This window comes from Triticum aestivum, chromosome 2B (assembly GCF_018294505.1).
Source record: "Triticum aestivum cultivar Chinese Spring chromosome 2B, IWGSC CS RefSeq v2.1, whole genome shotgun sequence".
NCBI lineage: Eukaryota > Viridiplantae > Streptophyta > Magnoliopsida > Poales > Poaceae > Triticum > Triticum aestivum.
This window is the reverse complement of record NC_057798.1, coordinates 285,669,586-285,741,674: the sequence shown is the minus strand read 5'-3', so window position 1 is coordinate 285,741,674 and position 72,089 is coordinate 285,669,586. Positions and strand designations below refer to the sequence as shown.

At 47.8% G+C, this 72,089-nt stretch overlaps 1 protein-coding gene across 2 annotated transcripts; it reads right to left on the bottom strand.

Moving 5' to 3' along the window:
- Positions 1 to 36,506: 36,506 nt before the first annotated feature.
- On the bottom strand, positions 36,507 to 49,960 carry LOC123044757 (nuclear pore complex protein NUP54). Of its 2 annotated transcripts, XM_044467642.1 has the most exons (9): positions 49,424 to 49,960; positions 49,282 to 49,335; positions 49,131 to 49,190; positions 48,917 to 49,027; positions 37,744 to 37,809; positions 37,582 to 37,668; positions 37,371 to 37,472; positions 37,142 to 37,291; positions 36,507 to 37,057 (listed from the first exon to the last, which is right to left on the bottom strand). In XM_044467642.1, the coding sequence occupies exons 1-9, from the start codon at positions 49,832 to 49,834 to the stop codon at positions 36,914 to 36,916; spliced, it is 1,185 nt and encodes a 394-aa protein (XP_044323577.1). In that variant the 5' UTR covers positions 49,835 to 49,960; the 3' UTR covers positions 36,507 to 36,913. The 2 variants fall into 2 exon arrangements, with proteins under 2 accessions (XP_044323577.1, XP_044323578.1); XM_044467643.1 differs by lacking the exon at positions 49,131 to 49,190.
- Positions 49,961 to 72,089: the final 22,129 nt, after the last annotated feature.

Here is a 72,089-nt window from a genome sequence, read left to right as displayed (position 1 = left end):
AACTTCTCGAAGAGCATGAAGAAGCATAAAGAGTAGCCCGGAGGGCCAGTATGTATCACTTTGTCGATGACACTCTTCACAGAAGAAGGCCAAACGGTGTGAAATTGTAGTGCATTTGCCGGGAAGAAGGAAAGGAACTGCTGGCAGAAATACACAAAGGCATGTGCGGCTCCCACATTGGATCAAGGTCTTTGGTTGGGAAAGCATTCCGGCAAGGATTCTATAGGCCCATAGCCCTCCAAGTTGCGGTCGATCTAGTCACCAAGTGTGAAGCCTCCTAGTTCCATTCCAAGAATATCCATCTGCCTGCCCAAGCACTTCAGACAATCCTTAGTCATGGTTGTTTTTGCTTTTGGGGCTCGATGTCCTCGGCCCTTTCCCACGAGCTGTCGGGGGCTTTGAATTCTTGATCATTGCAAAAGACAAATTTACAAAGAGGCCGGAAGTAGCTGCCATGAGAAAGGTGACTACTCAGTCAGCTATCAAGTTCTTTAAAGATATGGTGTGTCGCTTCAGGGTCCCTGCCCAGATCATCACTAACAATTGCACTGAATTCATGAGTCGCGCCTTCATGCAATATTTTCATGCCCTCGGAAGAAAGATCTCATTTGCTTCCGTTTCACGTCCAAGAAGCAATGGACAAGCAGAGAGGGCGAACGCTGAAGTGCTATGGGGCCTCAAGACAAAAACATTTGAGGAGATGCTGAAGTACGGAAGGCAGTGGATCGATGAGCTGCCGGTGGTTCTTTGGTCTCTCAAAACGACACCAAATCAAGCTACCGGACAGACTCCCTTCTCCCTAGCCTATGGGGCAGAAGTAGTTATCCTCACAGAACTCATTTACGGGTCACCTCGAGTACTTGCCTATGATGAAGTAGTGCAGGAATAGCACCGGCGTGATGACGCTGTGCTTCTCAAGGAGAACTGTCGGGTGGTAGGTGCGACATATGCCAGCAGGTGGCTTATCATTGTGGGAGCCACTAAGACGTTGCCGGTGCCTGGAAATGGGATAAGGCGAAGACATGCATGCCGACGAATCTTACCCAGGTTCGGGGCTCTCCTAGGAGATAACACCCCTACTCCTGATCTGCGGGGTCTCCGCATGATCACTAGATCAAAACAAGTAGCTACAAGAGGCTCCTTGAGCGGTTTAGCTAGAGGAAGAAGAAGGGCAAGGCTAGCTCTCCTCTTCTCTCTATGTGGTGTCTAAAACTCTAAGAGATCAACCCTTTGCATGGGTGCCCTGGGGGGTTATATAGGCCTACCCCCCAGGGGTACAATGATAATCCGGCTGGATGTGGGTCCAGACCATCAGTGTTTGTAGTCGCCGGCTTCTCTGCCGGCCGATGGGGCCCGCCAACTTGTGGGTCCCCCCGGCTGCCGGCCTCTTGGCCGATAGGCTGGGCCCACCGCCTAGGGGTCTTGTCGGCTGCTGGTTATTGTAGCCTCACTCCTGATGACGATGGCTTGGTCGGGGTAAGCATGGCTACAGTGCTGCCACCTGGCGGGCTTTCACTGTAGCCTTACCCCATCTTATCTGTTTAATGGCGCACAAACTTCCAGGGTGGGGGTGAGCCGACTATTGGGAATCGGCCTCCCCCCAGGCCGACTGGTGAAGCTTGGCCGCCTTCTGGTATCTCTCTGGCAGGAGGGGCCCGCTGACTGCGGGCCGTACTGACAGCCTGTCGTGGGTGATGTCATGGTCAACATGCAAACAGTATCGCACCGGACGGGTAGTGGCCGCCCCGTACAGCGCATTGTGGCCACGCTTGCTCCGGGATTCGAGGGTGGCAGGCTTCACTGTAGCCATGCCCCATCTTATCACCGTTATGTGGGTGCAGACTTTGAGGGTGTGAGCCAGGCCGCCTGCTAGGAGCCGGCCCTCTGGTGGCCGGTTGCTAGGAGTCGGCCCTCGTTGAGTGGGCTCGCAGAGCCTTGCCGCCTTCCAGCAGCCGGCCAGTGGGACAGCCGACCAAGAGAAGGTGGCCCTGCGTCTTGGATGTTTGAGGGCCCAGTCGGCCTGATATTTTTTGAAGAGCCAGGGGGAGCTGGTTAGGCTACCCGTGGTTATTTACTCTGACAGTAGTCCCCGAAGCTGGCCGGGCTTCGCGGCTGAAAGGGGGACGTGAAGCCGGGGCAGCTTCCTATCTTGAAGAGCCGACAGCTAGGAGCCGGCCTCGATCAGGCGCGCCATCTGGAAAGGTTTTGGAGTCCGAAGGTGGGAACCAGCTGGCGCGCGCGCCGGGCGGCAAGCCGGCCGCCCGCCGTCCGCGCCCCATGTTGCGTCCTTCAGCTGGACCAGCCTGCCAGGCCACGCGCGTGACGAAACATCGCTACAGGCCTGGGCCCACCACTACCGCGCCTCGGCCCACGCGCGGATCCTCTGTGGCCGAGGCGGACGGTTTGCCTTCTGGCGGCAGTTGCCGCACGCCTTTAAGGCGTAATAATTGCGGGTCGTGGGGGAGTGGGCGCAGTTAATCCCACGTTCCCCACGTCTCGCCCCCTCGGCTTCGTCGCACTGCGCCTATAAGTTGGGGAAGGAGGGGGAGCGGCAGACGCACGCGCGCTCGCCTCCCGCTCCGCCATTCTCTTCTTCGTCTCCTTCTCTGTCGCCACTGCAGCTCACCGTCGCACTGCTTCTTCGGCAACCTTGCAGTGCCGCAGCTTCGCCGTTGCGGGGGTGCACTTTCGCCGTCACCGCGCCTTCTCCGTCGAGCTTTTGCCGCCATAGCGCGCGGCGGAGCCTGGGATGGCTCCAACGTACACGAGGACCACATCGACTTTCTCCGCAAAACGTGGTGGCTGCCCGGCGAGGATTATGTGTGGGTCCATCTTGCGCCAGAGCGGGAGATCTCGCCGGCGCTGGAGGAGGGCGACCGGGTCATCTTCCGCTTGCACTGCCTATGCGGCCTCGGCCTTCCGGCGAGTGGCTTCTTTCGCTCTTTTCTTGACTTCTACCAACTCCAGCCGCACCACCTCACCCCAAACACGGTGGTGCTGTTGTCCGCCTTTGTCACTCTGTGCGAAGGCTTCCTCGGCATCCTCCCCACCATCGAACTTTGGGGGTAGTTCTTCTACCCCAAGCTCGGCACCGTCGTCAAAAGTGTGTCGGCTCAGTGCGGCGCCTTCGTAGCGGTGCGGAGGTCGGTGCCGACAACCCCTTTCCGCCCATCGCGCTGATCCAGTCGGTGAAGATGTGGCAACAGTCCTACTTCTACGTGAAGAGCATCTTCCCGCAGGGTGACTGGGTCAACCTGCCGGCTTACGTAGCTGGCCCACCGACTGGGAAGCGGCCCAACTGGTCTTATTGGGCCAGGTCGATGTCGCCTTCTGGAGCCGCCGCCATCGCGCGGCCCTGGGTGTTGATCAGCTCGGAGTGCCTGACCGGGCCCGACTTGCAAACCGCCTTCGTGGCGCGCCAGGTGCTCCCGCTCCAGGGCCGCCCTCATATGATATGTCAGATGAGCGGGCACCTCGACCCAAGCCGGCTGTGCACCAAGGAGATGCCTCACGCAGAGGTGGCTCACATGGTGAACTATCTTGCGAACTACAAGCTCACGGAGGAGTGGCAGTTCGGCAAGGAACGTATTCACGCGCCGATCCCCCGCCTATGGTAAGTTTCCTTTTCTTCTCTTTTTTCTTCTGTTGCCGAATTCTTCTTGGCCGACTTGACCAATCAACTTATCTTAACAGAGCCCCCTCCTCCAGCCGGCAACCGGAGCCGTGGGGCCGGAGCGTCAGTTCCTCCCCGACCGGGCGGAGAGCGATGTGGACGACCACGACTTGGGGGCGGCCGCCCTGGACGACAACGCCGTGGGAGGAGGCGGCGAGGCAGGCGGCTCCGGGCTCGGAGCCAGCCTCGAGGACTGGCCGGATGACGACGAGGGGGAAGTCACCCCGCGCCGCCAGCCGGCATCTGACCAGAAGGGTGCGAGCTCATCTGTCGCGCCGGCTACCCGTGGCGGCGCGCCGAAGCGCCGGGCCACGTCGAACCTATTCGGCAGCCGACCGAAGAAGACCAAGGGCTCGGCTACAGCGCCAAGCGGGACGAAGCGGCCGCGAAGGCCACCCGCTTCCGCATGGTGGTGAAGGAGCCACAGATGGTTTCTGCATAAGTGCTAACTCCCTCCCGTATTCTTTCCTCCTTCTTGTCAGTTTTCTTCTGACTTTTCTTTGTCTTGTTTTGGAAACAGGGCTCCGCTCTCTTTGGAGCGGACTGCCGCTGCCTCCGTGGTTGGGGCGGCAAGTGGCTCCACCAGCACCCACCGCGTGGACCTTCGCGCCGAGCTTGAGGCGGCGATGGAGCGGAACGCGCGTTAGGAGCGGGAGGCGGAGCAGCAGAGGGCGGCTGTCGCCAAGGCAGCGCAGGAAGCGGAGGAGGGGATGGCAAATGCGCAGGCCGACGCAGCGGCCAAGGCCTAGGCAGATACCGCAGCCGCGACACAGGCGGAGGAAGCCTTGCGCAACCAGGCTCCATAGCTTGCCATCCCCCTCCGCTCCGTTGCGCCTAAGATCCTAGTGGTGCCGCCGGAGGGGGCCGGTGGCGACTAGCCGGTGATGGAGAGGGAAGAGGGCGACGCCGTCGCCCCGGAGAAGGAGGCGGCTCCATCAGTGCTGACTGAGGCAGACCAAGGCGGCCAGCCCAGCGCACCGCTTGTGCCGCCGGCTGGAGGCGAGCCGGCTGCGAGGGCGGACCTTGTGGTCCAGTCTCTGGCGCGCCAGCATGCGGGGAAGGCAACCTTGGCGCCGAACCCACAGAAGGACATGGGCTCAAGCTCATCGGCCCAGGATCTGGAGACGGCGAGCGTTAGCTCGCCGGGGTGGACATCGGGTGGCGGGACGGTCGTGCTGAACGCGGCGGCGCAAGACGTCCGGACCTGGCTTTAGTCCCAGGCCGCCATGCTGAAGTAGTACAACCAAGAATTCCTGGTGACGTGGACAGCCATCCGGGTCAGCTTCTTGCTTTTTTGCTTCTTGTTCTTGAATTCTTCAGTGGGGGCACGTCAGCGCACCCACCGGGTGTAGTCCTCGAGTTCCGAGTCGGCTGCTGAGCAGGCGGCTTGGAACTTCTTAGTATACTTCGGGTGCTAACTTGTCTTTGTTTGTTTATCTGTCCCTTCTTGCAGGACTATCATAATCTCCACGCGGCCGCCTTCAACTCCCATACCCGGGAGCTGACTCAGAAGACCGTCAATTTGTCTGAGAGCCGGAGTAAGTGTTCCATCTTCTGTCTCTCGTGGGGGCGCGTCAACTCACCCACTGGGTGTAGTCCCCGAGATTCGGGCCGACTGCTGAGCAGTCGGGCCGGATTTCTTCTGGCGACTTCTTTCTTATTGCTTTTTCTTCTTTGTCGTCTCTGCAAAGGCCAACGACGACCTGTGACAGCAACTAGGTGAGGCCCAGACTGCCATGCGCGTCAAGGAAGCCGAGTGCAACACCTTGGCCCAGGAGCGCGACTGCCTGGCCAGGAAGCTAGCCGACCAGGAGGAGAGCCACAAGGCGGACCTGAAGGCGGTGAAGGATAGCAAGGCTGCCCTCCAAGCCGAGTACGAGACCGAGGTGGCGAACTGGGCCGAGTCGAAGCAGGTGCTGAGTGAGGGCTACGGCCAGATTGAGGACCTGGTTAACGGTAAGCCGGCTTCCTCTTCGTCCCCTTTCCTGCCACCTACCGCTTGGTCCGCTTCTGACTTTGTGTTTTTTCTCTTTTCCTTTCTTCTTTGTGTAGAGTACTTCCTTGGCTATTCTTTTGCCACCAGCCAGGTCATCAAGGCCCACCACAAAGCGTAGAGGCAGGCTGGTGCTGATCGTGTCGGACGCTCGCTGGTCGCTTGAGGAGCAGCTCCTGGCCATCCAAGCCCATCTTCAGTCGGCTCACCGCATGCTCCGCCGCCTTCAGCGCATTGGAGCCCAGGTGGTGTCCGCCCTCTGGCCCGGCGAAGTGATTCCCCACACCCCCAGTCGGACTGCCGACTGGCTGGAGGTGGCGGCTGGCCGGTTCGAGGCTTGGAAGGCTTCCGCAGCTCGGGCAGGCGCCAGGCGGGCGCTGGAGTTCATCCGAGCGTGGTATCCGGGCTGGACTTGACCCAGCTGGCCACATGGCGACAGGAGACCAACGAGGAGCTGGAGGCGGTGTGGTCGGCTATCATCCAGCGCGCCTCGGCAATCGCCGAGTACACCGACACCAGCGCCTTTGTCCCCAAGCTAAACGATGACGGCGTTGCTCTGCCAAGGAGTGGTTCGGGCTGAACCCGGCAGACGGTGAAGACTCGGTGGAGGAGATTGACTCCAGCGACGAGGGCGAGGAAGAGGAGGACGAGGACGGTGAAGACGTTGCGCCGCATGGTGGAGCAGCCGACTAGCATCAGCTTGACCGTGCCTCCAGCAACAAGGCACGTGCGAGCACGTCGCCTGCCGCTGGTGAAGATCAAGACGAGACAAGCCAGACGGCCACTCCTCCAGCCAGCACTGTCGTCTCCACAGACCTGCCCAGCTCACCCGTTGCACCCTTGGCCTGAGCCGCCATCTTTATCTTTGTTTTCCTGTTCGTTTACTTTTTGAATAATATTCATTAAATTCGCGCAGTTCCACCCACTAGGGGTGTATTCAGACTAAGTTGAATGTCGGCCCTTCGAAGGCCTTTTGTGTAAATATAATCTTGCATGTATTTGACTTCCGACTGTGCTTGCTTTTCATATTTTTCGGCTGTTTCCTTTGCCGCCCTCCCTTTGGTCGCCGCCTTCCTAGCCGGACAGCTGCTCTGCAGTCTGTGGCTCGGAAAGTACTTGGTCGTGTGGGAGGGCAAGTACTTTAGCTTTCTTAGATTGTAGCAAGGTGAGTGGGAAGCCGGCCAACCGGCTACTTAATAGTCGGTTGGCAGGGTGGGGAGCCGGCTTGTGTTATGTAAGCCCATTGGTCCTTAGCCATTTTTCATGTGGGCATCTTTCCCTGCCTTTAACTCTTGCCAGTCGGACAGTCGATTCTGTGAGTTGCGACTTTCGACAAGAGAGGGCTTAGGTGTCGGCGCACTACTTGTCTGACTACAGGTGGAACTTAACATAATTCAAGGCGGCAAGTCCCCGGGCCAACTAGTCAAACCCGGTGCCGGACAGAAGAACAAATGTAGTAACACATCCATAGGCGTGATACTCATCATATAGATAAAAGATGGTAGTCCCCGAGTGCTCCTCGGGGAGCCCGATGTCTTGTACTTAATACAAAAGATAGTGTGGTACATATTGTATTTAATTGTAAAATCTTCGGAGGAGATTGGCGTTCCATGGTTGTTCCGACTCCTTGTCGGAATCATCTCTCTTGCATGCCTTGGGCTTATGTGCGTCGATCAAGTAGTAGGAGTCGTTACCCAAGGCCTTGCTGATGATGAAGGGGCCTTCCCAAGGGGCTGAGAGCTTGTGCTGGCCGGCTGTTCGCTGGATCAGCCGGAGCACAAGATCACCCTCTTGGAAGGATCTCGGCTTGACCTTCCGGCTATGGTAACGGCGTAAACCCTCCTGGTAGATGGCAGACCGGCTGAGTGCTAACAGCCGGCCCTCTTCCAGCAGGTCGACGTCGTCTTCTCTTGCTTCCTTGGCCTCCGCTTCCATGTACATGGTGACTCGAGGTGAGTCGAACTCGATATCAGTTGGGATGACAGCCTCGGCGCCATATACGAGGAAGAAAGGAGTGAATCCGGTTAACTTGTTTGGGGTGTTACGCAAGCTCCAGAGGACGCCCGGCAGCTCCTCGAGCCAGCAGCCGGCCGAGCGCTCTAGTGGTATGACCAGTCAGGGCTTGATGCTGGACAGGATGAGGCCATTTGCTCGCTCGACTTGGCCATTTGACTGCGGATGGGCAACGGACGCTAAGTCCAGTCGGATGCCCTGTGTTGCGCAGAAACGTGCCAATGCTCCTTTGGCAAAGTTCGTGCCGTTTTCAATGATGATGCTATGTGGTATGCCATACCAGGTGGTGATGTCTGCGATGAATGTCACAGCAGTCGGCCCATTCAGCTTCTTAGTTGGCTTCGCTTCAATCCACTTGGTGAACTTGTCCACGGCGACAAGCAGGTGTGTCATGCCGTCGCGTGCCGTCTTGAATGGGCCCACCATATCTAGTACCCAGACGGCAAAAGGCCAGGTGAGGGGGATGGTCTTGAGTGCAGAAGCCGGCAAGTGTTGCCTGGAGCTGAAAACCTGGCATCATTTGCAGTGTTTGACCAACTCTTTGGCGTCTTCCAAAGCAGTCGGCCAGAAGAACCCATGGCAGAAAGCTTTGCTGACGAGTGGTCTTGAGGCCGCGTGGTAGCCGCATTCGCCTTGCTGGATATCCTTGAGGATTGCAATGCCCTTCTCTGGCTCGACGTAGCGCTGGAAGACTCCAGTGACACTGCGCCTGACGAGTTCTCTGTTCACTATTGTGTGTGCTCCGGCTCGGGGTTGAACTTATCTTGCCGAGATCTCGTCAGTCGGCAGCTCTCTGTTCACCAGAAAGTTAAGGATGGGCTGGGCCCATGATGAAGCTGCGACTTCTTATATTGCCAACACGGCTACTGCAACCAGGGCGAGTGGGTTGGGTGGTGAAGAGTTGGAGTCGGCCACCACCTACTGTGTCGTCGTAGTCCTCGGCCCGATTGCTGCAGTCCTCGGGCCGGGTTCTGAAGTCCCCAAGCCGGGTGCGACTACAGCAGTCCCCGAGCCGCCTGCCGAAGTCCCTAGGCCACCTGCTGGGTTCCCTAAGTCGGATCCGACTGCGTCGGGGCCAGGCGGCATGAAGATGGACTCTGATTCTGGAGACAGCTTGACAAACAGCTTGACAGACGGCTTGAGGAGGCACTGGAGGGAGACGCCGGTTGGTATGGCTTGCCGGGTGGAGCCGATTCATGCCAGGGCATCTGTTTGCTCGTTGTCGGCCCGTGGCACATGGAGAAACTCGCACCCTTCAAAGTATCCGCTGAGCTGCTGAACGAGGAAGCGGTAGCTTTCCATGTTTGTGTCCTTGGTGTCCCAGTCGCCAGATGATTGCTGGATCACCAAGTCCGAGTCGCCATAGCAAAGGATCTGGCGGATGCCGAGTTCTTTGGCCAGCCGGAGCCCATGTACGAGCGCCTCGTACTCAGCCACGTTGTTGGAGGCGACAAAATGGATTTGCAACATGTATCTAAGCTTGTCGCCCTTGGGAGAGGTGAGGACGATGCCGGCTCCCAAGCCGGTGCGCATCTTGGATCCGTCGAAGTGCATCCGCCAATGGGTGGAGTCGGGTGCCGGTGGCAGGTATTGGGTCTTGGCCCAGTCGACAAGAAAGTTGGCCCGCACTTAGGACTTGATGGCGGTGAGAGGCTGGTAGAAGATGGTGTAAGGGGGCCAATGCAATGGCCCACTTAGCCACCCTGCCAGATGCATCCCGACTGCATATGATCTCGGCAAGCGGGGCAGTGCAAACGACCGTGATGGGGTGATCTTCAAAGTAGGGCTTGAGCTTCTTGGCGGCAAAGTACACGCCATAGCACATCTTCTAGTAGTGGGGGTAATTATGCTTTGAGGTTGACAACACTTCACTCAAGTAATGCACCGGCCTCTGGACCAGCTGAGCTCGGCCTTTATCTAGGCACTGAACCATGATGACAGTGCTGATCACTCGGCTGGTCGCGGCAATGTAGAGGAGCATGGGCTCTTTCTCAGTCGGTGCCGCTAGGACAGGCGGTGTGGTCAACATCTTCTTCAACTTTTGAAAAGCTTCGTCCGCCTGGTCATTCCACTCGAAATGGGTGGATTTCCTCATGAGCTGATATAGGGGGAGAGCCTTCTCTCCCAGCCGACTGATGAAGCGATTGAGCGAAGCCAGGCACCCGGTGAACTTTTGGACATCTTGAAGCCGGGTGGGAATCTCCATCCTCTCTATGGCCTTGATCTTCACTGGGTTGCACTCAATGCCGCGTTCAGAGACGAGGAAGCCTAGGAGCTGGCCGGCCGGCACTCCGAACACGCATTTCTCCGAGTTGAGCTTGATCTGAAATCGGCGCAAGCTGTCAAATGTTTCTTTGAGATCTTCCAGCAGGGTGCCATGCTTCTCCGTCTTCACCACAATATTGTCTATGTAGACATGGGCATTTCTGTCGAGTTGCTTCAGGAGGCATTTCTGCATGCAATGCTGAAAAGTAGCACCGGCATTTCTCCAGCCCAATGTCATAGTCAAGTAGCAGAAAGCTCTGAATGGTGTGATGAAGGTGGACTTCAGGTGGTCGGCTGGATCCAACTTGATCTGATGGTAACCTGAGTAGGCATCCAAGAAACTCAACAGCTCGCATCCGGCTATGGAGTCTATCACTTGATCAATCTGGGGCAAAGCAAACGGATCTTTGGGGCAAGCTTTGGTGGGGCTGGTATAATCTAAACACATGCGCCATTTCTTGTTCTTCTTCAGTACAAGGACCGGGTTGGCAAGCCGTTCTGGAAAGAACACTTCCATAATGAAGCCGGTTGCCAGAAGCCGGGCTATCTCTTCACCAACAATTCTTCTCTTCTCCTCCGACAGTCGGAGGAGGGGCTGCTTGACTGGTTTTGCATCTGCTCGGACATGTAGCTTGTGCTTGGTGAAATCCGTCGGGACACCCGGCATGTCCTTGGGGGACCATGCAAAGATATCCTGATTCTCACGGAGGAAATCGATGAGCTCGCTTTCCTATTTGTTGTCCAGGTTTGCACCTAGAACAGCAAACCTCTCCCGGTGCTCTGGGTCCAGAGGTATCTTCTTTGTTTCCTTGGCCGGCTCGAAGGAGCCCTGAGCCTCCGACTCCTTGGGGTCAGGCGACAGGTTCGGCTGCTTGCCGGCCATGGCCACAACCTAGTCAAGGATCTTCTTCTCAGCAACAATCACGAGGGACTCGGCCAGCCGGCTGCTGGCTGCAGCACAGGCAGAGGATTTCTTGTAGTCTCTGACTATGGTGATGATGCCCTTGGAGCTCGGCATCTTCATCTTGAGGTAAGCATAGTGGGGTACAGCCATGGACTTGGCCAAGGCAATTCGGCCAAGTAAAGCATGGTAAGGGCTCTCTAGATCCACCACTTCGAATCAGACTGCTTCACGGCAGAAGTGATCCTTGTCTCTGAAGAGGACATCTATCTTGATCTTGCCGATTGGTGAGCACGACAGGCCGGGTACAATGCCGTGGAACACGGTCCGGCTGGGCAAAAGTTGCTTTGTCTTGATGTTCAGCTTCTCCATGGTGTCACGGTACAGGATGTTGATGCTACTACCACCATCAATCAGAACTCGGGAAAAACGAGCAGCTCGCCTTTCTGTTGCGAAGGTGGCATCCGACACCAACGCGTAAGAGCCTGGAGACGGCATCACCTCTGGGTGATCAGCCCGGCTCCAGCTGATAGGCTTTTCAGACCAATGCATAAATTCTAGATCCTTGGAGGCAACTGCATTGACTTCTTGGTGCTATCGGCGCCAGCTGCACCTGTCCTCAGCTTGGCTTGTGAAGATGATGTAGGCTGCATGCTTGTCAGGGAATTCGTCCTGAACGACTCCGACTGTTGGGTAAGCGGCCGGCTGCTGAGGAGCCGGAGGCGGCTGGCCAGCAGGCGGAGGGGGCAGTAGTCCTTCGCCCTTGGAGATCCGTGTGAGCCAATGACACTTCCGAGTTGTGTGGTTGGACGGCTTCGCGCCGCTGTGGAACTTGCAGGGGGCATCAAGGGTTTGCTCGTAGGAGAAAGCCGGCCTGCCGCCCTTAGGTCGCTTAGGCATGGGCTGCCCTTCAGGTTGCTCGTCTTCGACTGTGGCCACCTGCCGACTGGTGGAAGGCGGCATAGGAGCCTTGCTCTTGTTGTCGTTCTGATGTGGGCGTCGGTTGGAGTCGCCAGCCGGCGTTCTTGGATCCGGAGGAAGCACCTTTCCAGAGGCGTCCACTCGGAGCTCGGTCTTCATCGAGGAGTCGGCCGTGGCGCACTTGTCTGCTATGATCAGCAGTTCGTCTAGTGTAACCGGCTCGTCGCAGAGAAGTCGGTGCTTGTGGAGGGTGCCCTCTCGGCACCCGGCAGTGAAGTACTCTATTGTCTGCACCTTGTGCACGCCCTCGCAAGAGTTGCGCAGCTCGGCCCAACACGTGAGGTAGTCACGAGTCGACTCGCTAGGGCCTTGGATGCACAAGGAGAGCTGGCGGGGCTTGGGAGGTCGCTTGTACGTGCTGGTGAAGTTGCGGATGAAGACTTCCGTGAAGTCTAGCTAGCTGTTGATGCTGTAGGTCTTGAGGTTGTTCAGGCAGGTGCATGTCATGCCTTGAAGCATGAGGGGGACGTACTTCACGGCAACGCGCATGTTGCCGTTTGCTATGCTGACTGCAGTGGAGTAGTCGATCAACCAGTCTTCCGGCTTCACCGAGCCATTGTATTTTGGCGTGTCTCTTGGGAGAGAGAACCCTTTGGGGAAGGGCTCGTCGCAGATGCGGGGGCCGAAGCAAGGAGGGCCGACATCGTCTTCTTCTTCTAGCGCCAGGGATCGCCCAGGCGGTCGATCCGATGGCGGGCATCATTCTCGCCGATTCCTTCACGGCGGCCTAGTCGGTCATTGAGCGTCGGGTGCTTGACAGGCGGCGGGGTGGGATATCTCTCCCCACGAGGCGGAGGAGGAGGTGGGATACCTCGTCGCTCCACGGCACGGGGGCGTCCTTCTGCGTCACGCTCGATGGAGAGGCAAGTCCGACTGCGGCTAGCAGTCAACCCCTTGTCTTTTAGCTCGCGGGCGACGCCAGCAGTCGGCGTCCGGGATGTCGCATCATGCTCTTGGCGTGGAGGAGGACTTTCAGCGCGGGCGCCGGCTTCATGCCGCTCTGTGGCCGCGTCGATCAGCTGTTGAATGCGTCTGGTCATGCAGTGAAGCTCGTCGCCCTCCAGACCGTCCAGCTCATCTACGGCCTCCTGGCAGCGCGCAGGTTCTCGAGTGGCGTGGCATAGACTTGGCGGTCAGCACCCAGCATGTTGGCGATGGCCGCGCCATGCTTCTTGTTGACGCCAATCCGGTTGGGTCCGCCGGCAGGTGGCGTGCCAGAAGCGGCACGATCAACCTCTCGCTGGTAAGCCTCGGTGAGGCATCTCATGGAGGCTATCTTCTTGCCGTTCTCGATGAGGGCAAGGCGGCGGGCCTCCAGCATGTCGGCGTTGGCGTCAGCCGGGATGGGGGCGAACAGGTCATGCAGCACCGTCTGCAGGGTGTCGTGGATGTTTTCGCCGGACGCGGCGCCGTGACTGATGACCAGCACCTCGGTGACGGTGTTGTCGCAGCTGTCAGCTCGAGGAAGAGGGTCGTCGATGACCACCATGTTGGTGGGGAAGGCGTCAAGCAATGCCGTGTCGGAGCTGACCGACTCCAAGTCCACAGCAGGCTCGTTGGCGACATGGAGCTGGTCGAGGAGGCTGACGAGGTGGCTCTCGAGGCAATCCGTGCCTGCATCGGACGCAGGCTCGTCGGAGAGGCGGACCTCGCCGAGAAGATTGGCAAGGCAGCTCGCCGCACATGTGTCGTCGACGCCATGCAGCATGTCGGAGCAAGCGCCATCGGGCATGCCGGGCTGGCTACGCTCGCTGGGGAGGAAGAGGGTTCCCGTCCAGAGCAGGTCTCCGGACGACGGTGCACCTGGCCCCATGGTGGGCGCCAAATGTCGGGTGGTAGGTGTGACATATGCCAATGGTTGCCTTAGCATTGTGGGAGACAGTAAGACGTCTCCGGTGCCTGGAAACGGGATAAGGCGAAGATATGCACGCCGGCGAATCTTACCCAGGTTCGGTGCTCTCCTAGGAGATAACACCCCTACTCCTGCTCTGCGGGGTCTCCGCATGATCACTAGATCAAAACAAGTAGCTACAAGAGGCTCCTTGAGCTGCTTAGCTAGAGGAAGAAGAAGGGCAAGGCTAGCTCTCCTCTTCTCTCTATGTGGTGTCTAAAACTCCAAGAGATCAACCCTTTGCATGGGTGTCCTGGGGGGCCTATAGGCCTAGCCCCCTGGGGTACAACAGTAATCCGGCCGGATGTGGGTCCAGGCCGTCAGTGTCTGTAGTCGCCGGCTTCTCCGCCAGCCGCTGGGGCCCGCCGACTGGTGGGTCCCGCGGGTTGCCAGCCTCTTGGCCGACAGGCTCAGCCCACCGCCTAGGGGTCTTGTCGGCTGCTGGTTACTGTAGCCTCGCTCCTGATGACGATGGCTTGGTCGGGGTAAGCATGGCTACAGTGCCGCCGCCTGGCGGGCTTTCACTGTAGCCTTACCCCATCTTATTTGTTTAATGGCGCACAAACTTCCAGGGTGGGGGTGAGCCGACTGTTGGGAGCCGGCCTCCCCCCAGGCCGATTGGTGAAGCTTGGCCGCCTTCTGGTATCTCTCTGGCAGGAGGGCCCAGTTGCCTGCGGGCCGTACTGACAGCCTGTCGTGGGTGATGTCATGGTCAACATGGCAACAGTACCGCGCCGGACAGGTACTGGCCGCCCCGTACGGCGCACTGTGGCCACGCTTGCTCCGGGATTCGAGGGTGGCAGGCTTCACTGTAGCCACGCCCGTCTTATCGCCGTTATGTGGGTGCAGACTTTGAGGGTGTGAGCCAGGCCGCCTGCTAGGAGCCGGCCCTCTGGTGGCCGGTTGCTAGGAGTCGGCCCTCGTTGAGTGGGCTCGCAGAGCCTTGCCGCCTTCCAGCAGCCGGCTGGTGGGATAGCCGGCCAAGAGAAGGTGGCCCTGCGTCTTGGATGTTTAAGGGCCCCGTCGGCCCGATATTTTTTGAAGAGCCAGGGGGAGCTGGTTAGGCTACCCATGGTCATTTACTTTGACAAGAACCGTCTTCGGGCTACTACGAGTGTTGCACGCTACCAGCAAGCCCTGCATCGCTATCATAGCCGCAGGGTTCATGCCTGGTGTTTTGAGGAAGGCGACTTGTCCTTAGGTGCGTTCAGTCCGCCAAGGGTACAAACAAGTTGTCGCCAAAGTGGGTAGGCCCTTACCAGGTAGTGCGAGTCACCAGACCCGGCGCAGTCCTTCTGGAGACCGAAGATGGCATTAAATTGCAAAACTCATGGAATATTGAGCATCTCCGCAAATTCCACCCATAAGGCACGGCTGTCGGGCCCTGCCCGGCAGCCACCCTTTTGTACAGGCCTTGTCTCAGTTGCATGTAACCCCTTGTACAAAGCTAGGCACAGACCCTGAGCAATAGAGAAATAAATGAAGCACTGGGGGCCCCCGACAAGCTGCATGCATGCATAAACATATCATGAGCATCGCATGTTCATATAGATAAGATCGCATCTGGCATCATTTTCATCTGCATAAGCTGATGGCTCTTATCGTGGACTCAGTCCCCAAGAGGAGATGAGAAGGCAAGCCAGCACTGCGGTCTTCGACAAGCCAAAAAGATAAGTTCTTCCTCTTATTCATATGTGTTCTATAAGTAAAGACTTGTGCATGAGAAAACCATGCTACCCCTTTGAAGCTTAGGTGCTCCCACCCTTTGACTCGAACGCTGCTTCGTTCGGGGTGGTCGTAGTGGCCTTTGATGGATATGGGCCGGCAAAGGGCTGGTACCTCTTTATGGTTTGTGCCTGGTAGGCCTACTCCCCATCAACAAAACAGAAGATACAGGTAGGATAGCCTGCCGGGGGAATTCGTTTAATTAAAAATATAGAGGCATCCCACCTCTGCATGGACATACACATGCACGAGTCCCCGACAAAGTTCATATTTTTCATTAAAATGCTGATCAAACAAGTACAGACCTTATAGGACACAAACATGGATTGGAGAGATTACATCATTTGAACTAAAATTTGGCAAGTGCCTACAGGTTTAAGATTGGAAAAAGATAAAATGCTCGTGATGCCTTCATTGTTTCCTCTCCTTCTTCAAAACTACAGGGAGGGACAAAGAAGGTGGAAGGAAGGCCTGGCTGGGATTTGGCGCCTCCCTAGTATCAGGGTGACACCATCCCTAGACTAGGAGGAAGAAACAGGAGGGCAGGCATGGTGGCGCTGTCGGAAGCTCGGCGGAGATGGCAGAGTCACCGGCAGACATGACTCGTCGGAACGGTCGCCCCGTTCTTGATGCTTCATGGATTGCCGTCGCATTTTACACCGCTGTCGCCCAAAGCTCCCGCCGCGCTCACCGATGGGAATGCCATGCGCTCCAGGAATCGCCACAGAGAGCATGGTCATCCCCGACGGCCCGACAATATGAAGCCACCACCCGGTAGGGAAACCTGCATGAGGATCAAGGTCTCTCCCATGCACCGGACAGGCGGTGCACAGGAAGATAGAGTCCACCCTCTCCCATGGTGAGCCACCTCTGCGACCTCCCTTCGACACCACGGGAAGAAGGGGGATAGGACACGATCGACTACCATGCCCCTACCCATTATAGGCATTGGCGTGGTGTCGTCGCCCCTCACTAAAATTGAAGCCACGGGCGACCCGGCCATGAGCACACTAGTGTCGCCACCTCTAGTGCTACCTTCGGGCCGCCTAAGCGCCCCCCACGACCTGTGGTAAATACCTGAAGTGGACGTTAGATTGGTCGGTTATCGAGGCAAATCGCTGCAGACACAATGCTTTTTTGCCAGGTGTCTGTGCACTGCTTGGGGCCTAACCCAATGTGCCCAGTGACACATATGGCTCAGGCTCGAGGGCTTATGTTCGGGCACACAAACAGGGGTGTATGTTTCCCCTTGACTTGTGCACAAACAGCATGGGCAACAGGCCCAAGGACAAGATTACAGTACCAAGATCATACCAGGCAAGAAGGATCAATTCTTTGAAGGGTCCAAGTGTAGATCAGGAAGACCAAGATGAGCCACGGAAGCAAGACATCACTAAGGAAAGAACCTCCCTTTCCAGGCAGGCGAGCCTCGCGAGGTTGGGCTTGCCCCAGACACAAGCTTCCAGATCATCTCGGCAGGCCTGCCGGGGCTTGCGTAGGCAGGCCACTCCACCGCTCCACCTCACAAGCGACGCAAGTCATAGATCAGTGCGGTGTCAAGCCACAAGGTGACTAAGTGGCTACTTTTCACCACATAGCAGCCGCTTCCTACAACAAAGACCTCCATATGACACCTGTCATGAGACGGGTCAAGCAAGCAGGCGCGAAGCTGGCAAAATAGCCCGGCAAGGGCTACCGGGCACGCTGTGATGTGACACTCAATGGTGCATTTAATGCGCTCTGTCAGCCTGCAGAGTTAGGTATGATAGCACTTTTTGCTATCTAATGAGTACGTAAAGACTGGTTTGCCACTGTGGTGACCCCTTCACCTATAAAAGGAGGCCCATGGAAACCGTAGAAAGGGTTCGTGAGGTTGGCAAGCTCAGACCCTCACATATCCATACGCGTGTAGCCACTTACGCTTCGAGGCAACCCTGCCGGGCTGAGTGTGTTGCACTCACCTTTTACACCATCAATCCACCAAAGCAGGAGTAGGGTTTTACGCACCGCAGCGACCCAAACCTGGGTAAAAACTGACTGTGTGATCTCTGTCACGCTGCGCTACGCTTCTCCGCTCTTTGTGCAACGTGTCCATCCCCGCCGAACCAAAAGGGGCTCGTAGCCCCATATGTGGCCGTGGTTCCCCACGCATTAGGCAAATGGTAAAACCAAAGCAGGGCCTTGCTTCAAGAGTTTTAGTCAAAGCAAACTGTCAAGAGGGGCCCGTAAACCCCGACCGTGTTTTGAAGGCAAAATCAAGGAACATAACACAGGTATGAAAAAAACTTGGGCGGCAAGAGTCAAACAAAACACCAGGCAAAAGGCCAAGCCTTCCACCCTTTACCAAGTATATAGATGCATTAATTAAATAAGAGATATTGTGATATCCCATGATATCCATGTCCCAACATGGAACAACCTGCAACTGCACCTACAACTAGCAACGCTATAAGAGCGCTGAGCAAAGCGGTAACATAACCAAACAACGGTTTGCTAGGATGGTGGAAAGCTTAGAGGATTATCATGGCAATTTGGGAGGCTTTATAAACAAGTGGTAGGTAGCGCGACATAGCGATAGCATCGATATAACTAGCAAAGCAAAGATAGTAGTGGTATTCAGGGTAATTATCATCTTGCCTGAAATCCCACTCGGAAGAAGATCGAGTCCATGAAGTAGATGAACCAACATAGTCGAACGAATCCTCACAATCGCATTGAAATCGGAACTATCAAGAAGATGCACAACCGGAAAGAAGCAAACAATATATTAAACAAACAAGCATAAACATGGCATGATGCACAACCAAGTATGATGCAGGACAAAGCTATATGATGCTACTATGGCAAGAGATAATGCATACAAGAACATCACATCAAAGCAAGTGTAAATGAGGCCGGAAACAACATATAACAATTCCGATAAGTCCTCATATGCAAATTTTGAAATTGGTCCTGATTTGAATAAACATTAAGTTAGATTTGTTCAACAGCAATTTAAGATGCACCATGATGATCTACACTATTTTCTAGTCAAGTTACATATAAAGTTCATTTAATTCGGAGCTACGGTCTAGCAGATATGAGCAAAATAAGCTAAACATGGAACTGATGCAGAATGCATGAAAACATGAACCACAAGCACTCAAATCATGGATGTAACATGATAATATGAAACTACACGCAATTCTAAGCAAGTTTCATATAGGACATAATCAAAACGGAGCAATGGTTCAACACATACACACAACGCAAGTTTAAACAACAGTCTGCCCAAAAAGCAACTAGGCATATTGCAAGCCTCAAAACAACCTGCTATAGGAATTTTATCGGCACAAACTTGATATGCAATTAAATTAGAGATAACATACTTCAATTCATCTTTACTAGTCAGGTTCATAAGCATCATGGTTAATTTACTATGATCCATGCAAAATGCGAAGTTCTGATAGAGATTAGTACTTGGAGAAAAACTGGGCATATACATCAGCAGAATTAATATGATGTCATGGTGGACGCATGAAAAAAAAGATGCTACAGTGCAAGATCATGGCAAAAAAAACATGGCATGCTAGTAAATAACATGGAGCTCAAATAATACAACATGTCATATTTTCATATACATAGGAGCAACAAGTTCATGGGAACCATCAAAACAATATGCAACCGTGAATTTGAAAATCTGGGGACATAAACATTAACATCACGATGCTGAATTGCAATGCACACAACAGCAAGCATAGTAATTTTAGCATTTATTAAAATTACATGGGCATTTAGTAGGCATGTCATACTACCACTTACTCCATGGGCACAACTTCATATGATGCATAGATTAATTACTATGAGCTTTGGAAAATGGAACATATTGTTAACAGGATTACAATTTTATCATGATGGCAACTTGAGAGCAAGAAAGAGACATGCTACAGCAACTATACATGGCAACCAAGGGCACGACATCAAAGTACACATAACATAGAGCAAATCACATGAAGGAATCATATCCATATGAGCAATGCATTGGTGGCAACCATCAAGACAAGTTTGAATGTTTTAACAATTTTCAGCAAGTGTAAAACAGCAACATTATCATAGCATGTTTGCAAGCTCATGGAAATCACATCATGGCTTATCATGGCATGAAATAAATACAAGAAGCAAGAGGACATAAAAATGCACCAAACACATGCTGACAGCGGCGCAAGATAGCTAATTAGCGCACTGGGCGGGGCTTAGTGGGTGGCTCACCATTGGGCCCTTTGGGTCGGTCGGGACGAGGCAAAGCGGGATGAGGGTGTGTTTGGATCAGGGGGTTCGGGATCCCAGGAATGGGGTGGTGCAGGCTGCCGGCTTGGGGCGGTTCAGGCTGGACCGGGTCGAACCAGACCGGGTCGGTGCACCCGGTCGGTTCCCTCCGGATCGACGGCTGGGACAGACGTTGCGGTGGGCTCCGGGGCCTCCTTGCAAGCTCGAGGTGGCGGCGGGGCAATCTAGTCAGGTCGGGTATGATGGATCCAGGGAGGGCCCACCGGATCTGACCCGGGGAGGGATGGAGACGACCGGCGGCGGCGCTCCTAGCGGCGTAGTCGATGGGGAAGTTCTGGCCTGGGGAGCAGATTCGGTCGGTAGTGAGCAGCTTCGAGGCGGAGGTGAGGCGAGGGCGCTGGGGTCCGGAGACGGCAAGGTGTGGCGAGACGTAGGTGGTGCGGGTCGGTGGAGGAGCTCCCGAGGCTGGGCTCTGACGAGGCGAGGCGAGGCCGGAGGTCGCCGGTAGGTGTCGCGGCGGCGCACGGCGGCGGAGCGGGGTCGCGGGAGGAACTCGGGTGCGAGGCCGCAGGTAGCAGCACGTGTTGGATCGGGCCCGGTGTGACCTGGGCGGGCCGGCCGTGGGCCGGGCCTGCCGCGTGGTGGGGGAGGCAAGTGGGGGCAACATGGCCGCCCCTGGTTGGCTGGGAGGCAGGCCGCGGCGGCGCTAAGTGGCAAGGCAGGGTTCGGACGGCGCGGGGAACAAGGGAAGACCAGGTGGGAGGTCGCTGGCGGCGTGGAAATTTAGGAGGGCGGTTAGGGTTGCCAAAATTGGAGGGTTAGGGAGGCTTAAATAGGCATGGGGTCTAGGTTAGGGGGTTTGGGGGGCTTTCGGAGCCCTCCGATCTTGATTAGACGGCATCGGTCGAGAGGGGGGTAGGCTGGGCCTAGTGGGCTGTGTAGGGGTGGTCTTGGGCTGAGAGGAGAGAAGAGAGAGAGGCCCGGTGACAGTTTCCAGATACCGAAAACGTCTGATGTTTGTCCGCCTATAGTGTCGTTATATGTTTAACGGTTGGGCTATCAAACGAGCTCGGAATGCGATGAAATTATGTAGGTGGTCTACCTACAATACAACAAGGCCGCACACAAAATTTCAACCCATTCCGAGAATGTTTTTATCCCACTTATAAAATAATATTTCGGAGGTGTCGCAGGCACGTGCGAGTGTGGTTGGACTCACAACGGACAAAGGAGAGAACTAGGAGACCTGGACAGATGCAAGTTTTGTAAACATGCACATGAAATGCACATGATGACATGGAAAAGTGCAACATGCAAGCGAATGACATGGCAACGATGGCGAATAAACGGAAGACCTCTGGCGCATTGGTCTCGGGGTGTCACACCCCTTTGGTAGTTATTTTCTCCAATATTCTTCATATATTGCAAATCAATTCTCCGTAAACTTTTAGCTCATTTGGAGATGCGCAGAATAGGTAACTCTAACGTAGCTTTTTCAGGTCCAGAATTCTAGCTGCCTACATTATCCCTCTTTGTGTAAAACTTGCATATTATGAGAGAAAAGGCATTAGAAATACTCCAAGAAGCATTATTATGCATAAAGACATTATAAATAACAGTAGGAAAATATGATGCAAAATGGACGTATCACCGACCATTGTCGGAGAAGCTTCGTGCGATTAGTGCGGTGACCGCCAGGCGCTCCGAGTGGGCGGCCTTCATCAGGTCTATGGTGGCCGCTGTGGAACGGAAAGTTGTTATGCCGCTCTCACCAGTTGCTATCCCTGTCATGGATGTTACTACCACCATCTGAGCTGCAAGACCGGCCGTTTGGGCTGTCGCGACCGCCAGATCGCAGATTGCGGCCGCGCTCATGCAGGTTGTTAGCACGCTCATGGCGGTTGCGGCCGTGCTCTCGTCGGAGTGGGGCACCGAAGTTACCCTCACAACATGGGTCCACGTCCCCATCTTTGACCGGCGACGATTGAATAGTTAAATGATATTTAGAGAGCGAGCTAGTGTGCTTGATGCACCGACGGTGGAATTTAGCCGATGAACCTTCTCGCGTAAGCAATATACTATGACTCTGCTCCAATATATTTTGTACTGCATGTCACATGGCTGGTGATAATAAATTTTGTGTGATGTACTTGATTTTTCCTCTTGATTTAAAATACATAATGGGGTCACAGCGGCAAAGGAGGTTGTTTAAATTGTCAGAACTTTATCTGCAGTGAGGATGTAACTATAAGAGTATCGTCCAAAAAAATTGTGTAACAGCCTGATTTTTTGCCCTTTCTTTTTCTTTTGATTTTCCGAGGTTTTTGCCTGAGTTTTCTTTTTCTATGGCTATGTGCTATGGAAGCTGAAGAAGATGCCATCTTCTTTTCTTCCAGAGTGGCTTGTCATACCCAAATCCTTCCCTAGACCTTTCCATTTACATCCTTGGACCAAATCCCAATATTCTTTTTATTGGGAATATTCCTTTTCTGTTAAAGGAATAGCTCAATTTACCCTAGGTTGTGAAGCAACCTATATTTCCCTCCCTCCTAAAATTCCCAAATAATTCTCATAGATTTCTTGGGTCGTAGCTTCATCAAATATGGCCAGACTTTTCATTGCCATGTTTAAAAATAATCCTCAAATAATTCATTTCCTGTTCTGCCCTAAATGGCACATTGTGAAGCAAGTGTTATTTTCATTTTCCCAATTAACCACAAACTCCTTGGACATCTTTTCTTGTACATATTATTTCCACATGCTAAAATTCAACCTCATTTCCCTAGTAATTATTTAATTACGATTTTCCAAAGTTTCTGTCCAAAAAGAAGCTTTATGAAGGAGGTACAAGCTAGGCATATCCAAACGAGTTGCCATTTTGCATGATCCTCCATATCATCATATAATAGCCCTACACAAAAGTTAAGCTCATGTCATGCCTCCATGTGAGCTCATCTTCAATTCTTTGATTATGTCCAAATTTGCAGTTTGTGAAGCAAGTATATTTTATCTTGCTCCATTATGGCTGCAAATTTTTCTAGGCCTTTTATTATCCATATAACCCATCTCCACCCATTTTGAGCATATTTCATCGAGCCATTAATCCTCTAGAATTTTTGCAAGTTTCTAACCTTAGGAGATGTTTATGAAGCAAGTACCATTTTGGCTTGGCCAATTGGTATGACACTTTCTGAGCATCTTCATAAGACCAAATGACTCTGCTTTGCCCAATTTGAGCTCAGTTTGATACTCCATGTGAGTGCATCATCATGTTCAAATTTCTGGACTATTTTGGTCAGTTGCAAAGCAACTATATTAAACCTTGGTCCATTTCTCCTCAAACACCCCAGGACTGTAGTCCTTCCTAGCCTAAACACCCCAGATATAACAGTTGACATATATCATCTATCTGTTGATCACACTAAGTTGATCAAGTTTGCAACAGTAAACTTTAGAGGTTGATTCCCATCTAACCACAACACATTTAACTAAGCCACCACCTCAGTTGCAACCTGCCCAGGAAGGACTAACCCCCAGATACGTTTTGGCCATACTCCACGCACTGTGTGCACCCGTGCCAGTGGTGACCATCGTTTTGGCATGTAGTGTTCACGCTCTAGACATTGTTTGTGTTCGGGCCCTTCCTCCTCTCATCGTCTTCGCGCGCGTGAGCGTGTCCAACAGGTTCCCCGTGTCATCACCATCCTCCTGGAGCCATTCCCCACTCCGGCAGCTTCCTCGCTGGCGCTCGTCGTCGTGCGCCCACGGGCGATCTGTAGCTAGTCGTTGTCTTCTTCCTCTGTTCACTTCTTCCCCGTGCCCCATGGATCCCCTCTGCCCCGTGAGCTTCTCCTTGTGTCTCCTCGTCGCCTATCTCCGAGCCCATGCACAAGCACACACGTCCGCGGCGCCAGCTTGGCCATGCCCTTGCTCGGCTATAAGTAGCCCTTCTCGCGTAGCCCCGAGCACTCCATTACCCTCCCCTCTCTCCGTGGACCTCTCCTAGTCTCTTCCCTGAGCACCGGAGCCTCTCCTGCCCTGCCTCTGCCGCCATGGCCGCCGCACAGCCTCGGCCAAATTTGCCCATCCCCGCCTTCTTAGCTCCACCTAGCCACCACCAGAAGATCACCCGAAGTCTGGCGATCCTCCCCATGCCCTCTCCCCCTCATCGGAGCCACTATGGCCACGAGCCCCATCTTCGACCGAAGAGCACCTCCGTCGGAACCCAAGACGTCGTCGCCTCGATCCTCCCCGGCGCGCGCGAAGCCCCTGGATGGATGCGCCTCTCCGCCCTGCGCAGTTCGGAAGCCGGAGCCTCACTGGAGGTGCCCGGAGCCGTCCATGGCAGTTGCCGGTGGCACACCACTCCCTCTGCATTGCGGGCGCGAGCGGGAGGAAGGTTTTGACCCAGCCAGGCGGGCCCCAGCCCCACGGACCCCACGTGGCAGAGACCCGGGTGGTCGGTCCCGCCGCTACGCGTTGACCCGGCCTGCCCACGTGGATAAGTGACGGGCCCCAACGCCCATGGGACCCGCACATCAGTGAGACAAGCCCCGGCCCCGCCACTGCCTAGCTGGATAAGTGGAAACGCATTTTGTTGAAATACGTTTTCTTTAAGGGAAAGCGTACTTTTGTCCTAGTTCAGTTGGAAATGTGTTTTCCTTTTGGGAAAGTGTATTTTCACTTAACTACGGCTAGTAATACGTTTTCTCTGCTGAGAAGGCGTATTCAACTAAATGTGCTTTCTGTTTTACAGCTCACGGGCCTGTTTGTAGAAATCTTTTTACAGATTGGTTCCTGGACTTCGTCAGGCTATAACTTTTTGTTCGTAACTCTGTTTGAGGTGAATCAAAAGCCCATTTCTTTGTCTTGTCAAGCCTGTTCTGTTGGTCACACTTTCACCTTGTGTTAACATTCTGAAAATGACCATTTTGCCCTTGCACATAAATAGCCCCCTCCGGGAGAGGACTGTTTCCGGCAAATCTTTTTGCGGCTTCACCGCACTTATTTCGGTGCCTTCTTCATCCCCAGGCAAGCCACAATACCCACTTGCATGATAGTCATGCAATAGCCATGGTTTTTAACTTGAATATTTAATAAATGTTTGTCCGTTTAAAACTTGGTTACCATTGTTCCGATGATGCTTAGAATTTCATGTTCACTCTCGTGTTATGTTGTCTTGCACTTGGTTATCATGTACTAGTTGCTAGTATTCCTTTCAGATGCTTATGCTTGCTAGTAGTACATGTTGATGTTGGTGATGGTCTTCGGTGCATGACTGTCGTCTGCTCCGATTGTCGTTGTTATGCATGATCCATTGCATCCAGTTGGTTAAATGCTTGCATGGTAGCATTGTTCATATGTTTCTTGCATGATATTTATTGTTGATGCTAGTAGTCCTGCCATGTTTCTGAGTAATGTACTTGTGATGTTCATGCTAGTCAGTATGCCATGCTCAGACAGATATATGATTTGTTGTTGTTGATATGTTAAGAAATAATGTTGCAGAACCATGCTTATGTTGATATCCTGCTCATGCATTGTAGTTGCATCATGTTATTTTCATATGACTCAGCTTATTGCATTCAAGTTTAACCGGACTTAATTGGACTTGAGCAACTGTTGGCTGAGTCATGGTGCCACCATATCGAGCTGACAAGTGCAACCACATTTGCCTTTGTATGGGGAGGCCCTGATGGGTCTATTATCATGCCTCTCGCCGGTGCCTCCAACTAGGGAAGGTTGTGGGCGCGCACTACCCTGATCAGGTAGGCGGACATAAACCTTGTGGACCTATTGTTGTTGTGTACCCAGGTTGTCCCCATTTCGGATGGTTTTGTTTTGCCACGACATTGGCTGTGTTGCCTTTGGTAGGCTTGGTCACCCAGCACTGAACCCAATAAGGGGTGTTGGTCGGATTGGCTGGGAGAGTGTCATGGCAGTAGATCGGTTTTTTCGAAACGCCGTCGGTCCACCCGAATGGGAGTGCGAGGCCATGGGTTCTGTGGTGTGGGTACAGTGTGCTACCTCTGCAGAGTGTATTAATCTATCGATAGCCACACCCATGGATAAGGGCCCAGTTCCTAGTTGGTCACACTATGGGTCAACAGTAATAATAATAATGATATGCTTAATAACAACCCCGGTTCGATGATGAGATAAGTTGGATATGTGATCCATGAATGATCACCGTTTGGTTATGAGGTAACCCGTTCAACCAAATGTGGTTCTGTTTGTGATCCATGAATGATCACCATGGTGTCGAGGATACCCAGTTGTTAGATATTTGTGATGTTGTGCGAGAATCGTGAGTAAAGATCAAGCTCCTTGTGGTCATGTAATGATTACTACAGTATTGTTTATACCAAGCTTGATTTGATCCTAAGATGATCGTGTGATGTCCGAGGTTGGTAGCTGATGCATGTGATGGTTACGAGGTAACCCGAGTAAAATAAGTGGTGCATGATAGTGTCATCATGTTGCATGCTAGTATCATCAGATTCATATGTTCATGCCATGCTCATATTGTTCTAGTTGTACCTTGTTCATGTTGTTCATGCCATGTTCTTCGGATGATATCATGTTAATCATTGTTAACCTGTAATTACCATGTTGTTGTTTGTCTTGAATGCTTCTGGTTATTGTGAGCTTGCAAGTACATTCAATGTACTGACCTGGCATGTTATGCCAGTTTGCAGGTCATGCCGGATTTGATTGCTTGTTTTCCGTGGATTCCTTGTTTGCGAGCTAGGATAAACGTTCCAGTCAGAGTCCCTGTGGAGCGTAGTTCACCACCATCGTCGTTGTTCCGCTGCTAGAAGTTATTCCGCTGCTTCGAGTTGTTCTGCTGCTTGCATAGAGCAACAATGGCAGGCGTAGTGTCGCCATGCTGATGTAACCCTTGTAACCAAATAGATTGTAATAAAGAGCTGATTTGTTCTATGCTAAGAAGTGTCGTATTCCAGAAGACTTCATGTCGGTCTCTGGGCTGGAATACGGGGTGTTCCGGTTTCTCTGAGCCGAGGTGCAACAGGCTTGGTATCATAGCAGGTCTGGCTGTAGGACGCCCTAGACCGCGCGAACGTTAGAATGCGGTAGTATGGATTCCAGTTGGTTTGTTGCACTTGATTGTTGCATTTTTTTGTTGCATAGCATGCATATAGCTTATTATCTTGTCACTAATGATTAGTCTTGTGAGTGTAGGTGGCATTGGTTTTGATCCACTACATGCACCCTCTTTCTTAGCATGCCTGCTCTTTGGTGTTCGGCGTCATCTCTGTCCCAGCAGAGTGATGCCCTGGTACCGAGTGTTCCAGACACCATTTGCAGGAGTTATGCTCAGATATCGTGTCGATATCTTTCTGCCACCCACCCATATTATTTCGGTGATAGACTTGTTTCTATCCCGAATCATGCCCTCCATCTCGTCCCTTTGGCAACCCTTACTAATCTTTGTTATCAAAACTAGGGTAATGCCAGCAAGTCTTGCTCTTCCACCGCTATCTTTCCCCGTCATTCCATTCTTTGGATGTGTACGATTCCTTCGTACGCTTGATGATGACGTGGTCGTGACCGTTGCGTCTCGCTACTTGATTGCCAAGTCCGTCCTCACCTGTGTATCCATCCAGTTGTAACCGGTGTTCAGCCAACACTTGGTGTAGCTTTGGTTACGCCAACTCCTTCCGCACATGGATTTCACTTTCGTGCACACCACCACAACATATTAGACCGTAATGCTGGAGTTTCCGAGAGATTTATGTGCTTAGGTGTGCATGCATATTATTGTTGTGAGTAGCAGTAATATGTGATGTTGCTTGATAGTAGTATTATTTATGTTATTAGTATGCTTGTGTGCTTTTGTTTTCGTCGTTTCTTTTGCTTCTTTCTTTGGGCCTTCGGTGTTACATATTTTCCCGTATTAAAGTTGCCCGTCAACCGACACTAGACCCGAAGAGTCAGCAAGGAATGGATATATTTGGAAACTCAACTAAACAAAATGGAGTTATCGGCCCATTGCAGTAAAATTTGGAATATCTCGTCTGAATACAAAAGAAATCCTCGATGGACTATCAGTATCAAGTTTGCATTAGCGTGCACTCCTCACAACAGTATGGAATTCTCAGTCGACTGAATTGAGATTGGGGATATCTGATCATGATGCTGAATATCAAATTTGCCTCAGTGTGCGCTCTTCATAGCAAAAATGATCAAATCGGCAAGAAGATGAATTGTGTGCAAGATTGACAGAATATTCTCAATCAAAGGTATGGCTCAGTTACAAGTTTGATTCTTCATTGAGGATGATTTCGAAACATGATATTCCCAGAAGCAAGCAAAAATATGGCATTTATTTAATACTGAGAAGGGAGGATAGTCCAGCAAAAAACCCGTTTCATACAAGAATCAACATCAGAAATATTAAGATGGTATGGATATGTGGTAATCGGTCCGCATATCACAATGAGAAGCTTCTGGTGTAAGAAACCCACTTTTCCCTTGCAAGCTACCAGAGAAGCTTCCAAGGCAAGATTCATCTATCTTCATCAGTACAATAAATGGATGATTTCCCGTGCAAGGTACTCTTCCTTCTTCAGTAAGCAACCGTGAGAAGCTTTCGACATAAGTTACCGAGTCTTTCCCCAGCAAAGTCTTTAAGGGGGTAAGCTTCTGAAGCACGATACCCAGTCTTCTTCGGCAAGCTGTCTGATGAAAGTTCCGAGCACAAGCCATCCAATCTTCCTCAGTAAGGCATTGGTACAAGGTAGTACACTGTGAATTGACAGCATATGGCAGTGAATCCCAAGAATCAGATCCGTAGCAGCTTGGCCAGAAGCAAGAATTAGTCAGAACACACATCTGCCTCGGGAATCAGATTCTCATATATATGCAGTAAGCATACCACCAAGGTCTTGAAAGTCACTCGGACGAGGATCTGACAACCATGTGAGGATTGTTAAGAGAAGAAAGCCAGTATACATCATAGTGTGACAAAGAATTATAAGGATTGACGACATCAATGAGCTCAGTACAAGTACCTGTGAACCTGGAATATGATCCTCATGAGCCCTTGTCTTCTTTCTCTGGGTTCGGATGATCATTTCCTAATGATCAGAACTTGAGAAGTGATAAACCTGTCATTTAAACAATATTACAAAGACAGAAGAATGAGGATAAGTTATGATTGCCAAAGAATTGTACCCGACGGTACCTATGGTCACATGCAGAAACAATATGACCAAGCTCTTTCAGCCAAGGATCCAGACCAAGAAAACAATAATGAAGGGGCCAGACCAGAAATACGGGTATGAAAATTGTTGCATGACCCACATGGTGCAAATGCCCAGGACAGTCTGAGTCAGTATTGATCACCATGAATATTCAACTGTGGAGTCTACTCAATTTTGGTAAGGACCCCATATCACGGTAACCTGCTCATTTAACAGTATATGCTCAGAATTGTCAGTATCGAATATCTGAGTCTGTCAAGTTAGACAAAGGGTCAATTCAATAGTTTGACTCCAGCAACTATGGTGAAGCATCACACAGCATACTATCCACATGAGAATGCCGACAGAATGAATAATTTGAAGGTGAAATAACAATCTCGAAGCATGAGCCCTCGCTTATGTGAATCACCAAAGGGTAGCCTTTCTGGAACAAAATTCTTCTGCCAGCACCCACCGTCAGTCAAGTCTAAGGATATTATCAAAAAAAAGGGTCATACACCTTCATGCTGGCCACGACAAGCGATAATCAAATATTTGGAATGGATCTGATACTTAAGACAGTGGAGCCAGTCAGGATAATTCAGGAATTCCCGTGATAAGTCAGAATCTGTCAGGAAAATGGTTATGCCTCAAACCACTATTTGGAACCCGAAGGACCTGCATTTAGTGATGAAACCCAATGCAAGGAGTCAGTGCTTGGGTGTTCATCAAGGAAAATCTTATCACAACTTTATGGAAGGTTGTCAATGTTGGATGGCACACCCAGCGGAAATCACTCTTGGATTTGTGAGATGGACATGTATTTCAGACATCATAACAACTGACACTCAGCTAAGTCAGCAGATCTAATAAGAAATGGGAGCCTGTATAAGCATGAACAAGCAAGGTAAGATCTATCAGAATGTGGATACAGTAAACCAAACCACCCAGAGCCAGTCAGGTAAGTCATATAAAAATTCAGTGGCAACAATAAAAAAAGGATACCCGAGTTGGAAACGGTTTCCTTATGTTAGTATATTCATACTTGTTCCTGAGCAACCAAATCTCGAGGACGAGATTTCTTTAAGTTGGTAAGAGTTGTAACAACCTGAGTTTTGGCCCTTTCTTTTTCTTTTGATTTTCTAAGGTTTTTGCCTAAGTTTTCTTTTTTCGTGGCTATGTGGTCTGGAAACTGAAGAAGATGCCCTCTTCTTTTCTTCCAGAGTGGCTTGTCATACCCAAATCCTTCCCTAGACCTTTCTATTTACATCCTTGGACCAAATCCCAATATTCTTTTTATTGGGAATATTCCTTTTCTATTAAAGGAATAACTCAATTTTCCCTAGGTTGTGAAGCAACCTATATTTCCCTCCCTCCTAAAATTACCAAATAATTCTCATAAATTGTTTGGGTCATATCTTCATCAAATATGGCAAGACTTTATTGCCATGTTTAAAAATAATCCTTAAATAATTCATTTCCTGTTCTGCCCTAAATGGCACATTGTGAAGCAAGTGCTATTTTCCTTTGCCCAATTGAACTCAAACTCCTTGAACATCTTTTCTTGTCCATATCATTACCACATGCCAAAATTCAACCTCATTTGCCTAGTAATTATTTAATTATGATTTTACAAAGTTTCTGTCCAAAAAGAAGCTTTATGAAGGAGGTACAAGCTAGGCATATCCAAATGAGTTGCCATTTTGCATGATCCTCCATATAATCATATAATAGCCCTACACCAAAGTTGAGCTCATGTCATGCCTCCATGTGAGCTCATATTCAATTCTTTGATTCTATCCAAATTTGCAGTTTGTGAAGCAAGTATATTTTATCTTGCTCCATTATGGCTGGAAATTTTTCTAGGCCTTCTATTATCCACATAACCTATCTCCACACATTTTGAGAATATTTCATCAAGCCATTATTCCTCTAGAATTTTTGCAAGTTTCTGTCTAGAGGAGATGTTTGTGAAGCAAGTACCATTTTAGCTCGGCCAATTGGTATGAGACTTTTTGAGCATCTTCATAAGACCAAATGACTCTGCTTTGCCCAATTTGAGCTCAAGTTGATACTCCATGTGAGTGCATCATCATGTTCAAGTTTCTGGACCATTTTGCTCACTTGCAAAGCAACTATATTAAACCTTGATCCATTTCTCCTCAAACTCCCCAGGACTGTAGTCCTTCCTAGCCTAAACACCCCAGCCATAATAGTTGACACATATCATCTCTCTATTGATCACACTAAGTTGATCAAGTTTGCAACAGTAAACTTCAGAGGTTGATTCCCATCTAACCACAGCATATTTAACTAAGCCACCACCTCAGTTGTGACCTCCCCAGGAAGGACTAACCCCCAGACACGTTTTGGCCGAACTACGTGCACTGTGTGCACCCATGCCAATGGTGACCACCATTTTGGCATGCAGTGTTCACGCTCTAGGCGTCATTTGTGTTCGGGCCCCTCCTCCGCTCGTCGTCTTCGCGCGCATGAGCGTGTCCAACAGGTTCCACGTGTCGTCGTCGTCCTCATGGAGCCATTTCCCCACCGGCAGCTTCCCCGCTGGGGCTCGTCGCCGTGCGCCCACGGGCGATCTGTAGCTAGCCGTCATCTTCTTCCTATGTTCGCTTCTTCCCCGTGCCCCTTGGTTCCCTCTGCCCCATGAGCTTCTCCCTCTGTCTCCATGTCGCCTAACTCCGAGCCCATGCACGAGCACACGCGTCTGCGGCGCCGGCCACGCGTCCGTGGCAACGCCAGCTCGGCCATGCCCTTGCTCGGCTATAAGTAGCCCTTCCCACGCAGCCCCGAGCACTCCATCGCCCTCCCTTCTCTCCCTGGACCTCGCCTAGTCTCTTCCCCGAGCACCGGAGCCTCTCCTGCCCTCCCTCTACAGTCGTGGCCGCCGCACGGCCTCGACCAAATTCGCCCATCCCCGCCTTCGTAGCTCCACCTAGCCACCACCAAAAGATCACCCGAAGTCCGACGATCCTCCCCATGCCCTCTCCCTCTCACCAGAGCCACTATGGCCACGAGCCCCATATTCGGCCGAAGACCACCTCTGCCGGAACCCAAGCCATCGTGGCCTCGATCCTTCCCGACGCGCGCGAAGCCCTGGATGGATGCGTATATCCGTCCTGCGTAGTTCGGTAGCCGGAGCCTCGCCGAAGGTGTCCGGAGCCATCCAGGGCAGTCGCCGGCGGCGCGCCACTCCCTCTGCATCGCGAGCGCGAGCGGGAGGAAGAAGGAGTTGACCCAGGCAGGCGGGCCCCAGCCCTAGGGACCCCACCTGGCAGAGACCCAGGCGGCCGGTCCCGCCACTTCGCATTGACCCGGCCTGCCCACGTGGATAAGTGACGGCCGCCACCGCCCGTGGAATTCACACGTCAGCAAGACAAGCCCCGGCTCCGCCACTGCCTAGCTGGATAAGTGGAAACCCATTTTGTTGAAATACGTTTTCTTTAAGGGAAAGCATACTTTGATCCTAGTTCAGTTGGAAATGTGTTTTCCTTTTGGGAAAGTGTATTTTCACTTAACTACGGCTAGTAATACGTTTTCTCTGCTGAGAAGGCGTATTCAACTAAATGTGCTTTCTGTTTTTCAGCTCAGGGGCCTGTTTGTGGAAATCTTTTTACATATTGGTCCCTGGACTTCGTCCGGTTATAACTTTTTGTTCGTAACTCCGTTTGAGGTGAATCCAAAGCCCATTTCTTCGCCTCATTGAGCCCGTTCTGTCGGTCACACTTCCACCATGTGTTATCATTCTGGAAATGACCATTTTGCCCTTGCACGTAAACAGCCCCCTTCGGGAGAGGACTGTTTCCGGCAAATCTTTGCGTGGCTTCAACGCACTTCTTCTCGGTGCCTTCTTCATCCCCAGGCAAGCAACAATACCCACTTGCATGATAGTCATGCAGTAGCCATGGTTATTAACTTGAATATTTAATAAATGTTTGTCCTTTTAAAACTTGGTTGTCGTTGTTCCGATGATGCTTAGAGTTTCATGTTCACTCTCATGCTATGTTGTCTTGCACCTGGTTATCATGTACTAGTTGCTAGTATTCCTTTCAGATGCTTATGCTAGCTAGTAGTACATGTTGATGTTGGTGATGGTCTTCGGTGCATGACTATCGTCTGCTCCGATTGTCGTTGTTATGCATGATCCATTGCATCCAGTTCGTTAAATGCTTGCATGGTAGCATTGTTGATATGTTTCTTGCATGATATTTATTGTTGATGCTAGGCAAACCCACAAGAGCACAACGAGTGCTTCCGCCTACTCGGCCATGCTCGTCAACAGCGAGACAGTGTTGCAAGCGAGGTTGTCATCACACCATCAGCCACCTCTGGGTTGGCACAGCAAGATAACAACCCCACATACTTCCTCCTTCCACGAAATAAGTTTACGTTTGGCATTTAAAATTTGTCCAAAAAATGTACTTCTATTTTCTCAATGCATTTTAAAGTAGAAAAAATGCTTCTGTCTCATCACACGGTAATCAAGATCAATAACATCACATGATGTACTGACTTTCTACATGCATTTAGCTTATTAGGGATGAAGTAATTAAAGAGAAGAGAGATGGTTGGCTTGCACCTTTCCAATGCATTTTTTACTCCACTTCATTATTTGTCCTAAAATTTATACATGTACACTTATTCGTGAACGGAGAAAGTAATTGTCTTTCCCGAAGAGTCCCACGCAACCAGGACTCGACAACGCGACAGCGTCACAGGTGAGGTTGTCATCGCCCCATCAGACTACCCATAGTCGGGAGTAACTTAGACTACTAACATGCATATGATACTAGTCTATGTTACTACCTCTATAGTGGAAAATAATGTCATGCAACACTTTATTTATTAGCTTGTAGACTCATCTTGTCTTGGTACTACCTCCTTTCCGGTTTTTATAAGGCTTGCGCGTATCCCTAAATCTATAATTTGACAGTTGTATAGTCTAAAGGTTATACTATTAGAAAGTATACGATTTGAAGTTTCTAATGATATATTTTTTGTGATATATAACATGTATTAGGTTGGTCTATTTATAAACCAAAAAATATAAGCAAGCCTTATAAACCAATAACTAGTTATGTTACTCAGATCATCTCTCTTTATTAGATCATTACCACATCAATAAATTTGCTGAGTTGGCCCTTATGTTACTGTTGAAATTACTCCCGCTATGGGAAGTCTCGGCCATGTTACGGTTGAAGTTAGAGCATCTCCAGTCGTGTCCCCAGCACGGCCTCCCCAGGCAATTTTTTTGAGCCGGCGCGAAAAAAGGCCCAGTCGCGCCCCCGGGACGCTGAATTCCACCGGCTTGGCCCATTTTTGCGCTCGGCGATCGCAGGCCGAACCCGGCGCATTGGGGGCGCTCGAGGGCTCCGGCGCAAGGGAAAAGCGTTCCTGGGGCCACATTGGCAGGCGAAAAGTCAAGTCATTCGTCCAGATTCGCCTCCTACCCCCCTTACCCCCCCCCCCCCCCCCCCCCCCCCCCCGCGCGCGCTCGGCCGCCACCCTGCGCCACCCTGACGTTCCCGGCGCCGTCCACAGCCCACCGCAGCTAGGTAGACCATCTCCCGCCAGGAAAAAGAAGGGGTTTCGCCGAGGCAGCCTCTTCGCCGTCGTCCGGGCACCTTTTTCGGCGTTTCGGCCGCGCAGGGCCTGTACACCGGCGGGCTTGCGCCCACCTCGCCCGCAAGGTGTTCGGTGAATTGCCCGGGCCGGCGATGGACTCCGAAGATGAGGAGGAGCTCACGGCGTTGCTGGAGGAGGAAGTCGAAGCCGACGTCCAGGAGCAGGAGCATCTCATGGTGCTCGCCGCCCTCGCCGGCCTGCTCGCGAGCAGTGAAAAGCCGCGGCGAGGTGGCTCGGTGCTTGGGCAGGTGAAAGCAAAGAACCGGCATCGTCTGGAAGGCTACTGCATGCTCTACTCAGACTACTTCGCCGACGCTCAATTGCACGGTAAGAAAACATTTCGGCGCCGTTATCGGATGAGCCGAAAGCTTTTCCCCAGGATTGTGAATTCCATCCGGGAGTTCGACAGCTACTTCAAGTGCAAGATGGATTGCCCCGGCACACTTGGATTTACCTCGATCCAGAAGTGCACGACAGCTATGAGGATGCTTGCATACGGAGCTCCCGGTGATTCACTCGACGACTATGGGCGCATGGCCGAGTCCACCACCATTGAGTGTTTCTACAAGTTCTGCAGGGTAGTGATGGCAGTGTTTGGACCGCAATACTTGCGAACACCTAATGCGGAAGACACTGCTCGGATCCTAGCACAGAATGAAGCAAGAGGATTTCCTGGGATGCTTGAAACCATCGACTGCATGCATTGGAAATGGAAGAACTATCCATTTGCTTGGCAGGGGTTGTACAAAGGCGCCAAAAGCGGTTGCAGTGTGGTACTTGAGGCAGTGGCCACACAGGACCTCTGGATTTGGCACTCTTTCTTTGGGATGCCAGGAACTCACAATGATATCAACGTCCTGCAGTGCTCCCCAGTCTTTGCCAAGCTTGTTGAAGGTCATTCTCCTCCAGTGAACTTCAGGGTCAATGGGCGGCAGTACAACAAGGGGTACTATCTAGCTGATGGCATCTATCCGAGATGGTCGACATTTGTGAAGTACATCTCAAACCCTGTGCCAGGAGGCAATAACGCCTGGTTTGCAAAGGTTCAGGAGGCTTGCAGGAAGGATGTCAAGCGGGCATTTGGTGTGCTCCAATCTCGATTTGCTGTTGTCCGGTTCCCTGCTCTGACCTGGTCGAAAGATCAAATGTGGGAGATCATGACTTGTTGTGTCATCTTGCACAACATGATCATTGAGAGCGAGCAGGAAGAGCCAGTGTTTGACACTGAACCATATTACAAGCAGGGTCCTCTTGCCCAAATTGATCACCAGCTACCAGCAAACTGGACTAACTACCTCAATATGCGTCAGGTGATCCGAGACCCACAGGTGCATGAAGAACTGCAACACGATCTGATGGAGCACCTATGAAGGCTCAAGGGCGATGCCGAGAATGATGTGTGATGAAACTTGAGTTTTTATTTGTTAAACTATATAATTTGTATTGAACTATTTGTTGAACTATTTGATTTTTGTGATGAAACACGTCGAACTATAGTGACGAACTAATTGATTTCTATTTGTATGCGAAAATTCACGCCTAAACACGCCGAACCGCGCCGAATATGGGTCAATTCACGCAGATATCGGGCCGTTTTTGGACATAATTGAACCGAACACTGGGCTGAAATCGACGCCTGGAGGCAACGACTGGGTGCCGAACCGCCCCAGCGCCAAGTTTATCATCGGCTCACCCCCAGGCCAGGCGCCCTGGGGGCGACGGCTGGGTGCCGAACCGCCCCCAACGCCGAGTTTATCGTCGGCTCACCCCCAGACCGCCCTTTTTCGGCGCCCTGGGGAGCCGAACGGCTGGAGATGCTCTTACTGCCACTATGGGCAGTCTCAGCCGCCTCTGTGCCGGCACAACAAGAGCAGCAGGCCAGCAGCCCCACGTAGTGGACCTTCAAGAAGAGTCAAACCCAATCAAGGCTCGAAGAGACGGTAAACCGGTTCAGTCAAACCAGCGGTCTATTCTTTTAGCGTTGTATTACAATATATGGGGAAAATGGTCTTTTCCTGTCACCTGACACCTTCACTAGTTAAAATGGACGAAAGTGTCACATAGGAAGAAAATTTGCACTTAGTGTCAAATAGGGAAGAAATTCTTATATTGGGCAGAATAGGAAAGCAAATTCAAGAAAGCGCCAAAAGAGGAATTCTCTGAACTATCCGAGGAGCATGGTTATTTCAAGACAGATGCTCAAATCGATTTCACATTTTGGCTTGACGATAGCAACAGTTAAGATCAAAGTTCATCTAGACTCCAGACAACACAATCCCATCAACTGGAGGCTCCGGCCCTTGATGATAAGACGGATCTTCCTCTGCTTACAGGAACCTAAAATGGAGACCATGCTTCAGTTTTGCATCTTGAATGCCCTTCTCCCGGAACTGTCTTCTTCCATATCCGTGTCTTCCGAAAGTACAATTTCCACGTCCCTGGTATCCCTTTTTAATACATTGCCTAACTTCCCAACTGCTTCGGTCTGCTGTTGCAATGCCTATTTTGTGCAGTTAAAAATTCTCAACTTGACAGAACACAAGGCCATAAAAATGGACAGACAAAGATTAAAACCCGCCCTTACCTCAAGAAGCTCGGTAACATTCTGCTTATCGACTTTGGTTGAACTCGGAATATAGATGGGACCACTAGCGCAGCCGGTGCTTGCAAGAACACGTGAAGTTGAAAGAAGATTATAAGCTCTCTTCGACAGATCACCGCTGGTTCCTTTTATCTGTTTACAGAAGATTCAAATAATCAAAATCCATAATCAACCAAATGCAGAACTAATAGACAGGAAAAAGAAAACTAACCTGCTTTATTATAGCAACCAATCTTTCATATAAATCAGCTTCCTCTTTCATTAACGGAACACGGAAACCCCGGTTTTCCAATGCCTCCACTATTCTCATGATCTTTATCAGGAGTTCAAAAAATATATAACGGTCAGATACAAGACATGAATAATGAATTTGCATTTCCTATGCACATTTTAAGTTATGAAAAAAGGAGAAGAAATATCACCCTTAGGAGGCGCCTCTCAATAACAAGCTCTTGATGCTTCAACCGTTGGATCCAGGGATATGTGTCAGCTTGGAAATGTCTTTGCAGCTACAATTGAGTCTTTTTTTATGCAAGATATTGATTCCTGGACAAATAAATGAAAATGCCACGATATGATTATACCTTCTTAACATTGGAGTGGGTCATGCTCAATCTTTCAGTATCTGAAACAAGAACTTCATCTTGGAGCTGCACAGAAGGAAAAAGGGCTAACAGATCTTGTCAAATGTCAACAACCCACCAAACAATATTACTGTGAAGAGTACGAACTTTTTTAGTTTTGAACACAGAGAAAAAGGGACATAAATGTGTGTGTAGGGGGGGGGGGGGGGAGAATCCCACGATCAAAACATGAATGACCACACTGTAACCCACACATTACATCTGTCTGAGTTGCATGAGGACATTTCCTTGTATGCCTGGAGCCCTGGATACGTACTAGAAAAAACATACTCCCTCCATCTACAAATACAAGGCCACTTCATATTTTTATGTCTAACTTTGACTGTTAATTTTATCAACAAAATGAGAGTTATATGCCATAAAACATATGCCATTGGATTCACATTTGAAAGACTTTCCGATGATATATTTGTTATGACATACAACCCATATTTTCTTGACCAAAATTATAAGTCAAAGTTTGACACGAAAACGAAGTGGCCTTGCATACAAAAATGGAGGGGTACAAGTAATAGCTGCGTTAGGGCTGCTAAGAAAACAAAACTGGCCTTAAGCACAGCAAACAATCAAGACAATCAACAAATTGTTCAACTACTGCTGTTAGGTAAATAATATTACAAATTGTTCAGACAGGACATTTTGGTTGGAGGTAATATTCCCACAGCCTGGCAGGTTCATCATCCACCCAGTACTCATAACCAAACGGGTGTATGAGAGTCGAAAACTTGGATGATCCAAACACATCCCTCATCATCCAGAAAACCAAATGGACCCTATATGAGGAAGGAACAGGAAACATACGACGTGGGGCAGTAAGCAACTAAGGTAAGCAGAAATTCAGCAGGATTAAGTGTACTTTTGAAACTTTGCAAGGACATAGGTCATGCACTTACAAAGATCAGTACGTGAGCATGTCATTCATCGGAGCAGCAAATGCGCTATGTTCCATCTTTTAATGCACATGTTATAATAATATGCATACCTACTACACTTCTTTGTACACAATAAAGACATCGTTATTCAATTCTGACGTTACCATAAATGGCATTCAAATTTGATAAATGAATGCCAAGAAAGGTTCTCAAAATACGTATACATGCAAAATGTGGAAGATGCATCCCATGCTGAGTATTCTACTCACGCTGTAAGCTCTTCATAGAGCAAGGAGGGTACCACAGAGATGGATAACATCAAAATAAATGGAATTCTTTCTTTTCTTCAGTTCCATTTCAGATACTCTTCACTCTACATTTCGTATTTTGGTATACAAGACGCAAAAAACAACAATTTTACAGACTTAACTAAGCTTTTGTAATTTTGCAGAATTTATTATTCTCAAATGGGGTCAGCTTTGAGCCCTTATCTTTTTGCCTTGGTGATGGATGAGGTCACAAGGGATATACAAAGAGATATCCCATGGTGTATGCTCTTTGCGGATAATGTGGTGCTAGTTGATAATAGTCGGACGTGGTCAATAGGAAGTTAGAGTTACGGAGACAAACCTTGGAATCGAAAGGTTTTAGGCTTAGTAGAACTAAAACTGAGTACATGAGGTGCGGTTTCAGTACTACTAGGCGCGAGGAGGAGGTTAGCCTGGATGGACAGGTGGTGCCTCAAAAGGACACATTTTGATATTTGGGATGCTGCTGAAGGATGTTGGTATTGATGAAGATGTGAATCATCGCATCAAAGCCAGATAGATGAAGTGGCGCCAAGCTTCTGGCATTCTCTTTGACAAGAGAGTGCCACAAAAGCTAAAAGGCAAGTTCTACAGGACGACGTTCAACCCGCAATGTTGCGCTTAGTGTTGGCCAACTAAAAGGCGACATGTTCAACAGTTAGGTGTGGCAGAGATGCGCATGTTGAGGTGGATGTGTGGCCACACGAGGAAGGATCGAGTCTGGAATGATGATATACGAGATAGAGTTGGGGTAGCACCAATTGAAGAGAAGCTTGTCCAACATCGTCCGGAATGATGGTTTGGGCATATTCAGCGCAGGCCTCCAAAAGCTCCAGTGCATAGCAGACGGCTAAAGCGTGCGGGTAATGTCAAGAGAGGTCGGGGTAGACCGAATTTGACATGGGACGAGTCCGTAAAGAGATCTGAAGGACTGGAATATCACCAAAGAACTAGCTATGGACAGGGCTGCGTGGAAGCTGCTATCCATGTGCCAGAACCATGAGTTGGTCGCGAGATCTGATGGGTTTCACCTCTAGCCTACCCCAACTTGTTTGGGACTAAAGGCTTCGTTGTTGTTGTTGTTGTTGTTGTTGTTGTTGTTGTTGTTGTTGTTGTTGTTGTTGTTATTCTCAAATTGTCATATTTTGGTATACAAGATGGAAAGAACAACAATTTTACAGACTTAAGTAAGCTTTTGTAATTTTGCAGAATTTTATTATTCAAAATTGTCAACCTACTGTGAAGTCCACATCTGTAATTTTCAAGGTTTTAAATGATAAACCTTTGGGTATTGCTGTATTGATAGTTGATGAACACTAATGTTGCATCAAATAAATTGTAAAATTCATCGAAAGAACAAGTACGAAAAGCAACCATACTGATGAAGAACAATAAATAAAATCAGAAGACAAATTAATTTTGAATTATTCTACACACTTCTAATCCATTTTAGGTAAGCTGATCCTTAAGTCATAGGTTGTTGTTGTAGTTGTTTCATAAACGTCCATCCTAATATATTGTATATGGAAGTGGGCAAAAGCCCACAGTGTTACAACCACATCATACAAAATCACATGCCTGAGAAAAAGAAAATATTACAATGAAGCCTCTAGAGGGCACGTGTGTGATGTCAATCCTGATTAGAGGACACCGCATCCTCCAAGCTTCAAGCATCGTGTGGTTGGAGCAGGATTGTGTTGTGTGTGTAGTTACCATATTGCTTGGTATTATCCGCATCAACATTGAAGACCACCTCAGCCGGAGGAGTTGGTCACCACCACCATCCCTCTCTCCATCAAGCTTATCCCCTCTTCCTTCTAGGCCAAGGATGCCTCTGGACAGGTTGATGCCATTCTAGGCCCTGGCACCGTCCTTCCCAGCCGGCGCCACCAGCCGCCTTAACATCTATTTTGTCGCCATCAAGCCCTTGACGGTCCAGGTCACAGCTGTTTCAAGACCTGTTTCAAGACCTGTTTCAAGCCCTTGACGGTCCAGGTCACAGCTGTTTCAAGACCTGCTAGAATGGCACCCCCACCACCACCGGAGCTGTCCCAGACCCCTGATCCCTGATGTCCTGTTATCTTCGACAGACAGAACTACAGGGACTGGGTGCAGCACACGAAGCTGCACATGAGGGATCAGCTGGTCTAGGAGCGCCTCACAGCTTTTCTGCCCTGTCCTCTGCTACCCACTCCTCCGGCTGAGGTGGTCTTCAATGTTGATGCGGATAATACAAAGCAATGTGAGGTGCTCGGTCCCTTTAAGGAGGCCACTGAAGAGTACCAGAATCAACTCCACCTGTACATGCAATGGACAAATGATGATGCTCGAGCCTCATCTTGGTGAACAGCGCATGGATGTCAATATCACCATGGATGTGGTGGCCCTTATCGCTGTGTATCAGATGTGGGAGCGCCTTCACCATCGCTACAAATCTACGGGGGATGCCATGTATCTCTTTGTTGTTCGTCAAGAGTAACTACTAAAGCTGGAGGTTTGTCACCTCTACGACTTCCACACTTGCCTCCGACCGGAGTTTAAGCAGAGTCATGCTCCGCTGTTGGCATGCCATCCTCGGCTCTCTACTATGGAGGACCTTGCTGAGGTGCGCTCTGAGGAGCTGCATCTACGCAGCACGGGCTTGTTGTCGTCTCTTCAGCAGTCCTGGCTGCCCGCACTACCCCACCGCTGCAAGGTGGGCCTTCTCCTACACCGGTGGCAACGGCCTCCAATAGAGCCTTCAGCACCTACTGGAAGCAGGATGGTCACATGATCATGGAGTGCATTAAGAGGAAGAGACAGGGTCGCTGTGGTGGCCGTCCTCACAAGGACTCAGGTAGCTCCTCTGATTCTCATGAGGGCTCCCTTGAGAAGGTTCACGAGGAAATGCTCACCTTGCTGCGCCACCTTGTTGCTTCTGCACCATCCTCAAGCTCTGCTGGTCAAACGTCTGGTCCACCATCACACTCTTCGTCGGGTACATCTTTGCCCTGGATTCTTGATTCTGGGCCCTCCTTCCATATGACACCACACATAACCTTTTGTGTGGTCAACTTTGTGCCTTCTCCACTTCCCCTTCAGACAGGATGGCACTTCTCTTCCTCTTGCAACATGAGAGATTCTTTTCGCATCTTCTTTTCATTCCTGTTGTTTCTTATGTTCCTAAATGACTGCAAAACCTCTGTCTGTTGGTCAACTTTACTAACTTGGGTTGTCGTGTTATTCAGGATTCTAACTCTTGATGTGTTCAAGATCATCGTACGGGGACTTTCGTTGGGATCGATCCTCGGTGGTACGACTCTCCACGCCTTTGGGAGCTCGACTGGTTGCGCCTTCCTTCTAATGCGTCCTCTAGCCAGTCTGGACATAGCCACCCCTTTTGCTTCAGTTGCCACCGCCACCACATCCTTCGCTCAGTGGCATCATCGACAAGGTCACATTTGTGTCTCTCTCTTGTCTTCTTTGGTTAGGAGTGGGGTTCTGGGTCTGTCTCAAGTGATAGTTCACTAAATTGTATGGGTTTAAGCTTGGCAAGCATATATACAACTCCCATATCCCTCTAGTAATTTTGTTTCTTAGCAACCTTTTCAACTTGTTCACTCTGATGTATGGGGTAATGCCCCCTTTGTTTCGAAAGGGATTCACAAATATTATATAATCTTCATCGATGATTTTCTCACCACACTTGGATCTACTTGATGACATCTCATAGTCAAGTGCTTCAAAGTTACAAGTCTTCCGCTACCATGGTTTGCAATCAGTATGATTCCTCCGTTCAAGTTTTTCGCACGGATTCGGCTAGCGAGTACCTATCTCGTGAGCTTCGTGGTTTTCTTGCTGAACAGGGCACCCTTCCTCGGTATTCCTATCCAGGCGCCCATGCTCGAAATGGGGTGGCTGAACGCAAACATCGCCACATCCTTGAGACTATCTTCTATTGTTCCCCCACACTTTTTTTAGAGAAGACTCGGCCAAGCCCGAGAAGGGCTTGGACCTAACCCGGCTTTGAATTAACAAAGCCATCAACCGGCCAGGATACAATCAACAGTACAAGCTAAACCGAAAAGAAGAACAGGGGATGCAACCCCAAACGGCAAGTACAACATAAGGAAGGTAAGCAAACGACTATCGAGCATGAAGCAGAAGCAACAGCCACAAGGTCTCGCCCATGAGTGCACCCGTAGCAGAGGAATCGCCGACACCCCAAGCACGACACACAACAGGAAGCTGCAGAAGGGCGAGGTCGCCTCCGGAGACACGGCCGGAAGAGGAGCACTGCAACCACGGGACAAATCAAAGCTCTCCAAGGCCGGCTGCCCTCGCCACCAACACATCACAGTGGCAGGAGAGGGGACCACTATCCCCTCTCGCCCAGGCTCGAGGGCGCCGCACCGCCGGACTCACTAGAGCACTTGGGGAAGGAGCACACCGCCTGGACGAAACATCTGACCTGCCCGGAGCTGCGACGCAGTAGATCAGACTGGCCGCCACCAGGAACCAGACGAGCTCACCACACACGCCCACCATCCCCATGCCCAAGTCGGCGCCTTCAAGAAGGTGACGATGCTGTGGCGCCGCCGCCGCTTAGCCACCAGGGCTAGGGTTTTCACACGGGCGCAGGGGAAGGAGGGAGGCAGGGGAAGATGAGCCTCGGCGCCGCCACTAAGGAGGGAATGGCGTCCAGGACGCCATCGACGCCGTGACCGCCACCGGCGGCCAAGCTCCCTGCCGCCACCTCCGAACCAGCCACAGCATCAGCAGGCGCGCGCACGCCGGAGATCCAGGACGGCCGGAGGACATGCGTCGCGAGCGGACCAGAACGCCTTAGATCTGACGAGGGGAGCCCGAGGCCTCCCCGCGCCACGACCAACGCCCACCGGGACCTCGCTGCCCGCGCAGCCGAGGGGATCCGGCCAACCTCACCGACGAGCACTCCCCGTCGCCGGAGGAGCGCCGCCCGCACCAGCGAGGCCGCCGCCTCAGATCCAGGCCCTCACCACCGGAAGGTTGCGGCCAAAGGCCTCGCCGCCGCCCTCACAGGTAGCCGCACGGGGGCCCCGGCGACCGCCTCCGGCAGCGGCGAGGAGGAGGGAGAGGTGGCAGCGCGATGGAACCCTAGGTCGCCCCCGAGTCGCCCTCAAGAGAGCGACGGGGGGGGGGGGGGGGGGGGGGGGGTAAGGTCTTTGTTAGTGTTCCCCCACACTTTTGGGCTGAAGTTGTCTCTAATGTTGTTTATATCATTAATATTAAGTCTTCTGCTCTCAGGGGGATACGAGTAGATCATCTAGGTGATGTCCAGCTAATTATGGGAAAACTTTGTTTTTGCCACTCTAGTTTTTGCCAACTTCGCTTATGCCACTCTGGAATTTGACATCTCACATTTGCCACTCTTAGCTTTTGACAATACATCACAAATGCCATTCCGTGGCAAAAACGATAGTTTTTCATTTCACTTTTGCCACTCTTAGCTTTTGACATGTATCACAATTGCCACTCTAAAATTTTTGCTTTTGCCACGGAATGGCAAGTGTGATATATTGTCAAAAGCTAAGAGTGGCAAAAGTGAAATGTCAAATTCTAGAGTGGAATAAGCAAAGTTGGCAAAAACTAGAGTGGCAAAAACAAAGTTTTCCCGCTAATTATAGTGCACTACGCCTTTTTGGGGGTACCTGTTTTGTTCTTCTCTTGCTTATCCTTCCCTTGCTCCAGCTCTCTTTAGCTTCAGACCTACTGTGACACGATCTGGCCACAATGATAGCCGCTCTCTCTCTCAAACCTATTGTGTTTTTCTTGGCTCCTCTCTATCAAGAAGCAGACTGGTGTATCTCGCTCCAATGTTGAGGCCGAGCTGCGAGTTATGGCGTCCGTGAATGCAGCGATCACTTGGCTATGTTGGCTTCTTCAGGACTTTGGTGTTTCCGCAGCTGCACCGACCCCTTTGCTCTTTGATAACACTGGGGCGCTCGGCATTAACCGTGATCCTGTGAAGCATGAGCTCACCAAGCACGTTTGTGTTGATGCCTCCTGCATGCGTCCTCAGGTGCAAGAACAAGAGAGGATGGTGGCCCTAAAGTATGTGCCCTCGAAGCTTCAGCTTGCTGCTTTTTTGACAGAAGGTCAGACATGGTCACAACACAGCTTCTTGTCCAAACTCAGTGTCCAAGATCCCCCTTGAGTTTGAGAGGGGAGGGGGGGTAGAACAGGGTTGTGTTTTGTGTGTAGTTGCCATATTGCATAGAGGCTTCTTTGCTTATTTCCCTCTTGGGTATATGTACTGCTTGTTGGCCTCATTCAATAAGAAGCTTAGTTCGTAACACCCGCTACCTACTTCAGCTTGGTGTTTTTATATAAGATAATAGACTAGAACTTGCGTTCTTAGTTTTGAACTGGACCCATATGCTGCCATATCAGCCAATATTTGCGTGGAGCGATATTCAGCTCGGCGCGTTGAAGTAGTTCCTTCACCAATAGTGTTGTACACTCTGCAGCAGCAAGGTGGAGTTGTTCCTCCACAACCTTGTGCTACTTGAGGTGATACCAAAGCCTTGTTGATCAATAGTAGTTCTCGGTGTCCTCTTTGAAAGTGAGTTGTAGCAAGTGATGGAGCAACGGGAGAAGAGGATGGATGCAGTGTAACAACGCACTAAAACACTACATGAGGATCCTAGCGGAGATTTGATCAGCTAGTTGAGATGATAAGAAAGGATGTTCCATACGTTGCCAATGAAAATGTTGTAGCCGACGTCGGCTACGGAGGTTGCGGAGTGGGATACTCAAAGAACACAAGGGTTGTCGCCGTGTAGGCGTCGTGGTAAAGTAGAAGGGTAGTGGGGAAAGATTGGAGAATTAGAGGGGTAGAAGAGAAGAATAGGTAGGAACTAGGTATTTCATTGCTTGCCTCCTTACAAGGGGGATACATCCTTATATACGCCCTTTAGGTACTTCAACACACCCTGGATACTTCTAGACTAGGCTGGATCCATCTAAGAGACAACTAGACTGCCCACAAATAGAGTCTTCTACTAGGACACATACACCCTGGATCTTCTAGACTAGGTTGGGTTCATCAAGGAGATAACTAGAGTCTGCCCACAAACAAATTCTTCTACCAGGACACACACACAACCTGGATTCTTCTAGACTAAGCTTGAAGACAACTGGACTCTAAGATGACACAACATTACTCCCCCCTTGCAGATACAACTCGTCACCCAGATGTAGTTCATGGCGGATCTTCCTCGTCATCGCCATCGTCATCGCCATCATTTACTTCAAGGTAAAGAAGGCGTGGGCGACGACGGCCTCTTGAGAATCTTTCATCGCAGTTTGAAATACAATTTGTTTTCCCTTATTGCTGTTATCTCTGCACTTAGCAATCGGTGAACGTGTGTTCTTCCCCAAAGGAGCTTTAGCATTCCATACCTTGTTATTGTTCACTAGGCATGGATGACTTGTCATTGGAGGCCATAGCTATGATGGTTGCTCGTTCATACACGTTGACTCACGTTCCACATTGTAGGCCAGAAGGGTTATGTAGTTCCACATTGACTCAGTAGTAGATCAATCAACCTGGACGTGAAAAGTTGAACCTGCTACGGCATTGAGAGGGGGTCAACACGACAAAGTAGTGCTTGAAACCTCTCTATGTATTTTGCAACAGATCCCATTTGTTTGAAGCGCGCAAGTTCTCCTAGTGGATTGGTCCGAATAGGAGGACCAAACCGTAGTTGACACCGCTACTTCTTCAATGCTTTGCCCCTAAAAATTGCTCACACCGGTTCAACCAAACAAGCGGGTCATCCTCACCACTAAATGTTAGAAAATCCAATTTGTCGTACCGAGGCACTCTCGCAGTGTTAGCAACATGAACCACCGATGGAGGAACATGTGGTACACCAGACTTGGGGGGCCTAGGTGGCATTTGTTGCAGTGGAAACAAAAATCATGTCTGTGAATTGGGAGGCACTGTCCGTAAGCCTTGCATCCCACGCGATGATGTCTGGGAGCATGGCACTTGGTGTTGTGCCAAGATTGTGGGCGTTTGTGTCGTTGTTGTCACTAGGTTGGCGGCCAAATCTGCTGCTTTGTTGCCGTTTAGGAAGGGTAAGGATGGAGGGCGCTACAAGATGCCATCGCCTCCTCCCAGCACACCTGACCTCTCCTCCAGTGCCTTGACTCGTAGATTCAGCGATGCAAACTCCTTGGTGAATTTGTCGCTCAGCTATGCGCTGCCAAGACTTCATCATTAGAATTGATCTTTCTTTCAGGCACATCATCAACCATGGGCTCTGGCACTGATACCAGATGTTGTTGCTTGGCTACGGAGGTTGTAGGGTGGTATACTCAGAGGACAAGAGGTTCGTCGCCATGTAGGCGCCGTCGTACAGTAGAAGGGTAGTGGGGAAAGATTGGAGAATTACTAAGGTAGAAGAGAAAGCATAGGTGGAAACTAGATATTCATTGCTTCCCTCCTTACAATGGGGATACATGCTTATATGGACCATTTAAGTACTTCAACACACCTACTTCTAGATGGGTCCATCTAAGAGACAACTTTCATCTAGGAGATGAAAGGACTCTTCCCACAAACAAATTCTTTTACCAGCACACACACACACATTGGATACTTCTAGATTAAGCTTGACAGACAACTGGACTCTTAAGATGCCATTCATTACAAGAGGAAGATGTTCGACAACGAAGATGGGGAGTTATCTTGGAGCAAGAGTACCACAACAACGTGCAGTTTAGCGTACTTCAAGAAGGCCAGCTTTTGATGATGCCTTGAAGAACCTGATCTCTATGCATATCCTAGAGTACCCAACCCTACATATGCAAGAGAAAGATATAAGGTGAAAGTTGAGGTCCCTACTTTTAATGCGGTGTTGATATTGAAGTGTGCCTTGATTGACTATATAAAGTGGAGACTTTCTTTAAGGTCATGAATATTCCAGAAGATCATAGAGTTCCTTTGGTCGCAAACAAGCTAAAAGGTTAGCAAAGTATAGACTAAGAACTTGAAAGAGGTTTGCTCAATCTACCTTCCCCTAAGGGGATCAAGACCTCCATCTGGGAGAAGAATTCCCAATTATTACAAGCCAGGCCTCCTCTCTTTGGGTTGGGGAAGAACTATCTCTCAAGACCTCCATCTCTTTTAGATTTGGGGATGAACAGCCTCGTCTTGCCTTTTATCATTGTTTGCTTGTTGGATCTAAGTTGCACATCATGTATTGACTTTGTGCTATGAGTGTACTTGGTAGTGCATTTTTGCCTTGTGGGTGTTTCCTCTTGTTCTTTATGTTCAATTGTTCATCCATGAATCCAGCTCCAATTGTGAAGATCGGTCGGCCCTACGGCTTGCCTCGTATCAGATCTTGGACTAGAAATTATGTTCTAAGAGTTCTGGACTGAACTTCTGCTGCCACATTGGCCTATATTTGCCTCTTGAGCGATATCTACCACAACACTTTGAAGTAGTTCCTTCAAGACTTGTGTTGTACACTCGGTAGGGGCAAAGTGGAGTTATTCCACCACAAACCTGTGTTGCTTTAAATATTTGACGTTTCATAAAAACCAAATCAACACCATAAAACCATTTTGATGTGTCATCCAAGTGTGGCATGTAATCGCTCTTCAAGGTAAAATGGTATGCTACGAAAAAAAACTAATGTTACCAACAATGAGAGTAATAATGTTAATATCCTCTCCTGTATTGAGCACTATGCTAGTTATCATCTACATTTCCAAGTACATATTGAACGAAGCTGAGTTAGAAAGTTCATATATAAGCATTTTTGGTCAACTTTTTACAGCTATCAACTTGTTTGCGAAAGTATGCCTACATATTGAGGCTGTAAAAATCAGTATTTTGTCATGGACAATTCGTCACATCCAATGAAAGGTGTATAGTTTCAATAATGGTTGCTAGTATACCTTAAGCCGGCAGGAGAGATCTTTAAACCCCTGCACAAGTTGAGGCCATAGCCTCTCCCTGTCCGCACTATCCATGCACTCAAGCTTACCCATCGCCTCTGCCCACATGATCTACACCCACAAGACCACAATTAACACGATCATGTTATGATATCCAGGAACAGCACCACGAACAGCAAAAACATGGATTGAACTAATTTATCCAACTACGCACATCAGATGCTGCTACAGGCTTCACCCTTTGTGAAGGATCTGTCACGCTAAACAACAGATGCTGCCATCAAAACAGACAGAAAAGCATAAGACAAGTCACATTAACCAGAATCTTTGCAACACAAATACCAAAGTTGCTAGGAGAATCTCACCCTAAAAGCATAGCGAGGGTTGCCTGGGTCCTCCTTGTACGCATCCACCATAGCCTATAAGAACTTAAAAATACCAAGTTTTCGAACCGTTCCTTCCTCAAACCATTAAAAAGGGGCCGACATTTCTACTAGGGTTGCGGACCTGAATGTCGCGGTCGGAGGGCGAGAGCGGCAGCGGCGCAACTGGGGCCATCTGGGTGGTAATCTGCCCGCCAGCCCCGCCGCTGAAACCAAAAGGCGAAGGGGACGGAGTCACCTGCTGCTGGAACCCAAAGGGTGACGGCGATGACGACGGCGGCGCTCCGAACGCCGGCGTCGACGATGGCGTGCCAAACGTCGGGCTCGAAGTGGGCGTCCAAAACGCCGGCGTAGAGGAGGGTGCGCCGAAGGCTGGGGTGGATGAAGGGACTCCGAAGGCCAGGGTGGACGACGGCGCGCCAAATGCCGGCGTGGAGGAAGGGGTGCCGAAGGCAGGGGTAGTGGAGGGAGTTCCGAAAGAGGGCGTAGAAGAGGGCGTCCCGAAGAGGGAGGGAGAGTTGGGGGTCCCGAACATGGCGGCCGACGCAGGGGACCAGCGATCGCCGGCGGCGAGGGTCACGGGGTTTAGGGTTTCTCGGGGAGCGAGCGGATCGACCGGAGCGGAAGCCGGGGAAAGGGGCGGCAATACTGGAAAAAGAAAAAGGCAATGCTATATGGGAACGTCAGATTTTTATTTTTTATTTTTTTGAGCGGTACGTCAGATTTTTTAGGTTTCGCAGCGAACGTCCCGATGGCCATTGGATCAAATGCACTGATCTTAAAGCAGTGAAACTTTTCAAGTCATCCATAACCACCATTACTCTCAGTGAATGACATCACCATTACTCCTCCGTCGCCCTCGCTCTCATCCCATTCCCCTCACTCTCTCTCCCTTTCTCTCTCCCTCTCTGAGTAGTTCGCGACCGTGAGCGAGCATATCGTCCCCGGCTAATGGTGTCTTAGGACTAGGGGTTACTCTCCGGCCGATGTTGTCCAAGACTAGGGGTTACTCCCCATGACGTCTCGCGGCCAGGATGGTCGGGCCGAGAAACCCGTGGTGGTTTATTAACGGGCCACTTAGAGCTGCCCTTAATAACACATACAAAGAAGATTCCAGAAGCCTTGTCATACAAGACAAGAAAGAAGAACTCCTAATTCGTGAAGGATTCCTCTCCACCGACATAGCAAATTAGACTCATGTTACCCTCTGCTTCCAATGCACTATATAAATCAAGGTGTTGATGCAATATTTGCCCTCTTGTGTTTTGGAGATTGTTGACAGAAACATGCATGGACTAATTTGTTTACTAGTGTACACAGAGAAAAATAGTCCATGCGGAACCGAAGAGAATGTTGCCTTCGGTGTCAAGTTTGAGGAACTTCACCGAAGAATATATGTGTTGCAGAGAAGAATGAGCTACATCTATTGAGAACATGTAGACGAGAAGATTGATGTGAAGGAGTTAACCCCTTGAAAGTTTATTGCTGAAGTGAAGCAATTGGTTCGAAGATTCTGTCCAAAGAAGATTGACTGCAGCGAGTGGAAGTCGAAGACAAAGTGAGGACGTAGTATTCATTTCGTTGTTCTTCTTTCATTTATTTGAGTCATAGGACCTCTGTACTAGAGGGGTATAGGTTCTCGAAGCTTAGATCCATTGTGATGCTTAGCTCAAAACCTATGAAAGATGCGAGAGAAATCTCGTTATGCTTCGAATGATCACCTGGCAGCAGTAGACGTTGTTCTTCGCACTGCAGGAGATATCTTTTAAATTGAGGAATTAAAATTACTTGCGCCGCAAAGAATGTTACCGTTGTGCTCAATTTCCGACCGTTGGACTCGTGTTGTTCGGCCATTGGCTGCTCCACATGTCCAATTTGGTCATTTCCCTTCAAGGAAGGTTGCGGCTATAAATAGCCACCCCGCTCCAACGCTACCCGTCAGCTGCTCCTCTTAAGATTTCTGAGAAGGTTGATTGAGTATCCCTCTCCAAGTGATTTGAGTTTAAGATCCACTGAGAGAAAATCAAGAGCCCAAAACTTAGACAGTGGTTTCGCATCACAGTATAATGTAGGGTGGATACCCTAAGGCCAATATTTCACGATTTGGAGGGGAATTCCCTAAGAACACGAAGAACACATGAGAGGGGAAACAAGAGGAAACACTCAAATCAATGGGAAACGGTCACACATGTGCTAGATCCATGAACACAAAGAGTGATACAAGATTCAAACACAACAAATGAAGGATACAAGTAGCTAGTTCTTCTCCAAGAGGTCTTGAATCCACTGGGGGATCTTCCCTTGCGGGGGCTTGAATCCACTTGGGATCTTCTCTGCTGAGGCCTCGGTCTTCAATGGAGTATGTATCAAGTGGATGAGTAAAGCTCTATCTCTCATATGAGCTAAACCAATGCTAACCCTATAAAGATGGAGGTGGAGTCGTATATATAGTCTAGGGGGTCGAAGGGGGCACATGGGCCTCGGCCCAACACACTATGCGCAGACAGACGTTGGTCGTCCGGCAGCTACCGGACGTCCGGTGGCTCGTGAGGGTCCGGACGTCCATAAGGCGTCGGTCGTCCGGTGGCCGTTCGTCCGGAGGGTTCAGACTTTTGTTAATTTCCCTTCTGTTGGGTGGCACCGGATGTCCGGAGGGGCTCAGTCATCCGGACGCTGGGGGGTGTCGAACATCCGGTCCATGTCAGTCATCCGGCTGACGTAGCATTCGCTGGCTGGGACTTGGGCTGGCTGGGACTTGGGTTGGCTGGAGCTTCAGGCGTTAGACGTCCGGCCTGGTCCCGTCGCCCGGAGGCTGTAGTTTTCCTAGTAGCTCTTCTTCTTGGTTCTTGTACTTGGTGTCCTTGCCATCTAGGTCATTGGATGTAGTTGTTTCGTGGCTTCCCTCTAAGTACCTGATCGCACATAGGGTTTCCGCTTGAGGTAGTAGACATGTCTCACATGTAGAAAGTGGTAGTTCAGAGAGGAGCGGGTTCACCTTAGTTTCAATAGCCCTTGCTCGAGCTCTAGTCATTGGTCCATGTGGTGCCATAAAAGATGAAGGTAGGTCCATGGGGATGACCGTAGGATGCTCCGCATCATCTCCCCCCCCCCCTGGGAAAGATCCAACCTCGGATCAAAAACCTCATCACCATGGTAGGGAGAGAGATCCTTGACGTTGAATATGTCGCTCATGGAGTACTTGTTGTGTGGCATGTCGATCTTGTAGGCGTTGTTGTTGTAGCGTTCGAGCACCTTGAAGGGTCCATCGGCTCGTGGTAGAAGCTTGGACTTGTGTCCGTTGGGTAAGCGGTCCTTGTGGAGGTGTAGCCACACAAGATCTCCAATGTTGAATATCATGGGGGCTTGTTGAAGTTGATCTTCATCATGAGGCATTGTACTTGGCGCTCAATGGTGTGCCTTGTATCTTCATGCACCTTCTTGAGATAGCTCGTTCGTGCACTCGCGTCCATGTTGATGCGTTCTTGTAGAGGTAGCGGTAGAATGTCCGATGAGGACAACGGGTTGAAGCCGTAGATGAACTCGAAGGGGGACTTGCCCGTAGTTGAATGTATTGCGCGGTTGTAGGCGTACTCGGTGATGGGTAGACACTCCTCCCACTCCTTGATGTGTCTTCTTGATCAACACACGTAGGAGAATGGATAGCGTCCGGTTCGTGACCTTCGTTTGGCCATCGGTTTGTGGATGGTATGTCGAAGAGAAGAGGAGCTTGATTCCGAGCTTGGCGCATAGCGTCTTCCAAAAGTAGCTTAGGAACTTGATTTTGCGGCCCGACACGATGGTCTTTGGGCACTCCATGTAGACGCAAGATTTCCCTGCAAAAGAGATTTGCAACATGTGAAGCATCGTCTATCTTGTTGCATGGGATAAAATGTGCCATCTTAGAGAAACGGTCCACAACAAAAAACACAAAATCCTTTCCATTTCAAGTTCTAGGCAAAACAAGCACAAAGTCCATACTAATATCTTACATGGGTGATACAGAATAGGAAGTGGCATATAGAGACCATAGGATTGAGTTTTAGACTTAGCTTTGCGACATGTAGAGCATCAGTTGGTGTAGCAGGAGACGTCGCGTAACATCTTGGGCCAGCAGTAGTTTTCGGAGAGCATAGCGAAGGTCTTGTCGCGTCCAAAGTGTCCCATAGGTCCTCCTCCACGAGATTCTTGCAAAAGTAACAAATGAAGAGAAGACTCGAAATACATAGTTTGTTAGCTCTCATAAGATAATCATCCTTGATGTAATATCGTTCCCAAGATGTATGCGTCAAACATTTGGCATAAGGAATAGCAAAAGTAGGATCATGTGCATACAAGTCTTTTATGTGCTCAAAGCCAATGACATTCAATTCGAGTTTAGTAACAAGCATGCATTTGCGTGAAAGAGCATCAGCCACCTTAGTGTACTTGATGACATGAGGAAAAGACTCAATAAACTCACTCCATTTGGCAGGTCGCTTGTTCAATTTAGTTTGACCCTTAAGGTACTTAAGCGTTTCATGATCCGTATGGATGACAAATTCATGAGGCCGAAGATAATGTTCCCCCACATGCAACACTCGCACTAAGGCATATAACTCTTTGTCATCAATGGGGTAGTTAAGTTGCGCTCCGAAAAGTTTTTCACTATAATAAGCAATGGGGCGCTTCTCTTGCATTAACACACCTCCTATACCATTGCCGCTAGCATCGCAATGAACCTCAAAGGTTTTGTTAAAATTGGGCAAAGCAAGCAAAGGAGCATGGGTAAGCAAATTCTTAAGCTCATGAAATGTGGTATCTTGGGATGGTCCCCAAACAAATGGTGCATTCTTTTTACTAAAAGCATGCAAAGGAGATGCAATGGTGCTAAAGTCCTTAACGAATCTACAATAGAAACCGGCTAAGCCAAGGAAACTTCGCACTTGTTGCAAGTTGGTTGGTTGTGGCCAAGTTTTAATAGCATCAATTTTAGCTTCATCTACATGAACACCCTTAGATGACACAACGAAACCCAAGAAAACAAGCTTGTCAACACCAAAAAGGCATTTGTCCATATTAGCATAAAGGCGCTCTTTTCTTAGAGTTTGCAAAACGGTTCTAAGATGGGTGACATGATCCTCTAGAGACATGCTAAATACAAGGATATCGTCATAGTAGACCACAACAGATACGCCAATGTATGGGCAAAGAACATAATACATCACACACATAAAGGTGCCAGGTGCTTCGGATAAGCCCATAGGCATGACCAACCACTCATACAAGCCAAACTTGGTTTTGAAAGCGGTTTTCCACTCATCACCCTCTTGGATGCAAATTTGGTAATAGCCACTCTTAAGATCAATCTTACAGAAAATGGTGGCTCCTCTAAGCTCATCTAGCATATCATCAAGGCGTGGAATGGGATAGCGATAACGAACGGTGATAGCATTGATAGGACGACAATCAGAACACATGCGAAAACTACCTTCTTTGTTAGGCACAAGAACAACCGGTACGGCACAAGGACTTAAGCTTTCACGTACATGCTCGTTGTCAATGAGTTGTTGTACTTGTCATTGTATTTCCTTGGTTTCTTCGGGGTTGACGCGGTATGGTGCCTTGTTTGGTAACGGTGCCCAGGGGATGAGGTTGATTCGGTGTTCGATGTCGTATAGAGGAGATAGTCCCGGAGGTAGCTCATTGGGGAAGACGTCCTTGAATTCTTGCAATAGAGAAGATAACACTAAAGGTAGGTTATGAGAGGTGTTAGTCCTTGTCACTTCATCCTTGCACAAAAGGACATGGTGCATAACACTTGATGGGTTCTCACACACTTCTCGCATATCACTTTTGGTAGAAAATAGCACTAAGTTTTTCTTGTCACTCATCGTGGAGGCACTCCATTTTGGCTTGTGGCGCTCACTCTCTTTTAGGTGGCTCACTCTCTCACTATTCTCTCCATGATGGGTGGTTTCTTGCTTGTCGGCGATCACTTGGCTTGGTGACATAGGTCGTAGCACGTACTCCTTTCCCTTCATTTTGAAGCTATAGTGATTGGTTCACCCATTGGATGACGCCTCAATCGAATTGCCAAGGTCGTCCAAGTAGGAGATGGCAAACGGACATTGGAACCACATCACACGCCAAGCTATCTTCGTATGCTCCAATCTTGAAGGAGACTTGAACGGTGGGCTCCACTTGAATGGTGCCAAAGTCGCTAAGCCATTGGACCTTGTAGGGGCGAGGATGCTTCATCTTGACCAATTGTATCTTGGAGCATAGTTCTTCACTTGCCAAGTTGTGGCAACTTCCTCCATCGATGATGACATTTACGGACCTTCCATTGATGCCCGCCTTGGTGTGGAAGATGTGGCAACGTTGATCTTCGTCTTGTTGGTGTTGAAGCGTCAAGACCTTAGAGACAACGGGAGCGGGGCTCAAATCATTATCACAGAAGGCTTGGTCATATTCATCTTCATTCACGTGCCAGTGCATGGCCATGTCCTCAAGCGCTTCCATTTCTTCCTCACTCGTCAAGTCATAGGTGTCGTCGTCGTTGGCGATCATGGTTCGCCGAGTGGGGCACTCGAATGTCTTGTGGCCTTGGCCTTGAAATGTGAAGAATTTGATGGAACTTGTCTTGATGGTCTCATCTGGTGGAGTTGTAGATGATGAAGCTCTCGTCTTGAAGTTGCTTGTAGTAGGAGGACGACTTGAGGTTGTCGAAGTTTTCTCGTAACTTAGCTTGTCGTCGTTGCTTGTAGAAGGTTTGGTTGAGGTAGAAGGCGGTGTAGTCGTTGAACCATGATTGTATGAACCGTATGGCTTGGAAGAGTACTTGGCATACTTGTAGTCATCTTGCATTTGTCGCTTCGCCTCGGTAGCTTGGTGCACTAGCTCGAGGAGGTTGGAATAAGGTTGGAAGTCACTATCTTCTTGATTGGATGGTTGAGGCCATTCAATAAGCGTGCCATTGTTTGCTCCTCATCTTTATTGACATTCGCTCGTATCATGGCAATCTCCATTTCCTTGTAGTACTCTTCAACCGACTTTGCTCCTTGCTTGAGGAGTTGCAATTTCTTGAAGAGGTCGCGGCTGTAGTACGTGGGTACAAAGCGCGCTCGCATGACATCCTTCATTTGAGCCCAAGTTGTGATTGGTGGGTCACCTTTTGCTTCTCGCATCTCAGTGACTTGCTCCCGCCAAATGAAGATATAGTCTTGGAACTCAAGTGATGCCATGTCGATCTTCTTGTCTTATTCACGGTTATGCAAATGGAAGATCTTGTCAACTTCCAATGCCCATGAAAGGTGGTCTTTGGGGTCGTTGCTTCCGGAACTTAGGCATGGTGAACTTGAGCTTGCCGTAGCTCTTCATTGTGTTGGGGTCGATGGTGATGATGATGACGCTCTTGTCGTGTAGGAGGGTCTTGAGCCACTTGCTCCTCATGCTCCGTTGATTAGCTTGACGTTGAGGACGTGGAATTTTTGCATGGTTTCTCATCTCTTGAAGTTCCTCAAGGCATGCGGCTTCTTCTTGGCGCTCACGTCAGATAGCCTCGTCTTGTTCTCGATTGCGTGCACGGATGGCTTGGGTTGATGCATGTAGAGCTTGTTGTGCTTCAAGGGCTTGTTCATCGTGACATTGTTTCTCTTGTCGAAGGGCATCACCATCTTGTTGTTCTTGTCGATCTTGGCGTATTGGAGCTTGCTCTTGGACCGGAGTTTCATTAGCTTGTTGTCATTGGCGTTCACGTTCACGAAGACAGCCTTGTAAACCATTGCCATGGAATGGGTTTTGTGGAGCTTGATGAACATCATGGTCTTGGCGATGATGCGAATGAGCTCGTGGAGGACTTGCATCCGAAGAAGATTGCGAAGAATGTCGACTTGAGTGGCTCCATCTTGAGTAGGACGAAGAGGTAGAAGAGCGTTAACCAACAAGGCACGAATCTCGTCCATCCTTGCGTTGCTCTCTTGTTTTTGTGCATCGAGCTTGATGTCAAAGTAGTCTCTTTTACGTTGCTCGGATTGTCGCAAGTCGGTAGCGAGTAGGTTGAGGCGTTCGATCAATGCTTCATTCTCTTGATGCAAAGCTCTTTGCGCGCCGAAGGGGTGGTTCCTGGTGACATAGTTTTTCGGGTCCTCGTCTTGCTCGATGAAGAGTGGGTTGGCAGAAGTAGTTTGTCTATCCATCATCGCAAGCAAATATCTGAGTCGAAGAATGGAAAGAACTATACCAAATGTACCTTAACCGATGTTGAGAATGGGTCAATGATCACTCAATAATGTAACAAGAAAATAGCACAATTGGTACCGGATCTTGTCGATTCTCACACCTACACAAGTAAAGCTTTTGGTGGAGCTTGGTTAGGATGGTGGCACAAAATTTATGCAATTGTTTATGAGACTCAATAATGTTGCAAAAGATTCACAAATTCGCAAATGCAACAAGTAGAACAATAGCAAAATGGCACACGGAAACACACACACGGATAGATAAATGGGGTCGTGCAACCATGGATGGAGCTCAAAATGTGGAATCCACGGAAAATGCTCTTGTTGCACAACACTAGAGAGACGCTAGCATGATTTCTCAATAGGCAGATACGAGACTTGTGCACAACCTACAAAGCAAAAATGCAACAACTTCTATCCCAAGTATGCTATATGTATGATGTTTCCATGATATGATCCAAGATGATCGAGTATGACAATCTTAATGTAGTATGATGCTACGGTTCTTGCTTAAAAGCTCTTTGGTTATCTTTCCTTTTGCTTAGAAGCTTATTGGCTCTTTCTCTTTTGAGCTCTTTTGTTGGCCACTTATGCAAAACTTCACAAACCAAGATAGCAATTGTGTATATGTGATGACAACCTTGTGACACAAGAGATGATATCAAGATGCTTGTACCAAAATGATATGGTATGTATGCAATGGGAAACTATTACCACTAATGTGCACAAGTAACATTGCCGGCAATACTCAAATGGCTAGTCTCGATAGGAAAGGTATGCCAAATGGGCTATGGGGTTATCAATGCAGTGGCAAGGGAATACACAATGGTGTCGTCGAGTTTATTGTCCATTGCTTACGGAGGATGGTGTCAAAATTGTGAAGTGGATGTTGTCGATGACGAGTGTGTGGCGAAGATGAGCGGCGGTGATGCCGTTGTCGAACCGTTCCTAAGTACCCGAAACACGTTAGGAAACGGAAACCGCAACTCAAATTCTCAATGACCAAAATGTGTCAAAATTGTCAGAGTTAGTAGCGGGTAAGCAGTGGTGGTTGTGGAAAATGTTGGTGGTACGCGGAAATGCAATGGGGGTATTGGAGCGGCAATGCGGAAGTGTGGGCGGTGGCTGAAAATTTTCGGGCGAAAAAAAATTCAGTTTAATCAGGAAACGTCGGACGTCCGGTGGTGTTCGGACGACCGGTGGTTTGATGACCGGAGGTTGTTGGTCATCCGGTGCGTGGGCGATTTCAGGCACTTGATGAACTTCTAGGGTTCGTGGTGGAGAAGCAAAATTTGGTCAAAATTGGACGATTTTGTGGATGGAAATGGGGTAAACGGTGGGGGAAAGCTAGATCCACTCATGGCAAAGCAAATCCATGGATCAAATCCAACAAAACTTCATCACACCAACAAATCACAAAAAAAATTGGGGCTATTTTTGGTGGGGATTTTCGAAATAGGGACAAAATCAACAAAATTAGGCTAGAAAACAAGGGGTAGGGACTCCAAATTCGTGATCAACCTTGGCTCATGATACCAAGATGATATAGGATGGATACCCTAAGGACGATCTTTCATGATTTGGAGGGAATTCCGTAATAACACAGAGAACACACGAGAGGGGAAATGAGAAGAAACACTCAAATCAACGAGAAACGATCACACATGTTCTAGATCTATGAACACAAAGAGTGATACAGTATTCAAACACAACAAAGGAAGGATACAAGTAGCTAGTTGTTCTCCAAGAAAAGGTCTTGAATCCACTAGGGGATCTTCCCAATTTTCGTACGCTCACTAAGATCAATCTAGGAGATGCACATCTACAAGAGGAGAGATTGGATCTACATACCCCTGTAGATTGCTAAGCAGATGCGTTAAGAAACACGGTTGATGTAGTCGAACATCTTCGCAATCCAATCACGATTCGTCCACGAACTCCTAATCAAGTGCCAAACGGACGACACCTCCGAGTTTAGCACACGTGCGGCTCGGCAACGTCCTCTCCTTCTTGATCCGGCAAGCGAGAGAGAGGGGGTAGATGAGATCAGGACCAACACGACAGTATGGTGGTGTTGCGGCAGCGGACTTCCGGCAGGGCTTCGCCAAACGCATACCGGAGAAACATGCGAGGAGTTTGGAGAGGTAATGGGCAAGGGTCGAAGGGTGGCTGCCCCCAATGCCTCCCTGCTACTTCTTGAGCTTGCGTTGGTTTTTCCCTTGAAGAGGAAAGGGTGATGTAGCAAAGTAGAGATAAGTATTTCCCTCAGTTAAGAACCAAGGTATCAATCTAGTGGGAGATACAAGCAAGTCTCCAATCTATGCACGTGCACAAACAATCAAACACTTGCACCCAACGCGATAAAGGGGTTGTCAATCCCTTCACGGTCGCTTGCAAAGGTGAGATCTCATAGAGATAGATATAAAAGATTCTAAAACTTAAAATAAAATAAAACTAAATAAAACTCAGCGAGGTATTTTGGGTTATAGATCTGAAAATATATGATAGAAAATAGACCCCGGGGGCCACAGGTTTCACTAGAGGCTTCTCTCCTGAAAGAAAATAATACGGTGGATGAACAAATTATTGTCGAGCAATTGATAGAAAAGCGCAAAGTTATGACGATATCCAAGGCAATGATTATGAATATAGGCATCACATCCGTGTCAAGTAGACCGACTCCTGCCTGCATCTACTACTATTACTCCACACACATACCGACTCCTGCCTGCATCTAGAGTATTAAGTTCAAGAGAACAGAGTAACGCTTTAAGTAAGATGACAAGATGTAGAGGGATAAACTCAAGAAATATGATGAAAATCCCATATTTTTACCCTTGATGGCAACAATACAATACGTGCCTCGCTACCCCTACTATGTCACTTGGTGAGGACAGCGCAAGTTTGAACACAAAACTAAGCACCTCTACCATTGCAATAAATACCAATCTAGTTGTCCAAACCAAACCGATAATTCGAAGAGAAATACAAAGATATCAAATCATGCATATAAAAATTCAGAGAAGATTCAAATAATATTCATAGATAAGCTGATCATAAATCCACAATTCATCGGATCTCGACAAACACACCGCAAAAGAATATTACATCGGATAGAACTGCAAGAACATCGAGGAGAACATTGTATTGAAGATCAAAGAGAGAGAAGAAGCCATCTAGCTACTAGCTATGGACCCGTAGGTCTGTGGTAAACTACTCACGCTTCATCGGAAGGGCAATAGAGTTGATGTAGAAGCCCTCCATGATCGAATCCCCCTTCGGCAGAGTACTGGAAAAGGCCTCCAGATGGGATCTCACAAGGTCAGAGACCTGCGGCGGCGGAAAAGAATTTTGGTGGACGATTCTGGTCGTTTAGGAATATTTCTAAATTTATAGGCCAAAGACTAGGGTTGGAGGACTCCCGTGGGGCCCACAAGCCAAGGGGGCACACCGCCCCCTAGGACGCACCTTGAGGGCTTGTGGAGCCCTTGAGACTCTTTTGACTTCCTCTCCAAGTCCTACATGTGTCTTCCAGTCCAAGAAAAATCATCGTAAAGTTTTATTCCGTTTGGAATCTGTTTGATATTTCTTTTCTGTAAAACTCAAAAACAAGGGAAAAACAGAAACTAGCACTGGGCTCTAGGTTAATAAGTTAGTCCAAAAAATAATATAAAATAGCATATTAATGCATATAAAACATCCAAAACAGATAATATAATAGCATGGAACAATAAAAAATTATAGATACATTGGCCAAGCATCCCCAAGCTTAATTCATGCTCGTCCTCGAGTAGGTAAATTATAAAAACAGAATTTTTGATGTGGAATGCTACCTAACATGTTTAGCAATGTAATCTCTTTTATTTGGCATGAATATTCAGATCTGTATGATTCAAAACAAAAGTTTGTTGACACAAAAACAATAATACTTCAAGCATACTAGAAAGCAAAATCATTAAGCTTAAAAAATAACATGGCTAAAGAAAGTTAACCCTACAAAATGATATAGTCTTGTTATGCTCCCTCTTCTCAGCACAAAGTATAAATCATGCCCACCCCGGTGTCAGCCAAGCAATTGTTTCATACTTTTTAACGCGCTTCAGCTTTTTCAACTCTTCACGCAATACATGAGCATGAGCCATGGACATAGCACTATGGGTGGAATAGAAAGTGGCAATAGACAAAGTAAGGGAGAAAGTCTCACATCAACTAGGCAAATCAATGAACTATGGAGATGTCCATCAATTGATATCAATGTGAGTGAGTAGGGATTGCCATGTAATGTATGCACTAGAGCTAGAAGTGTATGAAAGCTCAAAAGAAAACTAGTGGGTGTGCATCAACTTGCTTGCTCATGAAGACCTAGGGCATTTGGGGAAGCCCATCGTTGGAATATACAAGCCAAGTTCTATAAAGAAAAATTCCCAGTAGTATATGAAAGTGACAAAATAGGAGACTCTCTATTATGAGGAACATGGTGCTACTTTGACGCACAAGTGTGGAAAAGTATAGTAACGTTGTCCCTTCTCTATTTTTCTCTCATTTTTATAGACTCCTTTCTTTTATTTTCTTTTTTGAGACTATTTTCTCTTTCTTTTTTATTTTGGGCACTCTGGCCTCTTTTATTTGGGCTCTTTTGGCCTCTTTTATTTATAACCTCACATGGTACAATGTTCTAGTAATGATGATCATCACACTTTTATTTACTTACAACTCAAAATTGCAACTCAAGGAAAACTCAAACTCATAATGACGGAACGGTGGAGTTACATGGCAATATATCTCGTAATGGCTATGAAAATGCCATAATAGGTAGGTATGGTAGCTGTTTTGAGGAAGGGTATAAGGTGGGTTTAATGCACCGGTGAAAGTTGTGCGATACTAGAGTGGCTAGCAAAGGTGGAAGGGTGAGATTGCGTATAATCCATGGACTCAACATTAGTCATAAAGAACTCACATACTTATTGCAAAAAATATGTTAGCCCTCGAAGCAAAGTACTACTATGCATGCTCCTAGGGGAGAGGTTGGTAGGAGTTAACCATCGCGCGCTCTTGACTTTCACACAAAGGAAGACAATCAAGAATAAATTGCGCTCCAACTTCATCACATAACTAGAAGACCATACGTGCATGCTACAGGAATCACAAACCTTAACACAATTGTTTCTTTGACTCCATGATTTACTACCAGCATGACTTCATATCTCAAAACAAATGCAAGGAATCAAACTTTTCATATAATCAATGCTCTTTATGGAAGTTTTTATTATATCTCCCTTTGTTGCCTATCATATTAGGACTAAATTCACAGCCTAAGCAAATTATCATGCTGTTTAGAGACTCTGAAAATAATATAAGTGAAGCATGAGAGTTAAACAATTTATATAAAATAAAGCCATCGTCGTGCTCTAAAGAGATACAAGTGAAGTACTAGAGCAAATTGCCTAGCTCAAAAGATATAAGTGAAGCACATAGATTATTCTAACAAATTCACGATTAACGTGTGTACGTCTCAAAAGGTGTTGTACAGTAAGGATGATTGTGGCAAACTAAAAAGAAAAGACTCATATCATACAAGACGCTCCAATCAAAACACATATCATGTGGTGAATAAAAATATAGCCTCAAGTAAATTTACTGATGGATTGAAGACGAAAGAGGGGATACCATCCGGGGCATCCCCAAGCTTAGATACTTGGTTGTCCTTGAATATTACCTTGGGGTGCCTTAAGCATCCCCAAGCTTAGGCTCTTGCCACTCCTTATTTCATAGTCCATCAAATCTTTACCCAAAATTTGAAAACTTCGCAACAGAAAACTCATGAGATCCGTTAGTATAAGAAAATAAATCACCACCTTTTGGTACTTTTGTGAAGTCATTCTTTATTTATATTAGTGTAATATCTACTATATTCCAAATTCTCCATGGTTCATACCCCCCCGATACTACCCATATATTCATGAAAATAAGCAAACAACACATAGAAAACAGAATCTGTTAAAAGCGGAACAGTTTGCAGTAATCAGGAAACTTCATATACTCTGTAACTCCAAAACTTCTAAAAAAATAGGTCAACCTGGGTAATTTATATATCAAAAATTTGTAAAAAAATTCAGATAAAAACACGCTTATGTGATTTTTTAAAATTGTTTTATTGGGCGCAAAATTTTCTATTTTTCAGCAAGATCAAATCAACTATCAATGTAAGCCATCCCAAAGGTCTTACTTGGCTCAAATACTAACTAAAACATGAAAAAACATCTAACCTGAGGCTAGATGATATAATTATTCAAAAACAGTAACAAAAAAGCTAGAGCAAAAATAAAATTAGGTTGTCTCCCAACAAGCGCTATCGTTTAACGCCCTTAGCTAGGCATAAAGCATTGATCTAGGTATTGCCATATTTGGTATGCAATCCATAAGTATATCTCATAATAGATTTATATGACAACTTAATTTTCTTTCTAGGAAAGTGTTCCATGCCCTTCCTTAACGGAAATTGAAATCTAATGTTTCCTTCTTTCATATCAATAATTGCACCAATCGTTCTATGGAAAGGTCTACCAAGAATAATAGGACATGTAGGATTGCAATATATATCAAGCACAATAAAATCTAAGGGCACATAATTCCTATTTGAAACAATAAGAACATCATTAATCCTTCCAATTGGTTTTTTAATAGTGGAATCCGCAAGATGTAAATTTAAAGAACAATCATCAAATTCACGAAAACCTAGCACATCACATAAAGTTCTTGGAATCGTGGAAACGCTAGCACCCAAATCACACAAAGCATGGCACTCATGATCCTTAATTTTAATATTAATTGTAGGTTCACACTCATCATAAAGCTTTCTAGGGATAGAAACTTCCAATTCAAGTTTTTCTTCAACATATTTCATCATAGCATCAACGATATGTTTAGTAAAAGCTTTATTTTGATTGTAAGCATGAGGAGAATTCAACATGGATTACAACAAGGAAATACAATCTATCAAAGAACAATTATCATAATTAAAATCCTTGAAATCCAAAAGAGTGGGTTCATTGCTACTTAAAGTTTTGACCTCTCCAATTCCACTTTTATCAATTATTGCATCAAGATCTATAAACTCTGAATCATTGGGACGCCTTTTAGCTAAAGTTGACTCATATCCAGTCCCATTTTTATCTAGATTTATATTAGAAAACAAAGATTCAGTAATAGTAACATCAATCACTTTAATATTTTCATCATTATTTTCACAAAAAACTAGAAGAACACACTTTTACAAACCAATCTCGCTTAGCACGCATCCTAGCGGTTCTTTCTTTGCATTCATCAATAGAAATTTTAATAGCTTTCAGAGATTCATGAATATCATGCTTGGGTGGAATAAATCTAATTTCCAAAGAATCAATCTCAAGAGAAATTCTATCCATGTTCCTAGCCAAATCATTAATCTTAAGCAATTTTTCTTCAACCATAGCATTGAAATTCTTTTGAGAACTAATAAATTGTTTAATATTGTTCTCAAGATAAGAGGGAATATTATGATAATTTCCATAAGAATTGTTGTAGGAATTACCATAATTATTAGAGGAATTACAAGGAAATGGTCTAGGGTTGAAATTACCTCTATACGCGTTATTACCAAAATTGTTCCGACCAACAAAATTCATGTCCATAGATTCATTATTAATCTCAATCAAAGTAGACAAAGGCATATCATTATGATGAATAGGAGCACTCTTACTAGCAAACAATTTCATAAGTTCATCCATCTTTCCACTCAAAACATTTACTAGTGAAGGATCTTTCGGTATGCCATTGAGAGTAATTAGCCATGATATTATCTAGGAGTTTAGCATCTTCCCCTAATGTGATTTCCATAAAAGAACCACTTGCGGCCGAATCTAAAAGATTTCTAGATGCATAATTCAATCTGACATAAAAATTTTGTATGATCATCCATAAACTTAAACCATGAGTAGGGAAATTTCTTATCATCATTTCATCCTCTCCCAAGATTGTGCAACGTGTTCATGATCAAGTTGCTTAAAATTCATTATATCATTCCTAAGGGATATGATCTTAGCGGGAGGAAAGTACTTGAAAATAAAAGCATCTTTACACTTATTCCATGAATCAATACTATTTTTAGGAAAGATGACAACCAAGTTTTAGCACGATCTCGTAGTGAGAACGATAATAGCTTCAATTTGACAATATCATTATCCACATCTTTTATTTCTTTTGCATATCACACAATTCAACGAAAGTATTTAGATGGGACACGACATCTTCACTAGGAAGGCCGGAAAATTGTTCTTTCATAACAAGATTCAACAAAGCGGCAATAATTTCATAAGATTCCGCACTAGTGGTGGGAGTAATCGGAGTACTAATAAAATCATTATTATTAGTATTGGAAAAGTCACACAACTTAGTATTCTCTTGAGTCATCATGACAAAGCAAGCAATCTAGCACACAAGCAACCAAAAAGCTAACGAAAAGACAAATAGAAGAAGGGCAAATCTTTTTGTATTTTTCTGAAAATGTTTTAGAAGTGGGGGAGAGGAAAACGAGAGGTAAATGGAAAATAATGTAATGCAAGAGACGAGAGTTTATGAGGGTACTTGGTAGGCTTGATGTAGATCTCCCCGGCAACGGCGCCAGAAATTCTTCCTGCTACTTCTTGAGCTTGCGTTGGTTTTTCCCTTGAAGAGGAAAGGGTGATGCAGCAAAGTAGAGATAAGTATTTCCCTCAGTTAAGAACCAAGGTATCAATCCAGTAGGAGATACAAGCAAGTCTCCAATCTATGCACCGGCACAAACAATCAAACACTTGCACTCAACACGATAAAGGGGTTGTCAATCCCTTCACGATCGCTTGCAAAGGTGAGATCTGATAGAGATAGATATAAAAGATTTCTAAAACGTAAAATAAAATAAAAGTAAATAAAACTCAGTGAGGTTTTTTCAGGTTTTTTGGTTTATAGATCTGAAAATATATGATAGGAAATAGACCTAGGGGCCATATGTTTCACTAGAGGCTTCTCTCTTGAAAGAAAATAATATGGTGGATGAACAAATTACCGTCGAGCAATTGATAGAAAAGCGCAAAGTTATGACGATATCCAATGCAATGAATATGAATATAGGCATCAGGTCTGTGTTAAGTAGACCGACTCCTGCCTGCATCTACTACTATTACTCCACACATCGACCGACTCCTGCCTGCATCTAGAGTATTAAGTTCAAGAGAACAAAGTAACGCTTTAAGTAAGATGACATGATGTAGAGGGATGAACTCAAGAAATATGATGAAAATCCCATCTTTTAACCCATGATGGAAACAATACAATACGTGCCTCGCTTCCCCTACTATGTCACTGGGTGAGGACACCGCAAGATTGAACCCAAAACTAAGCACCTCTCCCATTGCAAGAAATACCAATCTAGTTGGCCAAACCAAACCGATAATTCGAGGAGAAATACAAAGATATCAAATCATGCATATAAGAATTCAGAGAAGATTCAAATAATATTCATAGATAAACTGATCATAAATCCACAATTCACCGCATCTCGACAAACACAGTGCAAAAGAATATTACATCGGATAGAACTCCAAGAACATCGAGGAGAACATTGTATTGAAGATCAAATAGAGAGAAGAAGCCATCTAGCTACTAGCTATGGACCCATATGTTTGTGGTAAGCTACTCACGCTTCATTGGAAGGGCAATAGCGTTGATGTAGAAGCCCTCCGTGATTGAATCCCCCTCCGGTAGAGTACTGGAGAAGGCCTCCAGATGGGATCTCACGAGGTCAGAGACCTGCGGCGGCGGAAAAGTATTTTGGTGGACGCTTTTGGTCGTTTGGGAATATTTTTGAATTTATAGGCCAAAGATTAGGGTTGGAGAACTCCCATGGGGCCCACAAGCCAGGGGGCACCCCCTAGGGCATGCCCTGAGGGCTTGTGGAGCCCTCGGGACTCTTCTGACTTCCTCTCCAAGTCCTACGTGTGTCTTCTGGTCCAAGAAAAATCATCGTAAAGTTTTATTCCGTTTGGACTACGTTTGATATTCCTTTTCTGTAAAACTCAAAAAACAAGGAAAAACAGAAATTGACATTGGGCTCTAGGTTAATAGGTTAGTCCCCAAACTAATATAAAATAACATATTAATGCACATAAAACATCCAAAACAGATAATATAATAGCATGGAAAAATAAAAAAATTATAGATACGTAGGAGACGTATCACTCCCCACCTTTATATAGGCATGGAGGGGGCTGGTGGCTTGCCCTCCAAGGCCCTGGGGTCATTGACCAAAGGGGGAGGAAGGAAATCCCACCTTTCCTTCCCCACCGATCGCTATCCCCCCTTTTTAGAGATCCTGGTCTTATCCCCTTGGGTTATGATACTATTCCATTTAAGGGAGGATCTTAGTGCGCCTAGACCAGGGTTGTGGGGACTTACCCCACTACCCACGTTCATGTGGGTCCCCCATGCAGGTGAGCCCCACTCGGAACCTTCTAGAACCTTCCAAAAAAACTCGAAGTTTTTCTGGAACCTCGATAACAACTTTCCATATATGAATCTTTACCTCCAGACTATTATGGAACTCCTCGTGATGTAAAGATTCAAACAACCTTCGGACTTTCCACTATTAATATATCAATACTACCATAGCACAACCAAACATTAAGCGTGCAACCCTACGGGTTCGAGAATCATGTAGACATGACCGAGACTGCTCTCCAGTCAATAACCAATAGCGGGACCTAGATGCCCATATTGATTCCTACATATTCCACGAAGATCTTTATCGGTTGAACCATGATGTCAAGGATTTAATTAACCTCGTATGCAGTTCCCTTTGTCCATCGGTATGTTACTTTCCCGAGATTCGACCGTCGGTATCTCCATACCTAGTTCAATCTCATTACCGGCAAGTCTCTTTACTCGTTCCGTAATACAAGATCTCATGGCTAACTCTTTAGTCACATTGCTTGCAAGCTCATTGTGATGTTGTATTACCGAGTGGGCCCTGAGATACCTCCGTGTCAGATGGAGTGACAAATCCCAGTCTTGATCCGTGCCAACTCAACAGACACCCTTGGAGATACCTGTAGAGCATCTTTATAGTCACCCAATTTTGATATGACATTTGATACACACAAGGTACTCCTCCGATGCCAGTGAGTTGCATGATCTCATGGTCATAGGAACAAATACTTCACATGCAGAAAACGATAGCAATAAACTTGATACAATCATATGCTACATTTATAGTTTGGGTCTTGTCCATCACATCATTCCCCTAATGATGTGATCCTATTATCAAATGACAACTCATGTCTATGACTAGGAAACCATAGCCATCTTTGATCAATGAGCTAGTCCGGTAGAGGCTCACTAGGGACATGTTGTTGTCTATGCATCCACACATATATTTGAGTTTCCAATACATACACTTATAGCATGGATAATAAACGACTATCATGAACAAGGAAATATAATAATAACCACTTTATTATTGCCTCTAGGGCATATTTCCAACATCCTCCTACTTGCACTAGAGTCAATAATCTAGCATTACATGGTAATGAATCTAACACCCATAGAGTTCTGGTGTTGATCATGTGTTGCCCGTGGAAGAGGTTTAGTCAACGGATCTGCAACATTCAGATATGTATATACTTTGCAAATGTTTATGTCCTCGTCCTTGATCGCATCGCGAATGGAATTGAAGCGTCGCCTTATATGTCTGGTCCTCTTGTGAAACTTTGGTTCCTTGGCTAGAGCAATTGCACCAATGTTGTCACAGAACAGAGTCATTGGGTCCAGTGCACTAGGCACAACTCCAAGATCTTTCATGAACTGCTTTATCCAGACACCTTCCTTCGCTGCCTCCGAGGAAGCTATGTACTCCGCTTCGCATGTAGAATCAACTACCACACTTTGCTTGGAACTGCACTAGCTTACCGCTCCCCCATTTAGAATATATACGTATCCGGTTTGAGACTTAGAGTCATCTAGATCAGTGTCAAAGCTTGCATCGATGTAACCCTTTACGACGAGCTCTTGATCACCTCCAAAAACAAGAAACATTTCCTTAGTCCTTTTCAGGTACTTAAGGATATTCTTGACTGTTGTCCAGTGTTCCAATCCTGGATCACTTTAAACTTTCCAACCATACTTATGGCAAGGCTGACATCTGGTCATGTGCACAACATCATGCTACTTCTTGAGCTTGCGTTGGTTTTTCCCTTGAAGAGGAAAGGGTGATGCAACAAAGTAGAGATAATTATTTCCCTCAGTTAGAGAACTAAGGTATCAATCCAGTAGGAGACAATGCACAAATCACCAATACCTGCACAAAAAATCAAACAACTTGCACCCAACACGATAAAGGGGTTGTCAATCCCTTCACTGTCACTTGCAAAAGTGAGATCTAATAGAGATAGATAAACAAAAGGTAAAAAAATTGGGTTCTTTGGTTTATAGATTGGAAAGTAAAAGATTGCAAAATAGTAGATCGGAAATTAATATGATGGAAAATAGACCCGGGGGCCATAGGTTCCACTAGTGGCTTCTCTCAAGATAACAAATAATACGGTGGGTGAACAAATTACTGTCGAGCAATTGATGTAAAAGAGCAAAGTTATGACGATATCCAAGGCAATGATTATGAAATATAGGCATCATGTTTGTGCCAAGTAGACCGACTCCTGCCTGCATCTACTACTATTACTCCACACATCGACCGACTCCTGCCTGCATCTAGAGTATTTAGTTCATGAAGAACAGAGTAACACACTAAGTAAGATGACATGATGTAGAGGAATAAACACAAGCAATATGATGTAAACCCCATCTTTTTATCCTTGATGGCAACAATACAATACGTGCCTTGCTGCCCCTACTGTCACTGGGAAAGGACACCACAAGATTGAACCCAAAGCCAAGCACTTCTTGAAAAACCAATCTAGTTGGTCAAACTAAACTGATAGCTCGAAGAGAATTACAAAGATATCAAATCATGCATATAAATAATTCAGAGAAGATTCAAATAATATTCATAAATAAGTTGATCATAAATCCACAATTCATCAGACCTTGACAAACACACCGCAAAAGAAGATTACATCAAATAGATATCCAAGAACATCGAGGAGAACATGGTATTGAGAATCAAAGAGAGAGAATAAGCCATCTAGCTACTAGCTATGGACCCGTAGGTCTGAGGTAAACTAATCACGCATCACCAGAAGGGTAATAGAATTGATGTAGAAGCCCTCTGTGATTGAATCCCCCTCCGGTAGGATGCCAGAAAAGGCCCTTAGATGGGATCTCATGGGAACAAAAGGTTGCAGCGGTGGAAAAGTGTTTTCGTGGATGCTTCTGGTGGTTTGGGGATATATGTGAATATATAGGACGATGAATTAGGTCAGGGGAGTCACAAGGGGCCCACAAGGGAGGGTGCGTGCACTACCCCCTGAGCGCGCCTTCCCCCATGTGGCTGCCTCGTGGCTCTTCCGACTTGATCTCCAAGTCTCCTCGGTGTCTTCTGGTCCAAGAAAAATCATAGCGAAGGTTTTATTCTGTTTGGACTCCATTTGGTATTCCTTCTCTGTGAAGCTCAAAAACAAGGAAAAAGTAGAAACTGGCACTGGGCTCTAGGTTAATAGGTTAGTCCCAAAAATAATATAAAATAACATATTAATGCATATAAAACATCCAAAACAAATAATATAATAGCATGGAACAATCAAAAATTATAGATACGATGGAGATGTATCAAGCATCCCCAAGCTTAATTCCTGCTTGTCCTCGAGTAGGTAAATGATAAATCAGAATTTTTGATGTGGAATTCTACCTAACATATTTATCCATGTGATTTTTATTTATTGTGGCATGAATGTTCAGATCCATAAGATTCAAAACAAAATTTTAATATTGACATAAAAATAATAATACTTCAAGCATACTAACAAGGCAATTATGCCTTCTCAAAATAATATGGCCAAATAAAGGTATCCCTACAAAATCATATAGTCTGGCTATGCTCCATCTTCATCACACAAAATATTTAAATCATGCACAACCCTGATGACAAGCCAAGCAATTGTTTCATACTGCTGGTGTTCTCAAACTTTGTCAACTTTCATGTAATACACGACCGTGAGCCATGGACATAGTTCTATAGGTGGAATAGAATATGGTGGTTGTGGGGAAGACAAAAAGAAGGAGACAGTCTCACATCAACTAGGCGTATCAAAGGGCTATGGAGATGCCCATCAATATAATCAATGTGAGTGAGTAGGGATTGCCATGCAGCAGATGCACTAGAGCTATAAGTTTATGAAAGCTCAAAAAGAAAAATTAAGTGGGCGTGCATCCAACTTGCTTGCTCATGAAGACCTAGGGCGATTTGAGGAAGCTCATCGTAGGAATATACAAGCCAAGTTCTATAATGAGAAATTCCCACTAACATATGGAAGTCACAAAATAGGAGACTCTCTATCACGAAGATCATGGTGCTACTTTGAAGCATAGGTGTGGAAAAAGGATAGT

Excerpts from the sequence above, each read along its gene's own strand:
- LOC123044757 (XM_044467642.1), bottom strand. The coding sequence starts at position 49,834 with ATGTTCGGGACCCCCAACTCTCCCTCCCTCTTCGGGACGCCCTCTTCT. Across the intron at positions 37,810-48,916 it reads ATCTCTCCTGCCGGCTTAAG|CTCCAAGATGAAGTTCTTGT; the intron begins GTATACTAGCAA and ends CCTTCTGTGCAG. Across the intron at positions 37,058-37,141 it reads ATGTTACCGAGCTTCTTGAG|GCATTGCAACAGCAGACCGA; the intron begins GTAAGGGCGGGT and ends TGCACAAAATAG.